A 72,089-nucleotide genomic window follows, 5' to 3' on the forward strand; every position below is an offset into this window, starting at 1 on the left:
GCCCTGCGCGCAGCCATTGCTACGGTCAACGCTCCGCGGACGCGACACCGCAGCAATGGCCGCCTACAGGCAGCGCGTCTGTGGATTCGTCTATACATAAACTTACTTTCTACATGCAGACTTCCTGAGTCCTATGGATATACAGTATATTACAATGACAAAGGTGATTGAAGGATCTGTATGTGAGGTTCGGTAACCCTTCCTTTTACAGTACGGTAATTACCAGGTAATAACCAGGTAATTACTAGGTAACTACCATGTAATAACAAGTAATTACAAGTAATTACTAGGTAATTGCCTGGTAACTATTAGGTAATTTACCCAGTAATAACCAGTAATTGTTAGGTAACTACTAGGTAATAATAAGTAAATAACTGGTAATTACCAGAACTACAAGGTAAACTACTCAGTAGTTACTAGGTAATTACCAAGTTATTGTCATGACAACTACCAGGTAGTTACCAGGTAATAATAAGTATTTATTTTGATAACCAGGTAATGACATGGTATTTTTCAGATGAAATACCCAGTAGTTATTAAGTTATTACCAGGTTTATTTCCTAACAACGACCAGGTAATTATTAGGTAATAGTAAGTATGTATTGTTTAATTACATGGTAACTACCAGGTAAATGACTCAATAGTTACTAGGTAATTGCCAAGTATTGTCCTGACAACTACCAGGTAACTAATAAGTAATAGTAAGTATTTATTGTTTAATTACATAGTAACTACCAGGTATTACTCAGTAGTTACTAGATCATTACCAAGCATTTTCATGACAATTACCAGGTAATTATAAGTATTTATTTTGTAATTACCAGGTAATTACATGTAAACTACCACCTACTTGACTGGTATTTACAAGATATTTCAATGACGACTACCAGGTATATACCTGGTAATTACTCAATATCTCTACCACTCAAACAGAGAGCGTCTCCTTTCAAACCCCAATGGTTCTATTGAGCCCCCCGCCCACAGGAGTAGCCCAATTCTCTCACAACAGCGACGACGGACAGGGAGCTGTTATAGCTGCCATGTCGCTAACGCTAACGTGGTTGTCATGCCTGCAGCGGCTGTGCAATCACTTTGTCAACAATGCACGTTCGTGTGGTGAATGTCAATATTGCTGCTCAGTTAGTCCATTGTAGATGGTGTATGTTTGTGTGTGTCTTCTGGAGAACTATGTAGCTCCACAGCAACTACAGTAACTAACGTAATGGCAGGACCGCCCCGTGCAACGCACGTTTAGGCTGCATTATGGTCATGTAGTAATTTCAGATAATTTCGCTCCAATTACAGCAGTGCTTATCAACCCTTTCAGGCCCCCCCCCCTCCCCCCCCCCCCAAATAAACGTAATTGATCTGGGCACCCCCCCATTTTGTTTGACTCCATTCCACAAGTAAATATTGTGAAAATAGCAGATCTACAAGCTCGAAACGCCTCACGTTGAGAGGCTTTGTAAGCTTGTAGATCGGCTATTTTCTACATGATTGCCTCTTTCTTACATTATTTCACAATGTTGCCAATGGTTTTATAGTATAGTTTGTTGACTACTTTTGTTGCAGAAATGGTCATTTCCTTTACTTTCGTTTTTTTATTGTCTCCGCCAGGCCGAAAGGCATGGCGCAAGACCTGTCCGTCCGTCTGTGATAGCTAATCTCTCACATCGTTGACTTGATCGCAGCGAAACTGTGCGCACACACTCCCTGGATGCCAATTCAGCACCTCTGCCCTATTTCTTTCACATGGCCCTGTTACAGTGCCACCAGGAGGCCGCTTTTTGCTAAACACATTTTCTCACAGTACTCCTACATATTTTGCCCAAACATCACGCAAATCGGTACACAGTATCTCCACAGTCATTAAAAAAAAAAAAACTTTCAGATTTTTCATATTCCATCCTGATTGGCTAAAATGGCTTCCAAAGTCTGCAGGACTGCTCCGTTTGGACCAAAATGCCTCACATTATGAACACAGCATGCACTTTCCGTGCAACTTTGCACCCACATTCCCACTATGCAGAGGAAGAAATTCCACTTCAGATTTCTCTAATCAGCCTCATGGTGGCGCTATAACAGCCCGATGTGGAGAGTCAGTGAGAGCTGGATAAACGAGGTCAAATGTGTCAAAAGGAGTCTGTACGGCTGTCGATAAATGAACACATGACGTCGGTGGGAGAGGAGATATTGTGTCTTTTGGACAAACAGCAGCGTGGTGCTGATGTTTGTTGTGTGAAGCAGCTTAATGTCAGAGTGTTTGTGTTGGAGCGCCTCAGTGCGGCTGCAGAGTTCATGTGCAACCTCTTCCAGAGAGAGACAGAGACACTAGAAACTCTGCTGGAGAAAAAAAAACACTGCTGGGCATTGACTTTCATATGGCCATTGATCTACACACTGCAGGTATATCTGCTACACACACAACATCAAACTACACACTACAGGTATGATGCAGCGTTTGCATTCCAGCCTGCATGCCAGCGTAGTTCCCATATGGTTTCAAGGTGGGCTAAACCATATGGACCCCATGTCAGCAATGTCAGCGGCATCCGCTTCAGTCCCAACTGCGATGCCCATGCAGGCTATAAGTAGCTTCTACCTGGCCCTTAGGTGGGCCCCCACTAGCCATGTTTATGTGGGACCAAGGCGGGTCCTAACTGGGTTTGCCCATGCAGGCTTTAACTGGGTTCTACCTGGGCCCTAGGTCTACCCTAACCAACCAGAGTGCAGTGCCCATCGCTCCAATTGTTGTGACGTCAGGCCTCTCAATACTGCACATTGGTGGAGGAGGAGGGGCCGCAGGGCGACCGCACACATCGCTGAACCAATGGTAGCCCACGGATGTTTCCTCTGGGGATTTACAATCTGCCCCTCTATGCCACATATCATCCGCACTACAGGGTCTTCACTGACCGAGCCACGGCCCCACTGGCCCTCATGACGCTACGCCACTTATATGAGCTGCCAAGTGGCCGCGGGCGCTACGTGGGCGTGGCCGCGGGCTAGACGCGTAGCGGGGGCGAGCTTCTAGTTTACCCAATAACTAGCAAATATTTACCTGGTAATTAGTCAAACATTATCAGGTAAAACCTTAAGAGTTACCATGTAAGTAAGGGTCAACTGTACTGTAAAAGGAAGTGTGTTTTGTTGCCATGATATTACATGTGGATTCTAATCCTCCATAATTACCCATCAGGGTGTACAGGTTTGAACATGTTACCTGGCAATAACTCTGATAATGACCTGGTATTTAGAAAGTTGGACCACATACATTTCCATAATGTTATCGAGTAAAACCTCACGAGTTACAGCGTAAGAAACGTGGAACTGTACTGTAAAAGGAAGCAGTGTTTGTTTCCATGATATCACCCTGTACTTTCTCAAGTAATTGCAGATTACCCTCCGCTATTTAGCTAGTAATTACCTGCCATTACCCAGTAATTACAAACTTGTTCTGTATACATACTGTACCAAACCATTATCAAGTAATACCTTGCAAGTTACCCGGAAAGTAAGATGAAACTGTACTGTGAAAGGAAGCGTGGATTGTTTCCATGATATTACCCTGTACTATCCCTGTAATTGTAGATTCTAAACATCCACTATTGCCCATCAGGTAACAGTAGTCTCCTGTGTTACCTGACAAGGTATTCAATATTTCCCCTGCAATTTCCATGTATTTACCCAGTAATTAGAAATGTGTAACACATACATTCCAATACATTAACAAGTACAACCTTGCGAGTTACCCAGTAAATGAGTTGGAACTGAACTGTAAAAGAAAGCCGTGTTTGTTTACCTGCCACTACGATGTTCTTACAATTAAAACATGATGGTTTACCCAGTCAGATACATAAGCTTTTACTCAAAAGGAAGCTGTACGGTTAAAGAAAGCATCTCGGTATAACAGTGTCCTGTCCCGTACAACAGAAAACTTGCACCATATTTTTCATACTGGAACCAAATGGCATCAGTATGCCATGGGTCCCAAACACTTGGACGCAAAATGTCCCAAAAATGACCAGGGTGGTAATTCAATTCAATTCAATTTTATTAAAGTGTCAAATCACAACAAGTTGTCTCAAGACACTTTACATGTAGAGAAAAGAAACCCGACATCCCACCCTGAGCAAGCAATTTTGCGTAGGTGGAGGATGGTAGGTGGGCATCCTCCATTTGCGTTCAGTGTATGCCAAGTCTTGGCTCTCCGATCCAACACGGTGTCCGCAAGTCTGCTTCTCCCCCTGGACAGCACACTGTACACCTACACTGCATCTGTAAGTAGCTGTCAGGAGATAAGAGGAACCCAGAGTTCACAGGACCCACCCAAACCACCAGCATCCATAACATTAGCAGCCATCAAATAAATAAAGATAAAATGCATTATCATTACACCACCACCCTGTGACAAATACGCAAAAACAGGTGAACTGTCAAAGGGATCCATTTTAATACTCTATAAAACAGTGCAAATATTTGTGCAAAACAGTTGCATATAAAAACAATCATCGTATCAAAATAAAAGTGCAAACATCCTCCTAGAGGCAAGGTTTAACAATTTTGGTTGAACTCCAAATAAACAGACAGTGCAGTAATAAATAACTAAATATATACAAAAATAAAAAAAATCAGGAAATTAGTATGACATTACTGCACTTTGTAGCCTGGTAAAACATCCCGGTCGCCGGAGTTCACATTATCATGTGTGTTCTGCAGACCGGTCTGGCCCAAGCACTGCTTTTGCAGAAACCAGAAAGTGGAACAGCCAAGATGTGTCTGTCAATAACAGGGCCCTGAGAGCAGACACTGATTGGCTGTTCTGCTTTTTGGTTTCTGCAAAACACCCACCCAGCACTTGGGGCCAGACTGGTCTGCAGAAGACACTTGATAATGTGAATTCACACGACGGGATGGTTTACCAGGCCACACTTGAAGAAGGCCACAGAGCTGCTGACCCCTCACTTCATCATCTTGTATTTGATGGGGAGCAGCTCTGTGGCCTTCTTCATCTTATCATTTTTTTCCTGCAGGGGTTTGTTGGCATCCAAAAATGCCTTGCAGAGTTTGGCATAGCTCGCCAAACTCTGCTTTTCAGATATGATGGGCAGCTCCCCAAATTCTGCGGCCTCTCCGGCAATGAGCACATCTGCAATGACGGCAGTCCCTGCAATGGTGTTGCGGTCCACCTTCAGAATTTCGCACGTGATGGTCATACTGCGGTTCTTTTTAAAAACCTTCAGGACGGCCTTGTGTACCACGTCCTCTGGGCTCAGAACTACAAGACAGATCAAAAGAAAATATACATTAATACTTTCATAATTCCGAAATGTATTTATAATCCTGCGTATACATGACAATCAGTACTTAGACCAGTCTTCTTCACTCCATGGTTAAATTGATTTAGTCCTAGATGCTCTATAAATTACTGTTTGATAATAGGGCCGGCCTTGACTATGGTAAATGTAGCTTATATGGGTGGAGGGGAGAGAGTTACCTTAGCATTATGCCTGATCAAAGAAATCAACACCTGAACATGCTATACTGAAATTATGATGGAAATGTAACTGCAGTGTCACAATAATAGATGCTTCCACTAAGATGAAAATCGTCCATAGACCTTGCTAGGCCCATATGACAGAGTCTGAAAGCTCCCCGATGTATAAAAAGGGGGGGCATTCACCAAATTTTGGGGGCACTTAAAAAATAAATAATTCTGTGCATAATGGTGCTGCAGTGTGATGTAAACAACAGCGCTGTTTGTGTGTGGGTTGTTCCAGAAGCATTAGAAATGTGAGTCGGTAGTGAGTAGAATCGGTAGCGCTGTCGCCTCACAGTCGGTAGCGCTGTCGCCTCACAGCTAGAAGGTCCTGGGTTCAATTCCCGCCGGGGACGCTGTGGGCGCTGGGGGCGTGTCTCCTCCTCCGCGTCATCAGCGCCCATACCCTAGGTGGGGTTGGCGAAAGGGCCCACTCTGTATGGAGTTTGCATGTTCTCCCCGTGTCTCTCAGGGTAGTTGATACCCTCACAAAAACATGTAGTAATTCTGGCCACTAAACTCCTCCCCCATGACAGCCGGGGCGCCTGATGGAGGGGAAGGGAACTGGTTGGAATAACGTGTTCCTTCCACGCGCTACGTCCAACCAGGGAAACTCCCCCCTGTCAGGTGACAAGAAGGTCAGTTGGCTCTCATGCATTGAAGGAGGCATGAGCTCGGCCCTGGCCTCCCTAGGTTGGTGAGGGGAGTGTAGTGCCCAGGATCACTTAGAAAATTGGCACCGGGTGAAAAATAAGGGTTACAAAATCGTGGGATAAAAATTATTTAAAAAAAAGAAATGTGAGTCATCTTTTTCCAGATGAGGGGTTACCTCTCTTTCCAAATGATCCTTTTTTGTTTCTTTTCTTCTATTCTTCTGGTCTTCAGAGGAGGAGTCAGAAGAAGAGGAATATTTTTTCCCCTTCTTCTTAATCTTCCTTTTCCGTCCCTCAGGAGAAGAAGAGGAGCCAGAAGAGGATTCACGCCTCCTTATGCGCCACCCTTAAAGTTAGCAAAGTTAAAAGTTATCAAATCTATGAGTTCATTCAAGACATGAAAACAGCAGCACCACAAAGGCAGGCAAAACCAATAAGAGGGGGGGGGTGCAGAGTCTGCATTAGCATTGCATGCTGTACTTAAAAATGTGACGTCACGTCACCCTACCATATTATATTCTCACAGCAATCAATGAAAAAGTGTGTTTGGCCCCAACCCCATACCCCCTGTCCTCCATCTCGCTCTTGTAGCCCTGGGTGGACGTATTGCGGCAACCGTAACTCGTACAGACTCACGGATGGCATTGTTGGATTTATGTTAAAAAATACTTAGTTATTTACAGCGATACGTCCACCCTGCATCCAGGACTACAGGAGAGAGATAGCCGACAGCCCCCCCTGTGTTGGGCTTTCAAGTCACAGAATATTTCCATTTACAACTTATTTCATTTCAACAACATTGCTGAATGTACCCTTTTTTAGTTAGAACCTTACATGTTGGTTTTGCGAGGAACAGTCTAGTTACCTTTGGAAACTGTGGGGCCGGCCTCTGAGACGCGGGTCTTCTCCCGGATGAAGTCCCGCTGCTCTTTTAAGAGTGAGTTCTCCTCTTTTAGGAGCCGGACTTCCTCCTTCAGCAGGCGGTTCTCCCCTTTGATCAAGTTCAAGTCGGCCTTGAACTTGACCATTGTGGAGGCACTTTGTTGAATCTCTTCAACATAAAAAGATGCAGAGCGATGTATTCAATACTTAAAATATTTGATTTCACCGTGTTTATCCCCTAATTTGTAGTCAGTCATAAGCTGTTCTATTTCAGTTACACTTCTAAGCTTTGTAGCTGCACAGTATACCAAGGTATGTGAACTAACATAAAAAATAAAATCATGTAGGGGTTTAGCTCGTCTTTAAGAATAGAGCCCCTGACAACCTGGCCACTCTATGTACAACAAAGATTGAATCAAAAGCTTACCATCATTGTCAGACTGGGTCTCCTCTGCCACCTGATTCGGATGCTATCAATGCATTGAATGGGAGATTATCATGTTTTATCAGACCATTGAATGGGCGAAGTAGGCGACCTACTTACCTACCCACGATTTATCAGACCATTCATTGGGTGTTATCAAGACATACTGACCTACCGACGGAGATGACTTAAATTGTTCAGTTTCGGTTTTGGTTTTGGTTGTTTTGGTTTCGGACCATGACGGAGGCGCGCAGTCTCAGGCGAGCTGGAGCCCCGCGGAAGGACCACAGAGGGAGCTAAAGCGACCGAGTTGCCGTCCTGAGCGGTGCGACGCTCACCTGAGCCTACTCAGCGCCGTTGGAGTTATGTACTGATAGGCACAGAATCGTAAATATTGTTGTGGGGACTGCTCCGCCTCCAAAGTAGGTCAGTAGCTCCTGATTACGCCCAATGAATGGTCTGACAAATCGCGGTAGGTCTGTGTATCGCCTACTCCTCACCTACTCGCCCCATTCAATGGTCTGATAAAACGTGATAATCTCCCATTCAATGCATTGATAGCATTCGAAGCTGGTGCCTCTGCAGGGTTGCTCGTCCATTGCACTTCTGGTGCAGTCCCTGCAGTGATCTTCTGTCTCCTGTTTGAGCGTTTGGCCGAGACTTTTGACATGACTATGTGGGAAAAGAAAAAAAAATGAAGATACAATTCAACAGACATGGGCACCCGCTGGCCTAGCGGTCCAGGTGCATACCACATAGGCTCTAATGCCTGACGGCGTGTTGCGGGTTCGGGTCCCATTCCGAACGACCTGTGCTGCGTGTCACTCCCCGTTTATGTCATTCTCTACTATACTATCAATAAAGGCAGAAAAAGCCTAAATCTTTAAAAATACATAATATTCAACAGACACGTTTAAACTATCTGTTGTACGGTTGAAACATATCAACGTTGAGCTTATTATGGCTTATCCATCCCTTCACACAGGTCTTCAACAGGGGGTCCAGGACCCCTTGGGGGTCCTCAAGAGTTACTACAGGGGGGGGCGCCTAATCTTTGTGTGACAGGATTTTATTTTCTTACATTAACAACTTGAACCCTAGCATCCCTATTCCGAGGGGAACATTAGCCAAATATAGCCGATCTACAAGCTTGCAACGCAAGCTTGTAGATCGGCTATTTTCGGCAAAGAAGGTTGTTGTACAGGGAAAAAAGAGCAGACCAAGTACAAGTTTTCTAAGTCTTGAGGGTTTAAGTGGTTAACTGTCTGGAAATACTCATTAACATGTATGCAACACAGAGTTACACAATTTGAACCCCATAAGGGTCTGGAAACGCTGAAGACCGCTGGCTTACATGTTCATCAAATCAGAAAGTGTTTTTGTTGGATTGTACAGCTTGTTTCCAGTCAGCACACATTACCAGGCTAAAGCATTTAGTTTAGTTTAGTTTATTTAGCACATTTGTTATAAAAAAATTAAATAATAATACATATCAAAGAAAACAAGTTGCTGTGCAAGGAAAGGAATAAAGAATGTTTACATGTTTTAATTTGAACATAAATAAGCAGGTTTGAAAAACATTTTGTACCAAATCTATCATCATGATTTGTGTGCATGGGGATCTCATCTTAAACAAGCTCAGTGCTTGATGAGTCTTCCAGTTTAATAGACGTTGTATTGTGAATTTGTACCTCCATGTACTGTTGTTCTCATGTCTTACTAAATAAAGTACGACAATCAATCAATCAATATTTCATAAAAAGGTGCAGATGGCATTTGACTGTGAAATCATTGTGAAAAACCTCTTTTGAATGATCAGTAATTTAGTTAGATATGATGGACATGCAGCAGCACAAACAATATTACAGAAATTAATATGGGGAATATTAAACTATAATAAAAGAGTTAAATGAGACGAGGGATGAACCTTTAGCTTTAACTCCGTCGTGACGACCATGATTATTCCCTGCCTCCCACAGGCATGGCATGCGCACATGTGCGCGTCTATAATTAATTAAATGTAAACATTTTGGGCCCACAAAAACATTTAATGTAAAAATATGTGTGTGGCCCACACGCAATATGCTTTGTACTGATTTCCAAGAGTTAGGAGCAGACAGACTGAACTAAAACCAACATTTAATTGCCTTTTATGCTGTGCTATGACGCGCATACGCAAATACTAATGAAGTACTCTAATCACTGCCTGATTAGAGCCTCGTTGAGTTAATTTGTGAATTCCGTCGCAGCCATTACTTATCACCTCAAGAACAATAGCTACACACATGATCTGCAGAGCTGAACTAAACTTACTATGCGATAGGAAAACATCTGATAATGGTGTTCATTAAAATAATCCACAATTAACTGTTAACCCCGCGTCAACAGGCTTTCTAGTCCGGTTTGGTTTCTATTTGCGGCTATGCTCAGATCTGGTCTAGGCTCCGCCTACTATATCCGGTAATTCATACGCACACAATAGATGCGCTTTAGTGACCGTTTCCGTATCCGATCTAGACCGGATCTACATACTGCAAAGCGAATTGATCCCTCATTCATCTACAATAGGAAAAATAATAATAATATAATGGCATCGTCCATCACTATGTTTTGTCGTGCCGATGGCGAGCTTACTCTGTGGTCAGATGGTAGCAGGATGACTATGCCCAAAGCTGGGCTACTTTGGTGGAACTGCTCGCTCCAGATGGGCTCTAGAAACTACACTGCAAAAAATGGCCAAATTAAAACAAGCAAAATATTTTTAAAATGAGACATATTTCTTTATATCAAGCAAAAAAACTGCCAATGGGGTAAGCATTCTTTCTATACTAGAATTCTTAAAACTAGAAACAAAGTCTAGCCACTGAAAGAGCATAATGGTGCTTAAAACTAGACAAAAATGCCTACATCTAAAGCAAGTTCTGCTTAATACAAGCAATGAATACTTTGTTATTTAAGAAAGATATGCTTAAATGTGGTATTTTTGTTCTCTTTATTAAGCCGATTCTGAGGATTTTTTCCTTAAATCTGAGAATAATAATAAGCCCCAAAACTCTTACAATAAGAAGAAATTCCTTCAAATAATAGAATGAAAAGTCTTAAATTAAGACACCAGAAGCATTCTTATTTTCAGCATTTATTTTCTTTTATAAAGCAGCTCAGGCCCACATGCTATAAAATAGTGGTTCTCAAAGTGGGGTCCACGCAGGGACCCCCAGGAGTCCATAAAAGGATTTGAGGAGGTCCTGCTGAACATTTGTTGACATAGCCTCAATGTCAGTTTTACTACTTTAACCCATGATATAATTTTAACAACCCAAATTGTGTATGGGGAGGCCCAGCGGCACAGATTATTTTCAGATGGGGGTCCAAAGCCAAATATTAATTTGGGGATCCTGGACTGGAATAAGTTTGAGAACCACTGCAAAGTTGGGCAGGGGGAGGACTTCACACTTTACACAGCAGACACTCAAGTCTGGACACTCAACTGGAAACATTCAATTCTAAAAACATTTGAAACAAAATACAAATATTTGACAAAATGTCATGTATATAAGTGCACTTTGAATGATCCGTGTATGTCCATTTTCAATTAAGACCCCAAAAAAGAATCCATTTTAAACAAAAGACCTCAAACTGGAATCCAGCGTGACAATACAACGTATATATAAAGTGCTTTGAAGGAGAGGCATAACTGATCCTTACTTCACAGGGTCCATCAGTTGAAGAATAATTGTTACCAAGACGTCTTGGCGGTAATAAAGCAGTACCAAGCTCTGTTGGTGACTAACCTGAGTAATCAACTAACCGTATTACAGCAACATCAAGGAACTGAACTGGTGGCGTTTGGTCTTTTTCTATGAGTCATGTTCCACTTGGGGTATGTGAGGTGAACGGTGTAATCACTCGCCATGAGATACATCATGCTGGCATAGGTGTCCTCTTTTGGGGGGAGCACGGTGGCGCAGTTGGTAGTGCTGTCGCCTCACAGCTAGAAGGTCCTGGGTTCGATTCCCGCAGTTGATGCTGTGGGCGTGTCCTCTCCTCCGAGTCATCAGTGCCCACCCCCTAGGTGGGGTTGGCGAAGGGGCCTTTCTGTGTGGAGTTTGCATGTTCTCCCCGTGTCTCCTAGGGTAGGTACCCTCACAAAAACATGTAGTAATCCTGGTCACAATACTGCCTCCCCCTGGATAAAAAAGGTGTCCTCTTTTGGGAAGGTCAATACAGGCATGGCTCCAATGGCATGTGCAGATGGTTTCACAGACGGCAGGGCTGAGTGGAGTGGTCTTGCCTGAAGAAAGGTGTTGGGGTCTTCTGCAGACTGACACAAACACAAACAGAAAAAACAAAAAAATATCACAAAAAATGTATGCGTTGCATTCTGAATCTTATAGTCAAATATGAAAATTGCCATATATGCACATTTCTTACCTCAAGGATGTGAGCAGAGCATGTATGTCCTAACTTCATGTGGTGGAGACATGTCAGGCGGGCTGCAAAGTTAAAAACATTAATTTACAGCAGCCAGTTATTTAAACAAGCGTATACTTTCATGAGATACTCCGTCAGAAACAGTAATTACTGTACCTTTGTCCAGCTGCTTAAGGTCCCACAGCGGATCACTTTGGGTACAAAGTAGGAGTTCCGTCAATCGAGGATTCGTCAGAGTTCATCCTATGACACAGACAGATAAAGAGAGAGAGCAGGTCAGTTCACATTCCTCCAACGAGGATCTACCGGTGTTCATCCATAACTAGAGAGAGATCACAGAGAGACAACATTTTTGTGCCATCAGGATACAAAAAAATCACAAACACATAACATAAATACAAAATACATACAAACTGGAAAAGGCCACCAGTCATGATTCAAGAGGCATCACATTACATTGTATGCACAGAACTGAGATGGGGCCTGTTTGTTCAGGAGTCCTATAGGGACAAATGATCTTGAAGCCCTAGCCTGCAACATTGGCACTGTGTACCGTCGTCCTGATGGTAAAAGGTGGTATTGACTGTATAACGGGTGCGTTCTATCCCAAGCAATAGCTCTCCCCTTCCTAAGCACCCGGGTCTCATACATTGCTGCTATACTCTCATGTCGTACCCCAGCTATCTTGCTGGATACATTGATGATTTTATGGAGTTTGTTCTTATTAACCAATGATAGTGAGCCATACCAGGAAACAAAACAGAAAGTCAGTGCACTCTCCACGAAGGATCGATGGAAGAGCACCATTACACTTTTTTGCACATTATACTGTCTCAGTCTGTGCATAAAATGCAGCCTCTGCTGACCTTTCTTATAGATGGCATCAGTGTAGGAATTCCATGTCAGCTTGGAATCAATCGTTGTACCCAAATACTTGTATTCGTCAACAGTCGCCACCCCATCCCCATCAATAACTATTTGCTGGTGTGCATCATGAGCACTAGTCCTACAATAAAATATACTTAGTGTTCTTAATATTCAACTGACTGAAGGAAGCACATGCAGGCCTACTTCAAAGGAATACATTTGCTTACATGTTCCAGTTCTCTGAAGCAGGGGTCAATGAGTCAATGAAGGCCCATCTGGGTTGTTATTCAAGGTCCAAGACCTGGGAAACATCCTTCTTGTTGGGTCTGGTCTTAGGCTCTCAGTTGACTCTGCCAGACTGCCAGAAAACATAACAAAAGTAAACAATTACAATTTAAAAGTGTAACCTGGCATTACGTTTCTAATAGCAGAAACTGAAGTGTGTCAGATGTTTGTCATTTGTCTGCCAGGTATCAGTGTGTTAACATGAGTAGTAGCTTACTCACTTAGCTCCACTGGCTGCATATCTGTCCTGCAACATTGTAGTGCTCTATGAGGTAAGGGATAAAAGGATAATATACATTAGAAACAATGTTTGGTAATGTCTAGACGCCAATTAGAAATAACTAAGTAATAGTAAAAAAAGGAATTAAACAAATAACCACTGGCAACCACTGGCATAAATGAGGCTAGACAAGACAGTAGCAAAGGGCCTTGCAGTCAAGACAAACAGCCAAATATACAAACAACATAAGCCACAATCTAATAATAATAATACAAATTACTACTACTACTAATAATAATAGTCTGTTTTCAACCTGGTGTCCCTATTTTGGACAACATTCTCAATAATGGCCAGCCTACACCCTCACAACGTGACACTGTCTAACCCTACCGCATTAATTGTTGGTACAATGATAATTCGGGACCCCCAGGGAGGTCCCCACATGATTTTTGTTTTGGGGGGGTCCCCCCGATGACAGTGAAGTGACAATTTAAGGACTTTTAGACATTTTTATTGCCTCAAAAGGAAAGAAAAAGACCATTACTGAATCAAAGGTAAACAACAAACTATACTATAAAAACTGGTCAAACATTGGCCAAATTGTCAAATGATATAAGAAAGAGGCAACAATTGTGAAAATAGAGATCATCCAAATTTCCAATTTGAGACTCTTCCTCATGTTCCTCTTGGCCAAAATCTGTACGGTCATCGGCCTCATCTTGTTGCACATCTTGATCAGAATTTTGAGGTGCAATCACTGCAATGTGCATGGCAATTTCAGGCTTCAAATGCTTCTCACTGGGAAGGCTATGTTCTTTACATTTATGAGCATTAAATGATGAGTAGTTATTATACTCAACAGTGCAGTTTTGATATGGACACTTAACCGTTTCATGATTTCTAAGATGCTGGCGCAAATGGGAGAAAAAAATGTGCTCTGTGCAGGGTTCTTCAAAATTGCAATGAGGGCAATGGAATATCACACGGATTTCATCAGCTCCACTCATCTGTCTCTCTTCATGGTGATGTCTTGATAAATGTACTTTCAGGGCATTAAATGACTTAAATGTGCACAGACAATCTGTGTGAAGGCAGGGAATTGGCGTGGTTCTGGCATAGCTTCCATGTTTCAAGCGATAGTGCTTAAATAATTGAGCCCTCTTTTCTGAAGAAAAAAAGCAGTACTTACACTTCTAGTGCATTTCTATGCTGTCTCAAAAGATCCACACCTAAAAAAGAAAGAAGACACGTTGATAGTTAGTGAAAACATAAATAACTCATAGTCAAGATGAATATGTAAAAGCTAAATATGTTTTAACTTGGTAACCTAGGCCATTGGTTCTCAAAGTGGGGTCCGGGGACCCCCAGGGGTCCTCGAGGGAGAGCCAGGGGGTACCGAGCTAAATGATGGATAGTTAGGAACCAAATTGACCCTTATGGCTTATGGTTAAATTAACATAGATTTTACAATATAAATTGGGGTCCCGGAGATAGAAATGCCATCAAATAGGGGTCCGTAGCCTAATGCATGTCAGAATCAGAATCAGGTTTATTGTCACATCACAGGTTTACAAGGTAAAAAAGTGGGTGAAATTCGTTATTGTACATCACTCCCATCGCAACGTTAAATCCGTAGAAAGAAGAGTGGGGAGAGAGAGAAGAAGAGGGGGTGGGGCAAGTGGGAAGGAGATCAAACAAGAGAACAATAGGAGACCAAGAAGTTATCTACATATTTACAAAGTACTTGAGATAAGAGACAGATTAAGGTGCCTGAGCATAGCAGCAATGTATGTATACTGTGCATGTTATACTTATAGACTTTAAGGTGCTTAGAGAAAAAAAGAGTGCAATAAAAAAGAACAAAAAAAGTTTGTGCGTTGTACATGGGATTAGGTGCAGAAGCCTAAGGGTGGACTGACCCTGGTATAATCCTCTTAATGTTTAATCTTCAAGTGTTTCTTCAAATTAGCATTTTGACTAAAAACTAAAACTTTTGCCACAAACAGTACAATAAGACCCTTTCTCCAAAAAAATCTAAAGCTTTTGTCACAAAAAACTTTACAACTAAACGTTTTTTTTTTTTTTGGTGTGATTCCTCAAGTGTTTTTCAAAAGTCTGCAACCAGCTGGGCAGTACCGCCTGTTGTCAGGCTGCTGAAAGGGCTCATGCTTCATTCAGCATTCTGACAGCAGCCGGGTTAAAACTATTCCAGAACCTGGTGGTGGAACTCTTGATACTGCGGTAGGTCCCCTTGCCCGGTCGCGGTCGTTGTAGTGTTCTGAACAGTGTGTGACTTGGGTGGTGCTTGTCCTTGATGATGCGCTTGGCTTTGACCACGCAGCGCTTCTTGTACAAGTCCTGGAGCGCTGGAAGCTCGCTTCCCATTATTCGCTCTGCCGATCGTACTACTCGCTGTAGGTTGATCTTCTCTCGGGCGGTGCAGTTCCCATACCAGGCCGTGATACAGCCTGTTAGGACGCCTTCAACCGAACTGTTGTAGTACAGCTTGAGGATGCGTTGTCCTACTCCGATCTTATTCAGGCGGCGGAGCCAGTACAGTCGCTGCTGAGCCTTTTTCTTCACGTGTGTGGTGTGCGTCTCCCATTTAAGGTCCTCCTCGATGTGTACTCCGAGGAACTTGAACTCGCTGACCCTTTCCACTGCAGCACCGTCGATGAGGATGGGCGCATGGTCTCTCTGCGGCCTCCTGAAGTCCACGATCAGTTCTTTGGTCTTGTCGACGTTGAGAGCGAGGTTGTTCTCCTGGCACCAGAGCGCCAGTGAGTTGATCTCATCTCTGTAGTCAGACTCGTCGTTGTTGACGATTCGGCCTATCACTGTCGTGTCGTCCGCGTACTTTATGATGGTGTTGGAGACATGTGTGGCTATGCAGTCATACGTGTACAGGGAGTAGAGGAGAGGGCTCAGCACGCATCCCTGGGGTGCTCCGGTGTTGAGGGTCAGGGGGTCAGATGATGCTGCCCATTCTCACCACCTGATGTCGGTTGGACAGGAAGTCCTGTATCCAGTCGCACATGCTTGGGTGTAGCCCTAGGTCTCTGAGCTTTTTGTCAAGTATTGCTGGGACAATGGTGTTGAATGCTGAGCTGTAATCCACGAACAGCATACGTACATATTTGTCCTTCAGCAGCTTGTTGTCCATGTGCGAGAGGACGGTATGGAGAGCCATGGCAATAGCGTCGTCGGTGGATCTGTTTTTGCGGTATGCATACTGCCACGGATCCAGCGAGGCAGGTAGTGTGGAGCTGATGTATTCCCTCACCAGTTTCTCGAAGCACTTGCTGACGATCGGGGTGAGAGCGACAGGTCTCCAGTCATTCAGGCATGTCACTCTGGCCTTTTTGGGAATGGGCACAATGGTTGACATTTTGAACCCTGCAGGGACCACAGCCTGGGAGAGGGAGAGGTTAAAGATGTCAGCAAAGACACCTGCCAGCTGGTCTGCACATGCCTTAAGGACCCGGCCTGGTATTCCATCAGGTCCGGCTGCCTTGTGGATGTTGACTCGTGCAAAGGCTGTACGCACTTCTCTCTCCGAGATGGTTAGAGGGTTCTCCTCTGCTGGTGTTGCTGGTGGCCCCGCTTGGCTGCCGTGGTTGGAGCTGATCTCAAACCGGCCATAGAAAGTGTTCAGTTCGTTGGGGAGGGAGGCAGGCGGGTTCACCTCGCTTCTGGTTCTTGTTTTGCAGTCTGTCAAGGTGTGTACCGCCTGCCACGTGCTCCTGATGTTGCCATTACCGAGTTGGTCTTGCATCTTATCAGTGTAGGCCTTTTTCGCCTTCCTGATGGCGCTGTTTAGGGCCGCGCGCGTCGTGTTGCGCGTCTCCGCGTCGCCAGATTTGAAACCAGCGTCCCGTGCGTGCATGTGTACACGTACTTCGCTGTTCATCCATGGTTTCTGATTGGGATAGATCCGAACTGTCTTTTTTGGGACTATGTCGTCTATGCACTTACTGATAAAGCCAGTGACTGAGTCTGAGAGTTCGTTGATGTTCGTTGATGTTCGTCTATGCACTTACTGATAAAGCCAGTGACTGAGTCTGAGAGTTCGTTGATGTTCGTTGATGTTCGTTGATGTTCGTTGATGTCAAACTGGGGGTCCTTGAAATTAAAAGAATCACTGCTAGAGACGTAAAAATCTTCTCTTATGGGACTCCCTAGCTGGCATATCTTTTCAAATGGGGGTCCGCGGGCTTGTGAAAATAGCAGATCTACAAGCTCACAATCGCGAGGCGTTGTGATGTGAGCTTGTAGATCTTCTATTTTCACAATGTGCGCCTATTTCTTAGGTAATATTTGACAATGTGGCCAATGTTTGACCATGTTTTGTAGTATTGTTTGTTGTGTGTCCATTTATATTTTAGAGCAGTGGTTTTCAACCTTTTTCGCATCAAGGACCCCCAAATTGACAAATATTAGCCCTGGGACCCCCATTTGAAAATATATGCCAGGGACTCAACCATTTAGATTTTTTAGGGGGTCCCAATCTACACTGTATCACCATCATCAGTGTTCATTTAACTCTGAGAGTGTACAAATGGAACCAAATGGACCCGTTAGGGTCCATTTGGTTCCATTTGTACACTCAGAGTTACAGACATATAAGGGTCAATTTGGTTGCTAACTATTCATTTGCCTGGGGACCCCCTGGAACCCCCTCAAGGACCACTGGTGGTCCCCGGACCACTGGTTGAAAGCCCCTGTTTTACAGGCATTAAAAAGGTCTTATAAGTCCTTAAGTTGTCTCTTTATAAATGTGCAGATACCCTGTATAGTGTATGCACTTACACTGTATGTTGGTTTGTTTACTGTTGAGTGAGAAAAACATTAAGATAATCTTCTTGGGACCCCCCTGGGGGTCCCGACCCCCAGTTTGGTAACCACTGCCCTAGGCCAGTTTAGCTTTTCTAACCCACAGGGGTGCAACATTTAATTGTATACATTTATTATAAATAATATTCTTATAAAAGCGATTTTCTGAACATCTACAAGATCACAAAGCATGTTGTCAGCTTGTAGATGAACATTTTTTAAACATGTTTTAAACAACACAGTTGTATGCCAAACATAAAATATGGCTAAAGTAAAGTAGTAAATAGATGCTTTAAACCAGAGGTCTTCAACGTTTTCCAAAGACCCCTAGCTGAGAGAGAGATGGAGCAGGGACCCCCTCTATATTGTATAAAATTGTATTTCAGATTAAACTTTTTTTTCAACTTGGTCTGCTCTTTTTACCCCCTCTAGACCAAACCTTTTTGCCAAAAATAGCCGATCTACAAGCTCACTGTGAGCTTGTAGATCGGCTATTTTTCTAGATCTGCTATTTTTGGTTACCCTCAGAAAAGGGATGCTAGGGTTCAAGTGGTTAATGTAAAAAATAAATATATAACACACACACAGATTTGGCGGCCCCTGGGTAGTAACTCTGAGGACCCCCTGTTGAAGACCCCTGCTTTAAACATCACTTGGATACAATAATATTGTAATTGTGTGTAAATACGTTTGTACCGAACACTAGTTTCAACATATTATGCTCATGCTGCCTGAAAATATGTTCTCCACAACCAGAGCTAATCTGCTGAAATCTACCCAGCAACATACTACTGTAGGTTGATTATTACGTGGATAAGGGATTATCACATCTAACATATAGACGGGTTTCATGTTTGTAAACATTGAGAGGATATGACCGCGCAGAGGAGGGGGTAAGCCAACTAAGCCTATAGAGGGCGCCATTACCCGCAGCAGCTCTGGTCAAATGTCCATTCATAAAATAAATGATCTTCACCGGGTTTAATGAAAGTAGATTAAATTATGCAGTTTGTAATACCTTGTTTACTCAATAAAAATGATTTGTTGGAAGTTGGATCTGTTTGTATATAATAGCAGCATTATGCCTATTATGCCTATAATAGCAGAATTATGGCTAGCTAACTCCCGAATATAACAACAGAGTGAACGGCGCAACAATTCGTTTCCCCCAGGCATGCGCAGATTGCGCATTCTGCTCTGTGATGACGTCGCGCGGAAATCCGTCTATGTGCTCAATTCATCTTTCAGGCTGCTTCTCCGTTTTAATAGTGCTTTAAAACATGGCCCTGAAACTCACTTTGTTGGCGGAGTCCAGCGGGCCGTCTCTGCTCTAGGGTAAACAAAGAAGGACGATAGTCCCTCGCTAACTTCGCTAAATAAATCGATGACATAAACTTAAGCAACAAAAGTATGAGGAATATGACAAAAGACAACGTTTGCTAAATATATAGTATATACAGTGAACGTTAACTTACCTTAGCATAACAACTCTGAATGAATGAACGGAGCAGCAGACTAGAGCTGCAGAAAAACAACAAGACCGTTCTTCTCTTCCTGCTTCTTACGCGCGCTTCTCCAGTGATCAACTGCGCATGTGTAGTGCGGTTCTAGGTTTGGGCGGATACGGAAACGGTGCATGGTATACGCCCCGTATACCATTCAAAGCCCTTTGAATTGTATACAGGATACAGTCATAGAGTTAGGAGGATGCAGTAGACAGACCCTACATCTGATTGGACTGAACAGGAGCGAGGCTTTCCCCATTGATTATAATGAAAATTCAGACAATACAGCCTTACTTAGCACTAGCAGGACCAAAAGCACACACACACACACACACACACACACAAACACACACACGCACAAAACGTGATGTTAGAATACACTTGTGTAAAGTGATGTCCAAAAATAAATACACTTAAAAGGGATATTTCACTTTCAAAAAAAAAATCTGTCATTTTATCATCTACTCAGGCCTTTGTGAACCACCCAGACAGTTTTTAAGTTGCTTGATTCATTATTTAGATATTTGATATTCATTTTATCAGACACGCCCCTTTCCTATACAAACCCATTGTAACTTCAAACTCCATTTTAACCATGTTAGATTAATCAAAAACACCCGTCCTTGGTTCTGGTGACTCATCCTGCCCTCTTAATGCGTGAGGGGGCCGTGTTTTTCCGATTACTTTTTTCATTTATTTTATTTAAATTCTTTATTGTATTTTATTTTTTTAATTTTCAAAAAAAATATTAAAAATACATACCGTATGTCCCTGTGTGAGGAAAGTTATATGGACGCGTCCGGGGTGAAGAGCTGATCAATAATACGTTGTCCGTTTGTTTCAGCGCCCCCTAGGGGCCGAGATAATAGTGAAAACCTGTTTGAAAGGAGTAAAAACAAAATTGGACACCTGTTTCTGGGTCAGCGCGTCGCCCCGAACGCGCCCATATAACTCTCCTCGGACACGGCCTTACCATTCTCCTTAATTGGCTAGGGTCAAATGTCAAGTTATTACGTGCAATAAAGCGATATATCTCGAAATCGATGCATTTTTAGAATCCACCTTTCGGATATGTTGTACAGCTCGCCAAGGCGCACGTGTGGATGTCTTGTTTGTCCCGGTACGACACTCCTAAGTTGACCTCCTACACTTTCAGAAGGCACATAGAGTCTTATATCTTAAGACCATATCAAAGGTCAAAGTCAGAAATAGAAATGTGTCGTAACGGGACAAACAAGACATCCAAGTGTGCGTCTCAGCCAGCTCTACAACATATCCAAAAAGTGGACCCTAAGTCCTTATCGTATTCGAGATATTGAGCGAGATAGCGAAGCCGTAACCATAGCCAATTAAGGGATAATTAAATCATGATTTGATATTAGGGTTTGATTATTTCAAATTTTAGCATTATTTTACGTGTAGATTTGGAAAAAAAATATTTCGGAGAAATCACAGGCTTGGAACACCCTGGCCTTTTGAGGCACTTCCTGTTGTCCGAGAAAAAAGAAACTTGCATATTTGGAATCAGCGCCATCACATTAGTCTTAAGCCAGAGTCTCGAAGAAAAATACAATTTCTAAAAATTTTACGAGGGTTGACCTTTGCAGTCTTTTCGCTGACCTTTGAGCTTTATCAGTGTCAGAAAAAATCAGGGCCGGTGCCAAAAAATCCTGCTTACTCTCAATATGGATTGAGAGAAGTTTCGGATTTTAAAAAAATATCTGGAGCGATTAGTTACAGATTTTGTGCTCAACAAAATCAGTTTTTTATACAAAAGTCAACGTCCAATCTTTTTGGTGACCGTTTGTATTTCCCAAGGTCCTAGAAAATCGAGACCTATCCCATTCAATTCAGCGTCTTTTTTTGAGTCTGAAAAGGTGTTTTTTAATTTAAAAATAAAATATTTTTAAAAAATGTGAGAAAAGCTAAACTTTGAACTATTTCAAATCTATAACTTCTTATTAAACAATTCTAGACTATTGATGTAACCTACCATTCGACTCAATATCATATAAATAAGAGGGTGGAAGGGTCAAAATAAAATAATAATATGTTTGTGAAAAAAGCTTCAAGTTTACTAAACTTTAACGCTTGTTTAAACCACTTTCTAAGGGTCATACAAAATCGAGACCTAGCCCATTCGATTCAGCGTCCTCTTCTGAGTCTGAAAACGTGTTTTTTAATTTAAAAAAAATATTTTTGAAAATTGTGAGAAAAGCTTAACTTTGAACTATTTCAAAAATCTATAACTTCTTATTGAAAAGTTGTAGACTATTGATGTAACCCACCATTCGACATAACCAGGGTTGACCTTTGCAGTCTTTTTGCTGACCTTTGAGCTTTATCAGTGTCACATGTACATATACATATACGTATATGTTATATTATGCATATAAATAGATAAATACAAACACCAAAATTATCCTCACTTATAATGTTAAGTAAGGATTACTGAAAAAACATTAGTTTAATACAAATCCTCCTCACTTATAATGTTTAGTAAGGATTACTGAAAAGACATAAGTTTAATAAAACACTAAAAGTCATCCTCACTTATAATGTTAAGTAAAGATTACTGAAAAGACATTAGTTTACTTACAAATCCTCCTCACTTTATAATGTTAAGTAAGGGTTACTGAAAAGAGGAAGTTTAATTACTTTCCTCACCAGAAAGTTGACTCTACTAGATTTCATCTAGTTAGTAGAGTCAACAAATTAAGCCGAAATGAGTAAAGAGTACTCTTTCTTTTAAGTAAGGTCTACCATTACATGAAATCAGATTTTACAGTGTGGGGTCATAGGATGTTTCGGGTCTCGCAACATACACCCTCGCCCAGGTGATCCAGCCAGGGTTGATGAAGCCCCGACTTACGTCCCAGGTAGCTACCCACGGTCAGTCCTAAATAGGGAAAGACAGGGCCACTTAATACACTTGTCCGAAACTACTCTGCCAGGAATGGGGGAGAGGAGATACTCTGGCACGTGGAGGGACTAGGCTCTGTGGATGGCCTCTTGGCCGGGCTCCTCCTCCGTCTCACCAGGTCCAGGACCTGTGCGTTGCACCAGACTACCCCGCTCCAAACATTTAATTCTGGTGTGATGGTGTCTTGGCCCGTGGTGGTACTGCAGCCTCCCTTAGCGATTGCTTGAATGGCCCTCCTAAAGGCCTCACCGTGGATTTGTTGGGCTTCTTCCTCACGGAAGACACAGACTGGGGCGCCAACCCAAACTTCTCCCGGATGCCATCTACTCTCCGGTGGTCACCAATCTATTCCTGGTTGTCAGGTAGTCTATAAATTCCTATGAGCCACTATAAATAGAATAACTATAACGAAAAAACATCATGCACCTGGGACGTATCAGTGTTGTTACAGAGGTATCCTCTGTACGGGCACCTCCTAAATATCCATACATGGATGATAAACGAAACGGCTATGCTCTAGGGTCGTCCTTATATGGCGAACGTGTAGGATGACAATGACACCTACCAGTTTATAAGGTTGAGTTGAGGCAGGATAGATCAGATCAGATATATTCCGGTTCAGTAACTAATAAGTATAACTAACTAAGAAAGAGTGAAGGCCTTACAAACCATTTACTCTCCTACCTGATCTCATCCTACCGGCCTGAATTACTAGGGCCCCACGGGAGGTATCGTTCTAATCGACGACGCTCAGGGCAACCTGCTACCAGAAATCTAACTACAAGAACTATCCTTATAATTAGTTCATCCTAACAGTGTTGTAACCTGTGGTCATATACATCTTCCTGCCTTGTACAAATAGTATATAAACATTTGATTTGGTTGCACCTTTGTTTCGGCGCCATTGAAAGCATGTTCGAGCATTGCAGCACCGTGCAATTCCCCAGGTCCCCTGTACGAATGGAATGTCCCTTGTTTCGTCAGTTGTTTGGTCACCCCATTAGAGCTCACTCCTCTTTGCAATGGCGAGTTGATCCAAATTGAGACTGGTGACTGTTGTGGTTTCTTTATTATTATTGTTTATTTTACTATTATTTTTTTATGACACTGTCCTGCCTGTATGTTAATTTCTTTTTTTGGTGTGTACTGTACTGTGGGTGGGGGGGGGGGGGGGGGGGGGCTGTAGTGTGTCAAGTTGAAGCCTACAGAGCGTGCTTGATATCACTTACATTTTTTTGTTTTATATTCTTTTTTCTTTTGACCAATAAGTACATTATGCATAAAACTACACAGCGTTACTGCAGAGTTTAAGACTGGTTTTATAGTTCCCAGATTGTAAAGTGTAGCGTGCACTTTTACCAATGTGCACTGTTTGTTAAATGGTTTGAGCGATCTGAAACATGGTCTTTATCTGTGATGTCAGATTGTTGAATTAAATTAATGTACTGGGGGTGGGAATGAAACTGTAGTGTGCATGTGACCAGTTGAACCCTAACACCCAAACTTCTATTTTTTGTTTTATATCACTTTTTATTTTTATCTCATCTGAAAGTAACATGCATGCACAGCGTTGCCGAGTTTTGTTAAGATGTGATAATGAAATGTTTTATAGTTCCCAGATTTTAAAGTGTAGCTTGCACTTTTACCAAAGCCAATGTGCACTTTGTTAAATGGTTGGTTTGATCTGAAACATGTTTGTTTGATCTGAAACATGTTATTTCTATGTGATGAAAGTCGCATTAGATTGACAGTTGAATTAAATAAAACAATTCTTAAATTGAGAAGCTGTTCCAACTGGTCTTACTCTTAAAATAAGGAAAAATAATCTTGTGCCTCCGCTGGGATATGATGCAAACCACTGTTGTAGCTTGTTACTGGTTAAGTATTGCTCAAAAATGGATTAAATTCCCTATTAAGAAAATGCAAGTTATATTTCCCTAAAATGAGAAAATAAAATCTTGTTTGAAACATGTTTTACAAGCAAAAATGTTCTTTGACAAGCACATTTTTTCTTTTTGGACAAAATATAAGACTAATATGCTAGGGTCGAGGATTTTTTTACTTTCTTAAAATCCAATTTTTGCAGTGTAGTAGCTAACCTACCAATGTTAACCAACGGATGGTTAGATTTCGTCATTTTCACGTTAGCAAACATGTCAGCTAACATTACATGTTAATTTTACAGTTGAGGCTCGGGTCACATGTCTTACTTACCAAGTTGGAGGTTTTAGTCGACCGTTGTAGTTTGTTGTTGTTTTTTTCATTCAACTCAGTCCACAGTCCACTCACTCCAAATTCCCTCTGTTTTCGCCTTGCGTGATGACGTAGGTTACGTAGCATACGTCATTCCGCTATGGAGACATTCAAGAGCATGGCGAAAATCCGATATTCCATAATATGAAAATGCTACATCAACTCACGCGTTCTTAACAGCTTGCAACATAAAAATGTCCACTATGATTCCAAAGTTTGGGGATTGAACGTGGTGCCCAAGAAAACCTGGGCTCTGAAATGGTGCCAATTCAATTCATGTTTAACTAGTGACGGGGCTCACGGCCAATGGGTATTTATTCCCTCCAAGTTGTATGAACGCAACATCTGGTTACGCAACATCACCCGCGAAGAGAGCGCCAACTAAATAAATTCATTGGACTGTGTGTACTGTGCTGTGCACGTTAAGGCAGACAGTCTGCTCTGTGCAACCCTTAAGGGGATGGGTGTCTCAGGCTCTGCACTCTCCCTGTTTGCATCCTACCTGACGGGTCGCTCCTACCAGGTGATGCTGAGAGGGTCTGTATCAGAACCACACAGACTCACTACTGGGGTTCCCCAAGGCTCGGTTCTGGGTCCTCTCCCATGGCTTTTCCTACCACTGCTATGCCGATGACACCCAGCTGATCCTCTCATTCCCCCCCCTCTGACACACAAGTGGAGGCACACATTGCTGCTTGTCTGGCTGACATCTCGGAGTGGATGTAGACGCACCACCTGAAGCTCAACCGGGACAAGACCTAGCTGATGTTCCTCCCGGGGAAGGGCTGTCCGCACCGAGACATGGCCATCACCATTGATAATGCTGTGGTGACGTCAACTCGGACTGCGAAGAATCTGGGTGTGACCCTGGACGATCAACTGTCGTTCTCGGCAAACATCGCATCAGTGACACGGTCCTGCAGATTCCTCCTCTACAACATCAGGAGGATTCGCTCCAGTTTAAAACCCTGGTGCTAGCCTATAGGGCAGTGAAAGGAACAGCTCCTTCCTACCTCCGGGCTATGGTTGATGGCTACACCCCTGCCCCGACCACTTCGGTCTTCCACCTCGGGGCGACTGATTGCCTCGTCACTCAAGGGTCCTTCTGGTCGATCGACACGGTCACAACTTCTTTCTGTTCTGGCCCCAGTGGTGGAATGAACTTCCCACTGAAGTCAGGACAGCAGAGTCACTGCCCATCTTTCGCCGCAGGCTGAAAACCCACATCTTCAGGAAACACTACCATTCCTCTTTGTCTGGCTTACTTACTTACAAACTCTTGTTTTACTGTTGTACTGTTTTATTGGATCTTGTTTAGTCGATACACTTTTTGTATTAGCTTGTGCTCATTTGATTTTGCTATTTTGTCTCATCTGTTTAAGAAAGTAGGTAGCTGATATATATCACTTTTACCTTATATAATAATAATAAAACTTTAATTGTATAGCACTTATTTAAACAAAGTTACAAAGTGCTTGAACATTAAAAAGAGCAATCAACAACAACAATGCATATAATGAAAGAACAGTGACATATAACATTTACAGTAGAACAGAGCAAAATAAACAACATTTAATGAGTTAAAAAGGCCATTCTGTAAAACATGGGTTTTTAACAGGGATTTAAAACTTGTTAATGATCTGGTTAATCTTAGTTCCTCTGGTAGGCTGTTCCAGAGTTTAGGGGCCTTTATAGAAAAGGCCCGACCTCCTTTGGTCACCAACTTAGCTGAATAAATTTCCAGTAGACCCTGGCCAGAGGATCTAAGGGTGCGCCCTGGCACATAAGGTTCAACCAGATTACATAAATAGCTAGGAGCCAGACCATTAAGAGCTTTAAAAGTTAGTAATAAAATCTTAAAATCAATCCTGAAGGCGACAGGCAGCCAGTGAAGTGCAGCTAAAACAGGGGTTATGTGATCAAATCTCCTGGTACCAGTGATGAGCCTGGCTGCTGCATTTTGGACCAGTTGCAGGCGATGAATAAGGTTTTGGCTGAGACCAGAGTATAATGCATTACAGTAATCAAGGCGAGAATATATTAGGGCATTCACAACAGTTTTAAGATTGTCTATGGAAAGAAATGATTTGATTTTGTAAATGTTCCTTAGGTGCATGAAGCAGGTTTGTACCACCTTTTTTATTTGACTTTCAAAACGGAGATCGGAGTCGAATTGGACACCCAGGTTCCTTGCAACGGGAGTCACATTAGCTGCCAAGAGGCCAAGATTGTCTAAAAAGGTGGTTTGAGAACTGAGGGGACCAAAAAGAATGATGTCAGATTTGTCGGAGTTTAATTGAAGAAAGTTCTGAGCCATCCATGAGTGGATATCAGCCAGGCATGCTTTGAGGGAGGATAGGCAACTACGGTCAGAGGTTTTGAGTGGAAGGTAAAGCTGGGTATCATCTGCATAGCAATGGAAATGGATGTTATGTTTACGAATGATATGACCAAGGGGGAGCATATAAACTGAAAATAATAGGGGGCAAAGTATGGACCCTTGTGGGACCCCGCACGTAAGCTGGGCAGAGGTGGAGGAGACATTACCAAGAACAACGGAGAGGGTTCTATTTGAGAGGTAGGAGCGGAGCAGTTGGAGGGCAGTGCCACCAAGACCCACCCATGACTCCAGGCGGTTTATCAGAATCTTGTGATCCACTGTGTCGAAGGCGGCACTTAAGTCCAGAAGGACCAGGATAGAGGAGTCACCATCATCTAAAGTCATGAGTAGGTCATTGGTTACTTTAACTAATGCTGTCTCAGTGCTATGGAGGGCTCTGAAGCCAGATTGAAAGGTCTCAAACAAATTGTTGTGCTGTAAGTGGTCAATGAGCTGTGTGGAGATGTTTTTTTCTAAAAGTTTGGACAGAAAGGATAATTTCGAAATGGGTCGATAACTACTAGGAAGGTGAGGATCAAGACCAGGTTTTTTAAGAAGGGGTTGAACTAGGGCATGTTTAAATGAGGAGGGAAAAAAAGCCTGAGACTAAGGAGTTATTTATTATAGAGAGGATAGTGGGAGCTAGTAAACCAGAAATCTCCTTAAGGAAAGATGTGGGAATTATGTCAAGTTGGGAGGATGAGGATTTCATCTGTGAAATAGTGTTGGTGATAAGTGGAATGGTAGTGGGTTCGAATTGATTAAATGGAAATGGAGTATTGGGTGGGAATGAATTATCAGGAGTGGAAGAGGGTATTTGTAGCCGAATGGTCTCAATCTTGTTTATGAAGAATTTTAGAAAATCTTCCGGGGATGGATCAATATGTGTAATAGCTGGCGGTGAAGTGACAGAGTTGATTATTTTGAATAGGGTCCTAGGGTTATTGCTGTTATTGGAGATGATGTTTGAGTAGTAACTGGATTTGACTTGTTTTATAACCCGTTGGTATTTCACCATTAGCTCCTTAAGGGCGGTGAGAGATGAGTGCAGCTGGTTTGCCCTCCAACTGCGTTCTGCCCTTCTGCACTCTCTCCTAAGGGCTCGAGTATGGTCATTGAGCCAGGGTTGTTTATTTAGTTTAGGTGTGCGTGTTGTAAGTGGGGCAATTGAGTCTAAGATGGAGGTGCAGTTACTGTTAAAATTTGCGATCAAGCCATCAATATCAAGATGCTCAGTAATCAGCTGATGGGGGATTGCTGTGAAGGCATCACTAAAGGCACTGGCAGACTTAGAGTTGAAAATACGGGCTCTCACAGGAGCAGAGCATTTAGGAGTGGGACATGGAAGAGGAGCTTTAAAAACCACGGCTTTATGGTCGGACAGACAAAAAGGGAACAGTTTAATGTTTTGGATGGCTAAACCTAAGGACATTACCAGGTCAAGTGTGTGACCTTTGAGGTGAGTGGGTCCATTTACAAACTGAGTGATGTTAAAAGATTCAATGAGATTCATAAAAGCAGTAGAGAGAGGGTGGGAGGGGCAACAGATATGGATGTTGTAATCACCAAGCAAGATTATGTTTCCAAAACGTTGAGTGACAAGGGATAGAAAATTCAGTAATAAAACCACAGTTCCCAGTTGGGGGTCTATAAATTAAAACGCAGAGTACTGGGTCCTTACCATTAATTAAAAAACTAAAAACTTCAAATGTAGTGAAATTGCCAAAGGTGATAGGGGAACATTTAAAAACATTTTTGTAGATGACAGCTAGTCCACCACCCTTTTTCACTGGTCTAGGCAGAGTGAAATAGGAGAAATTAGGGGGGGTAGTAGCGATAAGAGGAACATTGTCATCCACACCAAGCCAGGATTCAGTAATGAAAAAGAAGTCAAGGTTATGTGACTTAATAAAATCTTGACAAATGGCTGATTTTTCTTGAAGAGCCCTGACATTTAGTAGACCCATGTTAACAGAGGAAATGCCAGATGGAGTGAGATGGGGCAATTGATGATGGGTTTTTGTAGGTCTAATTGAAATTAAATTATCAGGGTTTATAGAGCAGTTCGATCTGTGGATGGCACGGTTTAAAGTGAGCTTAACAGGGATATTGCAAGTGATTGATAATTCAGTTTGAACAACAGTAGTAAGTGCAAATTGTTGTGGTCCAAGCCCAATGGAGAAGGGACTGGGAAACAGGGTGGAACTATAGTAATGGGAGCTGGGACCCGGAGGATGTCAATTGGTGACGGACAGGTCAGTGGTCAGTGCAGTGTGGTGACGAACACCACGGGCTAGGTTAGCCGCTAGCATGTGGCTACCCAGTCTACTTGGATGGAGACCGTCGTAGCCATAAAAAGAAGAACGGCCCCAAAACAAATTAAAATTGTCTATAAAATTGAGAGCATGGGCACGACAGAGCCGTAAGAGCCAGGTATTTAGGCTGGCAATTCGGCTAAAACGTTCGTCGCCGCCCGTAAACGTTGGGATAGGACCGGAGAAAAAGAAAGTCATTCCACCATTATTCAACAGATCGATGAGGCGTAAAAAGTGTGTTGGACTGCTCAGATGTGCGCAGGGATGAATCATTTGTCCCAATATGAATCAGGACTCTTGTGATGGACTGGGGAAGTGAATTAAAAACACCTGGGAGTTTCTCCAGGAGGACTGGAACAGTCGCTCCGGGAAAACAGTGCGTTATTGCATTTGGAAAGTGGATGTGTTTTATTATGGAGTCACCGACGATTAGCAGTGATGGGGGTATAAGTGAAGGGATGGTGGTTGGAGTATTTGTGACAACATTATTGACAGGAGAGGATGGCGGCTGGAGCAGCTGTGGCGAGGAAGACGGCTGTGGAGGGGTGCGTGGATCCACTACGGGTGAGGCTGAGGCACCCATCCGCGACTGCAAAATGAGAGCCCCGGACTGGCGTCGGACAGCTGCTTTTACCATTTGGTGGCGGTTATTCGTCTGACCAGGGGCGGACAGCCCTACTCTCGCCGGGCGAGGCGAGGAGCCGTCGGGTGACGACCCCACAGGCAGAGGGTCATGGACAGAGAGTGGGGGGAAATAGTCAATAGACAACGGGGAGAATTTATTGCTGGTGGTGGTGGTGGGTGGAGGAGCATGGGGTGGGGATGGGCGAAGGAGACCCCCATGTTTGCTCCGTGCCACTGTATTCCAGGGGACCGGAGTCGAACTGGCCGGGGGTGGGAGCCTGGACTTAGCCCCATTCTTGCGGGCCCAGTACACTGAGGCATCAAGCCAGGGGACATTTTTGTCCAGATCTCGAGCCGTTGCTGTGGTGACTGCGGGGCCAACGGAGACATCGGCGTCAATCGAGGTCATCACGGGAGCTTGGGAGACGTCATCTGGGCAGAGGGAGTCAAAGAGGGCCTCGTCATCCCGGATTTGATGAAGCCGGGTCACTCTGGACTTCAGCTCGGACACCTCTTGTGAGAGCCGGAGACAGTACTCACAGCTGGGCGATGAGGTAGGTGAAGGTGTCATGATGATAGTGGTGGTGAGCTCATGAAGAAGAAACGCCTCATGTTTCTCAAGACATTTGTAGAATTTTTTTTTGGATTTGCTGGAGTTCAGGTATTTAGAGATGAGTTCCCCCATCTTATCCTGACTGGTGGGCTTAGACCTGACATCATCGTAGCCCTCTTTGGTGATGACACCCTCCTTGTAGAGCAGATCCAGGATGGGGTCGACCCTCGTCACCCTCTGAACCAGGGAACTCTGGTGTTGGTCAATAAAGTCTCCCAAAAATGCCTTTTCCGGCCAGCGGAACACTTTGTGGGGGTTAGCAGCATCGTTCTTGTTATCAGACACCAATTTAAAGCCCTTGGCACGGAGGGCACTGCGGAATTTCCTCTTCCAGACAGAGGTGTCTCCATGAGCCTTGCCATTACCACAGACCTCTGCCCAGGCCTTAAAGATTAGCACATCACTGCTAGTGGAATCCTTTCTCAAAGCATGCTTCCATGGGATGGAGAACTCTGTATGCTCTGGATTTGTCCAGACAATCCCAGGGTACATCCCACTGTCAATCTTTGTCCGTAACCAAGGAATGAGGAGTGGTTTTGAAAAGGACTTTTCCTCCATTCTTCACACGTTCCTCTGTATCGTCAAGTCAGAAACATCAAAGGTCTTTCTTCTCTTCAGTTGATGTACAATCATGAAATAAAAGTAAACATGTTAATGACCCGTTTAGAGTGTTTTATTAACAGATAAAGTATCGTAGAACGTGGACGACCTACCTTAGCGCTAGGTATACTATTGGTTGCTTGTTTTTGCAGGAAATACACTTAAGACTTCTGGTGATTAGTAGTTTCGTTCCCTACCTATGTTGAATGCACTTATTGTAAGTCGCTTTGGATAAAAGCGTCTTCTAAATGACTGTAATGTAATGTAATGTATTGTTGTTTGGACACCTAACTCCACTTCAGCTTGATTTCTGCTCGTCTGAAACTACTAACTCCACTTGCGCTGGGTAAAGTGTTGATTTACCCACGATTTGGGTGAAGTGTTGATAATATAATGACACATGCAAGTATCTGACAATATATAAAGTCACTATACCAACTTTGATGAGGCAGTATTGCTTTGTTTTAAAAAATATAAGGTTTTCTTCATTTCCTGAAAAACGTATGTTTTGTCTTTCCGTCTCCTGAACAATGAGCGTTTTGGAGTTAGCAGTTTCGCGCTGGACAGCAGAGATATGTTACTGCAGTATATGTTCTTGCTTTGCTGTTACAGAAGGCAAGAGACCACGTAGTCTGCCATCACTAACACAGTTTCTCATCATTGAAACCTTGATCCAGCGTAGGAAAAAATACACTGGATCAAGGAATACACTGGTAGGAAACAATTGGGGGGGGGGGGGGGGGGGGGACTTTTGGCCCCACTGTCTAAAAACTGGGGGCATTAACAACATTTTGGGTAGGACCTTTTTTTAAAAAGGAAAAAAAATAGTGCATACAGTTGCTAAAACGTAGTGTGAACAACAATGCTGTTTGTGCGTTTCTGTTCCTCATTGTTGTCTTCTGACAAACAACTTGCAGGTGCTGAGTGTGTGTTAGAGATTGAAATACATTTATTTGAATGACAATAAAATCAAAATATTGTGAACAATCTTTACCCCTGGATGATGGTCTTTACTTTAGGGGAATTCAGAGGATTTCTTTGACATTAGCCATGGCTAAATTCCTATACTGCCATGTTCCATGTCTTAAACTAATAAATGAATGAATGAATAAAAGGCCCATGAAAGTCCTTGAAAGATCCCTGAAATTGATGTTGAGGTAGGTGTGGGAACCCTGATCTGAATGCCTATGCCAAATGGTGTTTTCATGGAAAAATCTGACAAATAAAAGTGTTGCTTTGAGAGCCCTATGAATTGGTCATATGCCAGGCAGTATTACCATGAGCAAGCAACAAAGTAACAACAACATTCTCAAATTATATATTGTAGGTGGACTGCCTTTAAGCATTACATTTTGTTTATTCTCAGTATGGACATGGACGACAAGGCAACACCTGGCGACGATGGTCGTGGGTCTTTGGAATGATGGAGGTGAAGGGGTCTCGTAGACGGCCTGTGTTAAAACTTGTTGAAACCCGATCCAGGAGGAGTTTGCACCGAATCATCAGCAAATATGTTAGACCTGGAAGTGAAGTCATTAGTGATTGTTGGCGAACCTACGACAGATTGGCTAATGACGGCTACATTCACTATCAGGTCAATCATAAGAGATATTTTGTCCACCCTGGTACTGGTGCTCACACACAGCACATTGAACGGGCATGGCGGAGTTACAAAGAGGACATCTACAGGTACAGGGGGAACCTGACAGAGAAAGCCTTGAAGATGAACTTAAGGTTCATCGAGTGGAACAACTGGCTCGGGAAAGAGCATAGGGAGGGCATTCTTGGACGCTTATTTAAAGACATTAGAGCATGTTACAAAGTGTAACCTCACATTATCAAGTGTCTTCTGCAGACCAGTCTGGCCCCAAGTGCTGGGTGGGTGTTTTGCAGAAACCGAAAAGCAGAACAGCCAATCAGTGTCTGCGCTCAGGGCCCTGTCATTAACAAACACATCTTGGCTGTTCCACTTTTTGGTTTCTGCAGAAGCAGTGCTTGGGCCAGACCGGTCTGCAGAACACTGATAATGTGAACTCCGGCAACCGGGATGTTTTACCAGGCTACAAAGTGCAGTAATGTCATACTAATTTCCATTTTTTTATATATATATTTAGTCTAATTTATTACTGTGACATACAACAAGTGCAGCCACAGAACAATCTTCAACTCCTCGACCGCCAACGCTACAAACAATGTTTAAGGTCAAATGGCTCGGGGGTGCTCAGGAAAACGCTCCCCTGAATGCTCTGCGCTCGCCTTTTCCATATTAAATTCTCAGAGGTCAATGAGAAAGGAGGAGTTCTATGTCCAATTGACTGCTGAGCTCTTCAGGGCATATGCAGGGGTGGTGGGGGTTGATTTATTTATTTATTTCTCACTGTATATACCTTGAAGTCTAACGTCTAGATGTGTTATGTATTTTAGGAATAAAAGATTGGAATAGTTTGAATTAAGCTGAGTTGCACTTCAATTTAGATGCAGTGTAGGGTTCCAGGTATACTGCAGCTTGTAACAGTCAATTGACTGAAAATATAAGGTAAAGGAAGAAACAATAAAAGAGATTAAGAATTGTCAATTGATCAGATCAATTGATCAGATTTACTGGTATGCAGCATGTGGGTTGTGAACGCTTGGTGTCAAGTATATACTGTAACTTCAAACAAGACTTGGATCAGCTGCTCATTGTCACAAACAGAACAAAGGCGTCATTGCAATACTGACTCCTACAGGGGTGGTCCTTAAACCTTTTCATGGCAAGGCCCCCTAATTAATATGCCCATACAAGAGTTGTGTTGTTACATTTTTTTTTAAATGTGAGCTGGTAGATCGGCAATTTTCAAATAGCAAATGTAGTATATAGAGTTAAAGTCGTTAAACTTATGTTGATGCTATTCACTCATTTTGCTGGGGACTGTTTATTTGGAGTTCAACCTTGCCTCCAGGAGGATGTTTGCACTTTTATTTAGATACGATGATTGTTTTTATATGCAACTGTTTTGCACAAATATTTGCACTGTTTTATATGCAGAGAACATTTCATAGACTAGGATTAAAATGGATCCCTTTGACAGTTCACCTGTTTTTGCGTATTTGTCACAGGGTGGTGGTGTAATGATAATGCATTTTATCTTTATGTATTTGATGGCTGGTAATGTTGGGATGCTGGTGTTTTGGGTGTGTCCTGTGAACTCTGCAGGGGAAATATTGAAGACCTTGCCAGGTAACACAGGAGACTACTGTACCTGATACAGTATAATGCAATAGTGGATGTTTAGAATCTACAATTACAGGGATAGTACAGGGTAATATCATGGAAACAATCCACACTTCCTTTCACAGTTTCATCTTACTTTCCGGGTAACTTGCAAGGTATTACTTGATAATGGTTTGGTATGTACACGGAACAAGTTTGTAATTACTGGGTAATGGCAGGTAATTACTGGCTAAATAGCGGAGGGTAATCTGCAATTACTTGAGAAAGTACAGGGTGATATCATGGAAACAAACACTGCTTCCTTTTACAGTACAGTTCCACGTTTCTTAGGCGGTAACTCGTGAGGTTTTACTCGATAACATTATGGAAATGTATGTGGTCCAACTTTCTAATTACCAGGTAATTATCAGAGTTATTGCCAGGTAACATGTTCAAACCTGCACACCCTGATGGGTAATTATGGAGGATTATAATCGACAATTAACAGGTAAGCACATGGTAATATCATGGCAAGAAACCACACTTCCTTTTACAGTACAGTTGACCCTTACTTACATGGTAACTCTTAAGGTTTTACCTGCTAATGTTTGACTAATTACAAGGTAAATATTTGCTAGTTATTGATTAAATATTGAGTAATTACCAGGTAAAAACCTGGTAGTCGTCATTGAAATATCTTGTAAATACCAGTCAAGTAGGTGGTAGTTTCCATGTAATTACCTGGTAATTACACAATAAATACTTAGAATAACCTGGTAATTGTCATGAAAATGCTTGGTAATGATCTACTAACTACTGAGTAATTTACCTGGTAGTTACCATGTAATTAAACAATAAATACTTACTATTACCTAATAATTACCTGGTCGATGTTAGGAAATAAACCTGGTAATTACTTAGTAACTACTGGGTATTTCATCTGAAAAATACCATGTCATTACCTAATAATCACAATATAAATACTTATTATTACCTGGTAACTACCTAGTAGTTGTTATGACAATAACTTGGTAATTATCTGGTAACTACTGAGTAGTTTACCTTGTAGTTACCATTTAATTACCAAGTCATTTAAAAAACATAACCCTAATTACCTGGTAGTTGTCAGAAAAAATACTTTGCAATTACCTAGTAACTACTGAGTAATATTGTTGGTAGTTACCATGAAATTACCTTGTAATCACAATAAATACTTATTATTTATGTGGTAACTACCTGGTAGTTGTTAGGAAAATACTTGGTAATTATCTAGTAACTACTGAGTAATTTACCTGGTACTTATCATGTCATTTCATGGTAATTACCAGTTGTTTACTTATTACCTAGTAGTTACCTAGGAATTACCTGGTTATTACTGGGTAGATTACCTGATAGTTACCAGGTATTTACCTGGTAATTACTTGTAAATAATTGTTATTACCTGGTAGGTACCTTGTAATTACCTAGTTATTACCTGGTAATTACCGTACTGTAAAAGGAAGGGTTACCGACATGGTAGATGAAATTGTAATAGTTGTGTCAGCTCTGATTAACTTACAGCCACCCATAATTTCACTGAAATGTCACTGAATTATTGGCATAGGGGGTGTCCAATCCAATAACAAAACCTGAAACAGATCTTGAACTCTGATTACATTGGAACTCAATTTCCACTTGTTAGCATCTCGCCTTTGATAAGATGCCATCTTGAGGAACTGGTACACGCATGTATTTGTGAAGAAACAATTGCAATATTTCTTAATGGTGAACAACATTTATTGTACATGAAAACACAGCCTTGGTGTATAAACAAACATTAGTGCAACAGATGTACAGTAGTGCAAACATTAATTGTAAACAAAAAAATAAAGTGAGTTATGCCTCATATGTAATACAAAATAAATGCAAATAAAACAGGTATTTCAAGTGTACTTTTTCTTATTAACTTCCCTCATAGTACTATTAGGCCTATGTAAAAGTAGGTCTACACAATAACATAGTCAGCTTTAGTAAGACTTTTTAACCACATTGCACACATTGCAGGACAAACACCTCACTGGCTTTTTGGCATGGTGTAAAAAACAAACTTAATCATTCATTTGTTATAGGCTATCTGGGCTGGAACAAATCTTGAACTTTCCAACTATTTCCAACTTCCAAGTAGACCTTCACACACACCACACAATTGTGGAAAGCCATCACAGTGTAAGGTCATACTTTAGACAAAAACCTATATATTTGGTGACGTGGACTTCAACTGCACTTCATTTGTCACACAAGTTTACAGCTGTAGTACAACTCACCCACAACTTAAATAATAAGTTACATTGAAATAATAATATCAGCAGACAATATCAAATATATGAGTGTACTTACAGGTCTCTAAATAAAAGACATCACATACTGTAGCACTTTTTAGTAACAGCTATTTAGAAAACATCTTGCAGATAGAGAGAACCAAAAAGAGAAAGAAATAACTTTCAGTTGGGTCTTAAAGGAGAAACTGACACGGGAATACAATTCTGCCTTTCAGGCAAAAGGGAAATGACAGAGCTTAAAAAAACACCTGACAAGACTGCAGTGGTGGAAAGTAACTAAGTACATTTACTCAAGTACTGTACTTACAATTTTGAGGTATTTGTACTTTACTTGAGTATTTCCAATTTCCAATACTTTTACTTCTACTCCACTACATCTCCGAGGCAAATATTGCACTTTTACTCCACTATATTTATTTGAAAACTTTATTATTTTACTTACTTTATTACTTTTGGTACTTTAAGTACATTTTGATGCCAATTATTTTGTACTTTTACTCAAGTCAATTTTGAATGCTGGACTTTTACTTGTAACGGAGAATTTTTATATTGCAGTATTGATACTTTTACTTAAGTAAATAATTTGAGTACTTTTTCCAACACTGCAAGACTGTCATCTGAGCTGAAGAAGCAAAAACACCCTGAAAAATGACCTTTGCATTAACTAAATGTTTGATGATAGCAACATGTGCAATAAGATATGCTGTACTTGTCATTTCAAGTAGGAAAAAAAATGGTTATTTTGGTCAATAACAATGAATGATAAATGTATATGGTGTCTTCATGTGACATCATCAGCTATGGCAAAATGTGGTAGTGCCATTGATAAAAGGACCTAGGCCATGAGTGAAAGTTTACAGCATTAATATTCCTCCAGCTCTGGACCAGATGAACCTGCACCATTTTCCACACCTTTCTGCATTGAACTCTTCAGTGATTCATCCAGTAACTCTGGTTGAATCACTGACTGGAAGAAGATCGTTGACTTTTCAATAATCTCTTCCACTAGGAAGGGGTCGAAGCAGATTTCCTCTGTGTGGTATCGGTTGTATGGGGAAGCAGTTTGAAGAAAGAAGTATCCCACATCTGCATTGGTGACCAGCAGGCTGCTGGCAGCTGCATTTGAACTTGGAAGTAGTAGAGATGGGTTGCCTTCAACTTTATTTCACCTGTTGGTATAGAAGAGCAATATATATTTATTTGTGTGTGTGTGTGTGTGTGTGTGTGTGTGTGTGTGTGTGTGTGTGTGTGTGTGTGTGTGTGTGTGTGTGTGTGTGTGTGTGTGTGTGTGTGTGTGTGTGTGTGTACACTGCATATGCACACTATATTTTCATATGAACCCCATTTGATATTGACAATGACAATTCTAAGTTAGTTACAGTCTACACAGAATGAGTTAAAAATGTTTGTGTGGGAATCCTCCATTCAATCATTTAAATACAGCTATAGAAGAAAACAATAGCACTAGACCATACCTGATGATGTCACATGAAGGCAAGAATCTGGTTGCTCAGCAAACTTCGGGATACTGAGAGCACGATACTTGAAGGGGTTCTTCACCTCAAGGGGACGGGTGCCACAACACTTGCAAGTTACAAGTCCATCCGGTGATGCTGCCATTATGGGCAGCTGGCCGTACAGAATAAGCCCACAGGGCTCTGTTTTCATGCCCTTGTGCTTACGTCGGTTCAGCTTCTCAAAGTTGCACACAGCATATCTTTCATTGTAATTGCCCCAATCGATAGCTGGTGAATGAGCTGGTGGCATATAGTTCATGATTTCTTTCAGTAAAGCAGTGTTCCTGCTGCTTACTACTCCATCATGATTCACTTTTCCAAACACTGAATGTGCTTTGCTGGCTGTAACACGCCCAACTCTGTAGTCACGCCATTCATCTGAATTTGCCTGGTCTGTTGTGTACTGAGACACAGCTAAAACAACATGTTGGTCCAGTGGTTGCACATCTGCATCAAAGAACTGATCTGTGGAAGAGCAGTGGGCTGCTGCTAGGGCTGTGAGAGTGGGGGGCAGAGCAGCATTCACTTGTTGTAGTGGGTCTTCTTCCACAGCATCCTCCCACTGTACTAACCCACAGTCCCTTATATCGGGCAATATATGTGCTGGATCTGGGGTAGCTGGCTGGTAGCAGAGAATCCCAGCACTTCCATTTGAAGCTTCCCTGAGCCCCTCAAGGTCCATTTCGTGGATGGATTTTTTTTCCTGTGAGGTAGTGCACGAGGGTCAAACTGAAACCTCCGAGCACGACACACTGTCTCCTCAAATACACAGTTTCCTAACAGTATACAGCAAATTAAAAACTGGTCTTAATGTAGGTAATATGATTTGGCAGGCTTAGGTGATTAAGGCCTTGAGGCTTCACAGGTGCAGGAGAGTAAAACATGGACAGCTAGACTTTGGTGTGGGCTTAGTGGACAGTAATATGAAATGGACTGTTTGTAATAAAGTTAGTTGTGTACATTTTTGTATCATATTCATAGAAGGGAATAACAGAATGCAACAAAGCAAAAAGAACACAGGCAGCTACACAAAATAATTGATCAATGAAATTATTACTGTAAACAAAACATCACCTTTAACCTTCTGAATATGAATGTTTTCAAGGAACTCTGCACTGTGCAGCTTCTTGGATGGCGCATGCCAACTTTGTCTCTGCTCAGTCACCGTTGTGTTTTCTCCTCGTGCCACTTTCTCAATGACCATATGGCAAAGGGATGCCACATGTTTACATGTGCCACCTAACCTTTGGATTATGAAAGGACATACAGTATGAAAAGGAATGAATGAGGGTGGCTTGGTCAAAATACTTTGAAACTAGTCTGTGGCAAACTGTGGTAGCATATTTAAATTAAACAAGAAAATGAACATGATATTGTTTGTGTCAAAGCCAATGTACCCTGCAGGACAGGAGCAGAATGCATCCACTAGCAATGCCTTTCACTTGTGGACAATCATCCAACATTCATAGGGTGCTAGAGAGATGCTGGTTTCCCTTATCACAGTGGCCCTCAGGAGACAATAGGGCACGTTTTCACCAAGGCCATGGTATTGCACATTATGGACATGGTCTGACATGTGAAGGGACTTTCCATCCCTCAAAGCCTCAGCACCACCAGTTAAAATGTCAATTGCATGGTTTTCTATGAGAGAATAAAACACATATTTAGTTGGTGATGATTACAGCTACATTACTAAATTCATACATGACAGAGGGCTGTATAGGTGATTAAATATATATTGAAAGAGTTGCCTATTTATTGATGAACAAGACAGTAACAAAATGAAGTGCAGCAAACTGTGATAGGCTGATTCTTATTAATAGGCTACAGTGGTGTAAAGTACTAAGTACATTACTCAAGTACTGTACTTAAGTACAATTTTGAGGAACTTAAATGGAGTATTTCCAATTTTCATTATTTATACTTCTACTCCACTACATATCAGAGGCAAATATTGTACTTTTACGCCACTGCAATTATTTGAAAACTAGTTACTAATTACTATGTAGATTTTGATTATTATTACATAACATACTCTAACCACTTCAGCCCTATATATATTTTTGGTCATTTGAAAATAGCCCATCTACAAGCATCTAGTAGATCTGCTATTTTCAAAGGGTTTTTAAAAAACATTTTGAACTGGTGAAATGGGACATTCTGCACAATGAGTACTTTTACTTTTGGTACTTTAAGTACATTTTGAACATTTGATACCAATACCTTTTGTACTTTTACTCAAGTACATTTAGATTTCTGGACTTTTACCTGTAACAGAGTATTTCGGCATTGCAGTATTGATACTTTTACTTAAGTAAAAAAATTGAGTACCTTTTCCACCACTGTTGAGACTATACTTACTTTGGTCAAAGTAGGTTTCTATACCACTCTGTAACATATGTGGATAGCTTGATGGGCTGTCTTCCCAACCATTTTGCAGGGTATCAGGATCAGGTAGGCAAATTATACCCCCATCTAAAATTAATTTGGACCGCCTCTGGTTCTGTATTTCTTTTTCATATTCTTTTGGTGAAGCCTTAGGTTGGAGATTTAAAAGACATGCTGCACGGCAACGGGCAATTAAATCTTTTTTTAATGTCTTTGACACTACAATATCACGGTCTAATAAATTCTGTCTTAATTGACAAACAGTTAAATGATTGAATTGATCCTCCGTGTCTGACATCCTGGCGTCATTGCGCTACAATCCAAGACTCTCAAAGCAAAGATACGGGGGAGGGGGACCTTTCAGACCCCAGAATGCTTTGCGCATACCCACAATGCACTCGGGTACTACAAAGATGGCGGTATCCGCGAAACGGGTTATGTGTCAGGATCTGTCTCCTTGTATCTTATTCTGTAGTATCGTTCCTATTGTTTCCTTTTCCCCGTACTTTTATTATGTAGTGATGTCCTAGTGTTTCCTGTTTTGCCTAGTTACTGTTACCTGTCTTGGCTCACCTCCCTGTGATTACTCGTTTTCTTCACCTGTGTCCTGTTAGTCTCCCAGCCAATCACTGTGTTGATTGTCTTTGAGTATCACCTGTGTCTAGTTTGTCCTGTGTCTATATAAACCCTCAGTTCCCTATGTGTCCTTTTCAGATTATAAATGTTGTCATGGTGGTACGATCAGTCCTGTTCCTGTGTGTTAAATGAGAGTTGACCTGCTCTTTGTACTTACTTAAACCGGCACCATTGTGACCATTGCTATACATATCAAAATGTATACCTTGTGTCCTGCCTCTCATTTGGACTGGTGCCCTCATTTGTACTGGTGTTGTGTGCCTTCGATTATCTGCTGGGAGAGAAAACACATAGAAATTACACCATTAGTCCATGTATGATATATGCTGTACAGTCGGGCAAACAAATAACAAGACAAGTCAAAACTGAAGTTTCCTGAGATATACAATATTTACCGTTCCATGTAGGTACCTAGTGTACTTCTTACTCTTCTGCTGCTAACTGGTGTGTTGTCATGACCTAAGGTAGAAAAGATAGTGGAGAAAATAAACATATCTAAGGTTCTATTTGCACATTAATACTTATACAGCCTGTAATTTACATACTATAATATCTATTCACCATTTGGGGTATGGTTTGAAAGACTAAAATTAGTCTTACATTTTGACATGTCAACAAAGGTCTCAGAGTTATCGTTGTCAAACATATCCATCGATTAATGGGTTGTCTGTGTGTAAAACCATAAATATGGCCATACTCAGATTACTCACAACAAAGGCATTCACAAACAAATCAAAGGGTTTGTGTCATCTCCCTTGGGCAGGTAGTAGATCTGTAACAAGATTCAACAAATGTGTTAGGATCTGTCTCCTTGTATCTTATTCTGTAGTATAGTTCCTATTGTTTCCTGTTCTCCTTGTACTTTTATTATGTAGTGTCCGATCGGCGGCCATTTTGTATTATTTATTTAAATGTTTTGTAATGTATCGGAGTGCAATGCACCTCCCAACCGATAGGGTCGCGTAGTTGAAAGCGTCGGGGAAAATTTGGAGAAAATGGCCGGTTATCGGATTTAAAAGCTTTTTATTGAACAATACGGAAGATACGGGTACTTAGACCGGTTGCGCCTCAACTTGTTACATCCACGTCTTGAGGGTCAGCACTTTATATTTGAAATCTGAGCATTTGTGTAGATGTAAGAGTTGTAAATGTAAAGAAATCGCAAACCAGGAACAAGTGGTTCCATGACGCTTGTGACAGACGAGCTTCATGTGAACCATGGCTAGGTATCTCGTCTGCAAATCCATACATCTATGATTTTTTTTAGACACTATGCTGTAAAATAGGAGCAGCAGATACCCAAATCCCCCTTTTATCATAGACCTCAGACAAAAAGAGACAACAACATGTCATCCAGCTCATTAAACTCAAACAAGAATGGTTCCCTGATTTCATACTCATAACCATACTTGTGTAGTGTAGGTGATCAGGGCTAGCAGAGCATCCACCTCGTCCATGTCCAGTATTCTGGGTCGACGGACATCCCCCTGGAAGAGATGGCTGTTGTCGCCCAGCCACTGACAGGCTTCCTCAACAGCCTTCATCACTGCGGCGTCCTATTTGAGGAATGAAATGTAATTGAAATAAATGAATACAACCCCCCCAATGTTTCTCATGTCCTCATCATCGACTTTTGAGTCATCAGCCATACCTACTGTATGCTTTGACTGGCAGGGTTTCCTCTAGTGAGAAGTCTTAAGAGTGTGTTTCATAAAGCTGGCCAACAGAATAACACCCAGAAATCCTTTCAATCTGAAGTAAAGAGCTGTTCTGGATTTTATTCGATACAGACTCAGTTATTTCGATACAGACTCAGTTAGCCAGCTTTGTGGAACAGCCAACTGATTTATGAGGCCTAACAAACCAGACATTTGTAGTGAAGTATTTCATAGCACGTTCATAGGTAAACTAATCAATTTGGTAATAGATTTAATAATATGCTCTCAACACGTACATGAATTGTTTGTGGCCTGTCTTCTGTCTTCGTGGTGCTGGTCGGAGACTGGCCCACTCCCTCCAGAGTGCTAGGGTGGACAGAGATACTGGCCTTCTTTGGAGTAGTCATGTTCCTGTACTGCAAGAGAGCAACAAGAGAAAGGGTGACAGAAAAATATAATTTATTTTACAATGCCCTTAACATTACTTAATAACTATGAAGTGTTTGAAGCACCTGTATTAGTAATTAATGGTTCTTCTGATTATATAAGTGTTTGAAATTTATTTCAAACTGACCACTTCAGAAAACATCCGTTCCCGGCGTCTTGGCAGCTGTAATATCGGAGCCAAGTCACCTCGTAGGAGGGCTTTGCACTGCTCTGTGAGCAGTTAGCAAAAACCTTGCCATGTCTTGAAAAGCCAATTAGACATGATTTTAGTTCAATTTGCCCCCTCATGCTGTAGTTCTCAAAACTACAACCACTTAGCAGGCAAGATCAGAGAGATGGAGAACATAACCAAGAACATAATCATGAGCAACTCATGTCAGCCCCCCTTCTCCTCCTCCCCCAAGTTGCAATTTAATACTTTGAAAAGCGAAGAATCACCCAGTCGTCGGTCTTGGCAGGCCGTCCACTTGGTCCGGAGCAGGCCCGGCGGTATCCTCCTAAGCTACACCATGCACCTCGGAGTGTTGCCTTGCGGCCACGTCGACGAGGCTAAAGTAGCCATTGTCTAGTGGGAAAATGGCAACCTTCTCCTCATCTTTGATGTACAACGTGGTACTGGACACCTAAACATATAACACAAAGCATAGCATTTGCTACTTGTCCCCAGTTAGCAAATATGTTCAACACAAATTACCCACCCGCACTTAAGCCAAACACTTTAGTAAGCTCTTTTAGGCAAATTACACCAGTTCATACCGGTCAAGCTCAAAGTTCTCCACCAGAAGCAGGCACCACCACTTCCGTATCACGGCCATATCTTGCTAAAATAAAAGTGTCAAAAGTAGTTAAAATGCTCAATTTGAAATTCCTTGCCCACAATATTTGAAGAGGGAAATACCTACTGTATAAGGACTTTGTGGACAAAATTTTTAATTTCAGACGCAGCAAAATTACCTGTATGTCATGGCCAGTCTTCTCAAGCCAATCCCCAGGATTGATCCTCTCAGCAAGATCTCTGTATTGTTTAGGTTAACAGAAGTGTTAGAAAAAAAAGCAAAACTGATGGGGAAAATATTACAGATTACCTCCGCTATCTCTTTCTCTCTCTCTCTCTCTCCTGGTCACCAGACCCCGACAGGCTCTAGGCCAAAGTTCTGACATTTTTGCTTTTATTATTTTGACTGCATTAGATGTAGAACTAGCCTGCCCTACACCAAGCCAAGCTCCACCTTCGACGCCCTGTCTCCTTCACCAGCTGTCCCATCAAACCCAGACTACGCTGGATCGCACACCTTTGACGTGTCATTTCAGCAGTCCAGCACAGCAAAGTCTGCCACCTGGACATACTCAACAGAATTGAAGAAGCTCTACTGTCTGTACTTGAGAAAATACTCCACATCTGACATGTAGTGTTTGTCCAGCTTAAACCACCTACTGAAAGCACTGCTTACTTTTATTAATCAAAGACTAACGGCTGAATGAGTGTACAGAGCTCTTTTCAGAGTACCTTTCACCAAAAACGTGGCCAACCTTGACAACTTGGCTCACACAGGAGGACCTCTGCCTGCCCCCCACCCTGCAAGAAAAGTGGGGTGAGGGAATCAGCCAAATGCTGCCACGCTCTGTTTGAATCTTCTACAAAAAAAACGAAACAAAAATATTTGAAGCTAGATATCCACACTATTTTAACCCTAACGATCTCCGCCAGGAGACATTGTTTTCACTTTCCGTGAAACAAGCTAACATTGGTCAAGCCTCACGTGACACGTGACAATACGGTGAAATAGTGTGATCTGATTGGCTAGTGACGTATAGCGGCCTATAAATACATGTGTCACTTTGAAAGAGTTTTAGCCTCTTTCAAAGTGAGGTAAGACAGGAATAATCACGAAATGGTTGAGAAATGGCGGATACTGTAACAATTGGATAGGATACTTACACAGACAGGACAGATAGGACACTTACACAGACAGGACGGATAGGACACTTACACAGACAGGACGGATAGGACACTTACATAGACAGGACAGATAGGACACTTACACAGACAGGACGGATAGGACACTTACATAGACAGGACGGATAGGACACTTATACAGACGGATAGGACACTTGTGTCATGTTACATGTTCTATTTTTTGTAAGAATTAGAACATAAGAATTAGAACATTCCCAACATTCCCAACACAAGTCTGCTGGCGGAGACTTGTGCTCACTTTCAAAATGAGGTAAGACAGGAACCATCACGAAATGGCTGAGAAATGGTGGATACTGTAACAATTAGATAGGAATACATAATTGGACATATAGGACAGATAGGACACTTATATAGACAGGAGGGATATGACACTTACACAGACAGGACGGATAGGACACTTACACAGACAGGACGGATAGGACACTTATACAGACAGGAGGGATAGGACACTTATACAGACAGGATGGATAGAACACTTACACAGACAGGACGGATAGGACACTTACATAGACAGGACGGATAGGACACTTATACAGACAGGAGGGATAGGACACTTACACAGACGGGACGGAAGAGGACACTTACACAGACAGGACGGATAGGACACTTACATAGACAGGACGGATAGCGGCCTATAAATACATGTGTCACTTTGAAAGAGTCATAAGCCAGATTCCAATACCGAAAATCCGGCCACTCGCTCACTCCCACTCGTGGGAGACACGTGACAATACTGTGAAATACTGTGATCTGATTGGCTACACAGACAGGAGGGATAGGACACTTATACAGACAGGACGGATAGGACACTTATACAGATAGAACATTCCCAACATTCCCAACACAAGTCTTCTGGCGGAGAGTTGTGCTCCGAGGAGCACTTTTTCTAGTTATTATTATTATTCCCCTCGTTTTTGGGGTAATTTCAATGGAGAAATGCCATTTAGTGACGTCATAGAGCATAATGCCATTCTAGTGACGTCATAATACTGATGTCATTGTATTATGACCCTACTATAACTATCTAACACTATCAATACTCAATACCAGCAACATTCTTAGCGATCACATCTAAGGAAGTATCATTATTTTGGATGAAATATCACATCTAAAATAAAACCGGGCCAATAAGTGAACCCATATGAAACTGTGCAGATGTTTTGAACATGTCACGTTGGGGTGACACATTTGCACGCGAGCGCTTGGCAGCGCGCAGCAGACCCCGTTTCTACAGCGTTTTAAACACACAGTGACGTACCAGGTTCTCTGTGGTGAGGCTGGGTCTCCAGCGGCCTGAGGGCGGGGGTGAGGGTGGTAGAGGGGTGTATGGAAGGGAAAACACAGAGGGAAGAATAGAGCGGAGAAAGAAAGGAATGATACAGAATGATGGGACAAAAGATGGGAGAGAGAGAGAGAAAAGAATCAAATCTGCATCATAAAGTGAGAGTTGCCGTGCAAGAACTCTTCCAATGTGCTTCCAGGGTGAGAAGAGAGAATGTTAGTTTTCATCCAACAGGGTGTCAAACATCAGCAGCATGCTGTGTACATGCTAGTGAGACATTAAGCATTATCAACCACACAATCAACCCTAGCGTCCCTATTCTGGGCATATTCTCCTAATTGGTGAACATTTAGAGAAAAACAAAAATCAGAGACTCTGAAGACAAGCGCAACATTAGAAATCATGATAAAGTCTCCTAGCTAGGAACAGGCCCGGCGTCACGGGGGGCGACACCCCCTCAACCCCCCTCAACCGGACGATTATATTAGCAATATCAGTTGGTCAGTTTGGTTTGTCTACACATTATACACACACAAAATCACTAGTTAATTTACCTTATTGGCAATGGCAGGCGTTCCGCTGTGACAGCTGTGGTCAAGTCTGCCCACAGCAACAAAACACTCCCCAACCTGCTTCACTAGGACATTGCACTTGAGTGCACGTTGAGTGCAATGCCACGTGGTGTATTCAGATGGCGTCGTCACCGTCTTGTGCTTGCCATATGTGAACCCACGGTTATCAACCAAGCGCTCGTGGCCTCGCTTTGTGCCTCCCCGGACGATGGTGTAAGAGACTGCATCTGCCTCTGCCTCTTCGGTGTCATCTGACTCTTCGCCCCTGGGCTAAAAAGTAAATCAGTAAGTAAATCAGTGTTGCAAGTGTCTTATTCCAAATAGTCCTTATGAGTATGAGATAGATTTCAAAACATTTCAATAGTTTAGAATAAAGTATGAACTAGAAAAAGTGCTCCTCGGAGCACAAGTCTCCGCCAGCAGACTTGTGTTGGGAATGTTGGGAATGACACCAGTGTGTCTACATAATGTATTGCTCCGCCATTTCTCAGCCATTTCGTGATTATTCCTGTCTTACCTCACTTTGAAAGAGGCTAAGACTCTTTCAAAGTTACACATGTATTTATAGGCCGTTATACGCCACTAGCCAATCAGATCACACTATTTCACCGTATTGTCGCGTGTCACGTGAGGCTTGACCAATGTTAGCTTGGCCGAGGAGGGGGGGGGCGGAAAGTGAAAACAATGTCTCCTGGCGGAGACAATAAGGAAAACATAAGGCTAAGACCAATGATGAGGGTATAGTAGATAGGAAGACTGGTAACTGGTAACAAACAAAAGACATTTTTAAAGTATGTCTTTAAAAACACACCCTGTGTGAAGGAAGCGGTGCCTTCGGGGCGGGGCTTAACTCATTTCAGTTCGTCCCTATTGGTGGTCTGAGGGTTTTATTAGAAGAAACAAAACAGTACTGGGTTTGGTGATGTTCTATATCGTCTGAATCAGCATTGTTTACATTAATTTATGTGCTAATAATAATGTCAATGTTTATGTACAATGTAAGTCAATGAGGAGCATATTTACAATGATCAATTTCTAATCAATGGAGCGATTATTTGTGATTTCTTAATCTTGTCCACCATGGCACGTTAAATAGACTCCAGTAAAGGTGTCACGTGACAAAAAGAACAGATCTACAAGCTAACAACATATCACGGTGCATTTTCATTTGTAACTTTTACCTCGCCGGTCTTCTGCAGGTCCTCAGCTTCCTCGCGGCCGGTGGGGGGGGGGGGGGGGTGCGCTGAGAGGGACCTGTCGGTATTCCGGCATGCTGCCGAATGGTCCCCCCCTAGATTGACACAAAAAAGTGCTACATCAACAGAAAGCTTTTCCCCTCACTGATGCTGCAGGGTATCTGTGTTGGAGCGATTATTTTTGATTTCTTGTCCACCTTTGGAGTTACATCATGGCACGTTAACTACACAACCCTAGCTTTTTACCAATTCAAATAAAAGTGAAATTAAACGCAATGGCATCAATTCCTTAATGCTGAGCAGTTCATAAGCTAAGCTCAGTAGCTAACACACCTGTAGAGAACTCACCTTGGTGTGGATGGAGCTAATGTTTCCCTGTACCAGCAAACACAAATGATTGTTACACAGAACTGCTTGTTTAGAAGTAAAAACACTTTATAGTGAAATAAACAACTGATAATGTAATATTACTCTACATGGAGGCTGAGTTATCAGTGTTTTTACCAGGCTGGTGAAACAGGGTGCATTTCTCCTTTCCGACATGTCACCTTTCCGACGTTGACGAACCCTATACCTAACCCTAACCCTAACCGCACGCGGAAGCCACTAGTCGGAGTGGTGAGATGTCGGAATGGAGAGTGAACACCGGTGAAACACACTGTGTGACCAGACTATGTGTCTGTGAGAGAGGGGGGGAAGGGGTGACAAAGTACTTAAATAGCCCCGCCCCTCCCTGCTTCCTAGCTCAGTGGTTCTCAATCTGTGGGTCAGGACCCCCAGGGGGGTCCCCACTTGACTTTTTATTTTTTTTGGAGGGGGGTGGGGGTCCCCAGATGTCAGTGAAGTGACAATTTAAGGACTTTTAAGACCTTTTTAATAGAGAAAAGAAAAGCACCATCACTGCATAAAAAATAATCAACAAACTATAAAAACTGGTCAAATATTAATTGGCCAAATTGTCAAATAATATAAGAAAGAGGCAAACATTTTCAAAACGCTCACAACGCCTCAATCTATATTTATAGATTTATAGAGTAAAACCTTTATAAACCTTTATTTTCACTGATCACTATGTTGTAGTTTTAGTTTTGTGCCACTAGAGGGCAGCGTGTACCTATCTACCAGACAGGTGTGTTGCTTTACATTAGAATGTGATGTGATATGAAATGACTAACTTGATTTTTTACTTGTTGGTGTTGTTATATTAACATGCTCGTTGCAGAGGAATAAATTAAAAAAGAAACTGAACCGGACATACCATGTATGGACAAAATGGTGACAAAGGCTCATGTAGGCCATACCTTTCAGGTCTGGCAATAATCCTCTAATATATATATATATTAATAATAATTGTGGGATCGCTTTAGCGATCACACTAACATGCTCGTTGCAGAGGAATAAATTAAAAAAGAAACTGAACCGGACATACCATGTATGGACAAAATGGTGACAAAGGCTCATGTAGGCCATACCTTTCAGGTCTGGCAATAATCCTCTAATATATATATATATTAATAATAATTGTGGGATCGCTTTAGCGATCACACTATTGTTATCTTCACTATTTATTGTCTCCGCCAGGAGACTTTGTTTTCACTTTCTAAATATGACACACCGATTGGTCAAGCCTCACGTGACACGTGACAATACGGTGAAATACTGTGATCTGATTGGCTAGTGACGCATAGCGGTCTATAAATACATGGCGTCACTTTGACAGTGTCTCCGCCACTGTCAAAGTGAGGTAAGACAGGAACCATCACGAAATGGCTGAGAAATGGTGGATACTGTAACAATTAGATAGGATACATAATTGGACAGATAGGACAGATAGGACACTTATATAGACAGGAGGGATATGACACTTACACAGACAGGACGGATAGGACACTTACAGTATACAGACAGGACGGATAGGACACTTATACAGACAGGACGGATAGGACACTTATACAGACAGGACGGATAGGACACTTATACAGACAGGACGGATAGAACACTTACACAGACAGGACGGATAGGACACTTACATAGACAGGACGGATAGGACACTTATACAGACAGGAGGGATAGGACACTTACACAGACAGGACGGATAGGACACTTACATAGACAGGACGGATAGCGGCCTATAAATACATGTGTCACTTTGAAAGAGTCATAAGCCAGATTCCAATACCGAAAATCTCGGCCACTCGCTCACTCCCACTCGGTCACTCCGACTTCGAACCGGAAGTAGTCGCGTTCCAATTGTTCGTGTGCGTCTTGGAGGAGGCGAGTGGAGTCGAGTGGAGGAGGCGAGGAGGCTCTCCACTTCCGCATTGAGCGAGTGTACATCAAGTGTATCCTCGACCACTCTCAACAGCTCCTCCGCGGCAGACTTCCGCATCACGTGTACACGTATTGTCTCCGCCAGGAGACTTTGTTTTCACTTTCTAAATATGACACACCGATTGGTCAAGCCTCACGTGACACGTGACAATACGGTGAAATAGTGTGATCTGATTGGCTAGTGACGTATAGCGGCCTATAAATACATGGCGTCACTTTGAAAGAGTCTGTGCCTCTTTCAAAGTGAGGTAAGACAGGAACCATCACGAAATGGCTGAGAAATGGTGGATACTGTAACAATTAGATAGAAAAATACATAATTGGACAGATAGGACAGATAGGACACTTACATAGACAGGAGGGATATGACACTTACACAGACAGGACGGATAGGAGACTTATACAGACAGGACGGATAGGACACTTATACAGACAGGACGGATAGGACACTTATACAGACAGGACGGATAGGACACTTATACAGACAGGACGGATAGAACACTTACACAGACAGGACGGATAGGACACTTACATAGACAGGACGGATAGGACACTTATACAGACAGGAGGGATAGGACACTTACACAGACAGGACGGATAGGACACTTACATAGACAGGACGGATAGGACACTTACACAGACAGGACGGATAGGACACTTACACAGACAGGACGGATAGGACACTTACACAGACAGGACGGATAGGACACTTACATAGACAGGACGGATAGGACACTTACATAGACAGGACAGATAGGACACTTACACAGACAGGACGGATAGGACACTTACACAGACAGGACGGATAGGACACTTACATAGACAGGACGGATAGGACACTTACATAGACAGGACGGATAGGACACTTACACAGACAGGACGGATAGGACACTTACACAGACAGGACGGATAGGACACTTACATAGACAGGACGGATAGGACACTTACATAGACAGGACGGATAGGACACTTACACAGACAGGACGGATAGGACACTTACATAGACAGGACGGATAGGACACTTACATAGACAGGACGGATAGGACATAATAATTAGAACATAAGAAGTAGAACATTCACAGAAGTAGAACATTCCCAACATTCCCAACACAAGTCTGCTGGCAGAGACTTGTGCTCCGAGGAGCACTTTTTCTAGTTTTTGTTGTCTCCGCCAGGAGACATTGTTTTCACCTTCCGTGAAACAAGCTAACATTGGTCAAGCCTCACGTGACACGTGACAATACGGTGAAATAGTGTGATCTGATTGGCTAGTGACGTATAGCGGCCTATAAATACATGTGTCACTTTGAAAGAGTCTTAGCCTCTTTCAAAGTGAGGTAAGACCAAGGGGCAAGGCTTGGATATTTACGATGAGGCCAACACGGAAGCTTATGAATGGCCAGAGTGGCGCTGTTTTACCCTGCGCCGACCTGAAGTGTCAGAAATAATTTATTTTAGCGCAAGTGAATGGGTTTTTGACAAACTTTAGACAAGATTTTCTTACCGTAATAAAAATTGTCATAAATTCTATATGCTTCCAGTCGCTAGTTTAAAGTCTCCTTTCAATCATCATGATATGCGTTTTGCTAAATTATGGTCCCATTTATTCTAAAATTGACGATAAAGTAGGCTATGCTCCAGGAGGGGCGGGATGATTTGATTGACAACCTACACAACCAATAGCATTCATTCCCCGCCCCCGCTCTTGATTGACAAGCTACCCAACCAATAGCATTTTTGGGGGTGTTTTCCGGTTCGCTGGTCACGTGTCTGGTCTCAACCAATAGCGTTTGAGTTCCGGCGTGGCCAACTGTATATATTAACGATGGAGGAATGCATGTTCCTGAACTATCGGCTTCATTTTCGTTCTGTAGAAAGCAGGGGAGTGGCTTTGTCCATTCTTTTTTACAGTCTATGGGTAAGACAGGAATAATCACGAAATGGTTGAGAAATGGCGGATACTGTAACAATTGGATAGGACACTTACACAGACAGGACAGATAGGACACTTACACAGACAGGACGGATAGGACACTTACACAGACAGGACGGATAGGACACTTATACAGACAGGACGGATAGGACACTTATACAGACGGATAGGACACTTATACAGACGGATAGGACACTTGTGTCATGTTACTATGACACAGTAACATGTTCTATTTTTTGTAAGAATTAGAACATAAGAATTAGAACATTTCCAACATTCCCAACACAAGTCTGCTGGCGGAGACTTGTGCTCCGAGGAGCACTTTTTCTAGTTATTTTTGACTCTAGGCTATCAACCAACCACCATATGGTTCATGTGGATGCTAGTGCAAAATGGACTCTCAGACATTTTGAACGGTTCATATCAGTTCATTCATGTCAGCATGTACGGTTTATTCTGTGGTTTTTCATACTTCTGTTTTTTGGTTTTAAAATTAAAATCAAATTGGACACATACTTGCCAAGGACTTGGCTCATGTTTTTAAATGTTTTTTTTTTATTTTCATTTTTCAAATTTGGGCAAGAGGAAGTGGAACTTCAAGGGTCAATCAGGGTCAATCTATACACATGTTTGTTTCAGTGTTTTTGATAGATGATATTCAATGTAAAATAACACAATTTTACAAAAAAACTAACCTCAAGGTAATGGTGGTAATCCTTTTTCACAATTGTAGTAAACTGCTCTCTGAAGCTCATCGAAAAAAACACCATGTGCTACTCCCTTCCCTTAAATACACTGACCAGCAGGTGTACCCAATTAACATATAACAAGCTTTTGGTAGGTTCCAGGGTTGGGTGGTTATATCAGAACCCTTCAACTTTGGGCACTCTGACCATACAGCTTCAAATTCAGGCACCCGGGCCTAGAGGGGAAGTGGGCGGAGTTATATGAGAACATTTCAACTTTGGGCACTCTGACCATACAGTTTCAAATTCACGCATCCGGGCCTTACCGGCTTCAAATTTGGGCAAGAGGAAGTGGGCGGGAAGTGGGCGGAGTTATATGAGAACATTTCAACTTTGAGCACTGGGACCATATGGCTTCAATTTCAGGTATCCGGGTCTTACCAGCTTCAAATTTGGGCAAGAGGAAGTGGGCGGAAAGTGGGCGCAACCTTTTGGGCATTCGGACCAGACTTGATATAAGTTAGAGCATCCTTCTCTGGAGAAACTCGACTTCTTGCAGTTCTTCCCATGATATTATCCATCACCTGGGGAGTGACGACTGCAGGTGTTTTCTGGGGGTTGTCAAGTGTTCGGCTGCCCGTCTAAATAGAGTGATAGATAGATACCTTTACTATTCCTCGTGGGAGTGTCGAGAACAGTCAGTGTTATAAGTGCCACCGTTAGTGTGACACTTAACGGTGTCTCACCGTTATGCCAAACACAGGTTATAATTCTTGAAATACCTTAGGTGTAGCAGCAGACACATCCACGCCCACCTCGGCGCCACAGAAATAGTCAATAGCCTGCTGGAGGCTGACGCTTGGTGGTGGCCTTCTCCACACCAACAGTATCGCGGCGCTCCTCAGCAGGCACACAGGGATATTCTGCACCCGTGAGACTTACGCTCCCACGGCTGAAGGTCGTTCCCCTCCCTTCCTCTTCTATACTGTAGAGCTGGCCCATTTTGGTTCAACAGAGGAGGAGAAGGGGTGGGATGAGGAACAAGGGTGCAAGGAGGAGGATGTGTGGAAGGAGGAGGAGAGGTGTGCACCACAACAGGCACCACGATGGCTCCTCTCTCCTTCATTACCTTGGTGCCTGCCGTGCTGGAGGTGTGGATATGTTCCAGATATGTTTCAGCTGCGGGTGGTCAGGTGGAGGGAGGACAGATGGTTGAAGTGGTGCTGGAGGGAGGTCCTGGGAGGAGATGGACTGGGACTTCTTCATGCAGGAGGGTGTTTTGGTGGAGTGGAGGTTAGCCAGCCTCTCCTGGCGACGGATGAAGTCCCGAACGGTCTTATTTTCGGGAGAGGAATGCCAGTTTTGGACAGAACTGGATCGTCCACCAAGAACAGTTGCTGGATCCTGTCGTAGGCCTTGATGATCCATTCCTTCTCTGGGCTGGACTTGGCGCTACTAGGTACCTACAACCACAGAAGTTTGACAAGTGTGTACATCAACTTATGTTGTGCTCTGCATTAACATTTTGCTGAGCTGGAGCATTCCGCTTCCCCATCTTCACCCGCTGTACCAGCGCAGCTTCAGCGAGGTTGTCTCCTTTGGTGCGACAGTACAGTGTGTGTTTCACCAGTGGTTTTGTACAGCTGGTTAATCTTCTGCGGTTGCCTGTCATGCTCTTCCACCTCGTTCCATGCCTCTAGTATCTGATGTGATGCTCAGCCTCTCTGTGGTGCTGAGGCTGAAGTCCACAAGCAGCTGGAGCCGAAACGTTCCACCTTTTGGAACCGTGGCAGTGGATTGAGACTACAGGCCTCGTGTCCTCCTGTTGTAAAATACAATAATACGTTGTTTACATTAATCTAGCAAATGCAAGCAAACTGCATGCCAGAGAGCATAGACCTGGAAATGTTATGTACAGAATACGTACATCAGCAACAGAGGTGTCACCTTCCTCTGCACCACTCTCGTAAACCTCGTCCTCAGGGTCAGACTGCCACGCGGAGCTAGAAAAAGTTTTTTTGTTGCCTGGAGCTAGACGAGTTGGTTACCACTTGCTAGCTTGTTAGCCATAATATCCCCTGGACATCTGACTGGAATCGACATCCACTTTAGTGCTCATAAGCGCAATGTATAAAAGGCTACAAAAATAAAATACTTAAAATATAAAACTGCTCAAAAAAAGTTCGGAAACTTAACTTCGGCCAATTATATCTCCCCTTTAATAATACCAATTGGTATTGTGTTTTATATCATTTTTATTGTTGATTAGTCACCTTTACAAGGAGGTACAGCTTGTAAGGATCGGGCATTCGTGGAATGAGCAACACAGCTAAACGTGTGGGTAGCGCCTCCAAAAAATGTGCCAAAATCACCCAATATGCTTCTGTTGGTAATCGCTCTTGTTTTGCGCAACCTGCCAGCACACACCTGCTGAGAGGTGTGTGCCAGTAGTCACAGGTGTGAGACTGCCTCACAGGTGAGTGACTGGCACCTGAACATGGGTTCTGCAACTTTGTTGAGTTGGAGTGTGTATGCTCCAAGCAGCAACACTGACCCCATGGAAAGATGCCACGTTTGTCCCTTCCCTTTGCCTTTGCCTGTGCAATAGGGCAAGTGAAGCTGATGTTCTGTTACGCAGATTACGCATTATTTGATGTCAGCCCTGGTACCATTTGCAGGCAGGTGTGTGCCAGTCACAGGTGTGACTGGCACCTGAGCATGGGTCCTGCAACTTTGACGTCTGTCTTTGGTTCCGTTGTGCAAATCTGGCCTGTAAATCTATGGTTCCTCAGTTAAGCAAGGGGTCTTGGGTTGTTGTCTTCCTTGTTGACTTCACCAGTCTCACAGAACTTGGTCCTAAGTTTGCAAATGGTACCTGGGCTGACACCAAATAATGCTGTCATTCTGATTCACTTGCCCTATTGCACAGGCCTCATCCTGAAGGGACAAACGTGGCATCTTTCCATGGGGGCAGTGTTGCTGCTTGGAGCATACACACTCCAACTTAACAAAGTTTCAAAACCCATGTTCAGGTGCCAGTCACTCACCTGTGAGGCAGTCACACACCTGTGACTACTGGCACACACCTCTCAGCAGGTGTGTGCTGGCAGGTTGCTCAAAACAAGAGCGATTACCAACAGAAGCATATTGGGTGATTTTGGCACATTTTTGGAGGCGCTACCCACACGTTTAGCTGTGTTGCTCATTCCACGAATGCCCGATCCTTACAAGCTGTACCTCCTTGTAAAGGTGACTAATCAACGATAAAAATGATATAAAACACAATACCAATTGGTTTTATTAAAGTGGAGATATAATTGACCGAAGTTAAGTTTCCGAACTTTTTTTGAGCAGTTTAGTTTTAACACTGAAGCAAATAGCGACCGTCTGTAGGTACAAGAAGCCAAACATCTCTCTAGCAGCTCTGCTGCTGCTGTTCTGCTGCTGATGAATCAGCAATGCTGACATACTTCAGCAACAGAGGTGTCACCTTCCTCCGCACCACTCTTGTAGGCCTCGTCCTCAGGGTCAGACTGACCAGGCTACAGCACCTCAGGCTCAGAGCCTCCATTTTGGAGGTTGTTTGGAGGGTGTCAAAGCCATGTGCTCTGGCTGAAGAGGTATCCCAGCCCGAGCAACTCGTTTGTCCTTGGAAGTTCTCTTCAACTGTCTCCCCAATTGGCGATTTGAAAAGGCTCACTCCATTCTTGCCCAGACCAGCAGGAGGTACACTCCCCAATGTCAGAGTGCACAAGGTTGAAGGTGTCGGGTAAGCCTCCGCACATGGTGCTTTAACTGCGCTTTGGAGATGTGGAGTCATATCATGTCCTCGTCCGAGAGAGACGCCAGAGCCACAGGGTTCTTTGCTCTTGCTGCCTTCATGTCAACAAGTCCATACCTGCCGGTTGTAGGCCAGCGCTGCCCCTGCCAGGGAAGCCTTGAAGGCTGGGTACTTGCTATGGTTCTCTGTGGGCTATGGCTCTCTGTGCGCACAGCCGAGTCGAAGCGATGGATACAGTGGTATATGTTCAGACGTACCAGATGGTCGAGGATGTCTTCCATTCCAGTGAGCTCCAAGTTATTTGCACCAAAGCTGGGGTCTTGACATTTGGGCCAGCTTCTCTCATTGAGGATCCATTGTTGTACACAGATGCGACAATCGATAAGGGTCTTGCAGGTGGGATCCATGACAGGATTCATCATGGTATCTTCAAGATTCATAAACAGAACAATAATTTCATCAGTATCTCTCATCTGTCAGTAGTATACAATATGTATCAGGAGAGATATTTAGTCCTTTCCGTAGTGAACCAGAGGTTTTCGTGAAAAGATTGTTATGGACTAGCCTAAAAAGAATAAATAAGTGTTTTGAAAATGCGAATTAGAAATACAAACCTGTGCAGATCACACACTTCAGAGTGTCCCTGACGGTGGCAATCTGCGCTCCTGTCAAGATTTCTGTGGAGAAGTCAAGTAGGCCTAGTTGGCGGATGTTTTGAATGACAGGTCCTCTATATTTTTGGGGTGTCACCGTCGACACTGTGGGAAGAAGGAAAAAATGTTAATTGAGACAATACAAATTCCACTTGCCATTACAATAAGGTTTTGGTTCTTTACTTTTTTGTTCAACAGTAGCTAACAATTACAGCAATCGCATATCAAAATGTGAAGACGATGAAAAAGCAAGTGCCATAGATTTGAGGACTCAATAATGAACCATTTTCAGTTACCACTCTAGTGCCACATCATGAACATAAAAGGTCAAATTTTCTATCAAGATAGGCAGACACCTCACACCTCTGGCATACATTCACCAACATGGTGAAACCTCCCCATTCAATCAAATGCAATGTGTATGTCTGTATTTAGAAAATCAGTCTGAGATTGTTTTTGGTTTGGATACATGCAATTTCTTATAACTCGTCCTCCGTCTCTTGCTCGCTGAAGCTCCTGGTACTCTCTCTAAGAGTACGACCCCCCCCCCCCCCCCTCTCTCTTTTTATTAGTTTTGATGAATTGAATACACAGGACCAATGGAAACAAGCCATAGTGCTTTCTTAGGTTTATTTCTTGAGTCCTTGTCCCTTTCATGCCCTTACTGGAAATCTCTGTATATGTCAGTCTACCTTATATGCCCATATATAGAGATCCCTGATTGCGAACGCGGAAGGAGGCGCGCCCAAGTGGAGCTTACTATGAAAGTCTGCTCGGCTTGTGTGTCTGTCTGTGTGCAGTGCACTGCCTGGGTGCGGCCGACAGAGTGCGCCAGAGTGCAGCTAGAGTCACTTCACTTCACTTCACTTTCCAGGTTTTTATTTTTGGTCATTTGAACACTATGCAAACAATATGCTCAATTTTCTCAAAACATAGCAGCAATAATATATGGCATAGTTGTGACCAAAAAAAAGTATAGGCTGAAGCTACATAGCTTATATTGCCTACCCTTTCAACATAAAATACATCCATGACAATCAAAGAAAAACAAATTAATTTTCACAAAAGTTAAATTAGAAGGAGAAGAAAAAAAGAATACCGAAAAAAAACAGGACAAAGGTTTTGGCTTCGTAATACAATGCATGTTCACATATATGGTTATACATGTGAATACATGATTTGTTATTTTTACTTTCTTTTTGTATCTATTTTTATATCTTTTTTTGTTTTATTGTCTGTTTTATTTTCATTATTATACAATAATCTTATATAGCAATCAAAATAATACATGATCACACTATCTCTTTATACTTGTTTATAATATTTTTTTTATACATTTTTTTAAAGGCATAGATCGATCTACACCTCCTCAATTCATTATCGCAACAGCTCCACAGACTTACTCCTTTTACTGATACACAGTGTTGTTTAGTATTGGTTTAGTATTGGTCAAAACACAAACACACACACAAAGTCCGTAAATACACAATATTTTCGAGCTGCGTTCGCTTCCAGCGTTCGCGCGTCTTACTTGTGTAATCAGTATATGCCCGTATATGGACAATTGGGCATGCCCCTTTTTTTGCGCATATATGGAGCTGACTGAAACGGACGATTGTATTAATAAGGCAGGCTCTAGACCGGATCTGCAACCCGCGCGAACGCTTCTGCTGTAGCAGCTGATGTTTGGGTGTGTTGGTGAAGATGTCTGACGCAGAATCCCCAACTGAAGCCCAGAAAGAGAAGCCTTCTGCCCCACAGCCTCCAAAGGACGACTCCATAAGTGATGAAAAGAAAAAAATTTAAGGCGGTGGGAGACACTCCCATCATGAAGACCAAGAAATGGTCGGTGGAGAAGGGGAGGACAGTTCAGACTCTGTCCCAGTTCATCGCTGGCTTCCTCAAACTGGATGCCAGTGAGCAACTGTTTATTTATGTGAACCAGTCCTTCGCTCCCGCACCTGATCAAGAAGTTGGAGTCCTTTTTGAATGTTTTGGCAGCGATGGCAAATTGATTATACATTATTGTAAATCTCAAGCCTGGGGTTGATTTTTGTTTTGTTTTTACCATTCCTATGCTCCCTATACCTCCCTCTTTTCTTAACTTCACCCACACACCCAAACCATAATCCTCTTTGTTACCTTCCTTCAGTTTTGTTATGTACATAATAATGTAAATAAATAGTTGTGACTAAAAAAAAAAAAAAGGACCCGAACGTCCCCGCTCCAGGTCGCGGGAGCTGGATGTGACTGTCCCCGCCGTTGGACCCGACCGTCCTCGAAGCCCCCCCTCCAGGGTGCGGGAGCTGGACGCGACTCTCCTCGCCACTGGTCTGGATCGCCCCCGTCCCCCCACTACCAAGTTCGGAGAATTGTACGCAACTGTCCTCGCAGGGGCTGGGCTCAGCTGTCCCTGGTCTGGATGTCCCGGTCCACTGGTTCCTAGTCTCGCGTCACCAGACAACTATTCCACAATCTCTGAATGCTATATATAGTCTGGAACTCCACTTCCCGAAAGCTGTTTAACGGAAGTTGTGTGGGCTTGGGCTGAATTGGGGGTGGAGTAAAAGTACCGAAAAGTAGAAATACTCTAAGAACAAAGTGAAAAGTACTTCAACATTGAGTACAGCTACTTAATTAGTTTATATCACTGCTTCTGAAGGACATTTATCCCACAGGTCACGTGTCCTTGATTATCCCCCATTATGTCATATTTCAATGACATAATTTGTTGATCCATTTGATTATTCAATTCTAATTAACGAAGCTTTTTGGACTATGCAACAAACTATTATGGGTCGACGTAAGAGAGAAGACAGAATACTCAATGAAGTGAAATTGTCCAAAAGACAAAAAGTGCCCGCACATACTGTTATAACATAAGTGCAACAACGTATTTGAGCATGCAGAGTAAAGGTTACCAACATTTCGGCAAACAAATGCCGCCTTCAGGGTATACAGAGTAAAATGCAAGTGACACTTAAATATGGTGCCTGAGAGTAATAGGGCCAATCACAATGAACTTGGAGGACACAGGTTCTAATGGGCCATGTCCCTGTGATGGGCTATCAGGATCAGGTGCTGTCTCACATTCCTGAATAATTAGGGAGGGGTCATACGTCATGACTAGCCACTCTAATGATGAGTGGTTAGTTCCTTGTCAATTTGACAAATAACTATATATGAGACTTTTAGCAAATATGTAATAACGAACATAACACCACTACAAGGACCTGGTGTGCATAGCATCTTTGTGCACGGAATACTTAATAATAATTCATTTCACTACACCTTTAAGTAATTATTTATTCCTTAAAATCTTGAGGACTAATTTGACATTTGGGATCCACAAACAATTCGGTGTGGCCAAAGATAGGCCTACTGCATTTTGGCTTTGTAGGCCCTAAGTATATGAAATAACATTAATAAAAGACCAATGGAAATCTTCAAATGAGTTGATATAGGTGAACTTACATTTATTGAATTTCTTGCAGATATTGAGCAGTTTGACTGGTAGCTGTTGCTCCTCGGCCTGTTGAAACTGTTTGTGGTTTGTCTTCTGTGTATTTTCTGCCGTCTGCAGTTGAAAATTGAAGTAATTGCTTCGGAAATTATTTTGACTATTTTTTTTTGCAGTTACGTTAAATAGGAAACCTATCGCGGTGGTTTTGTTGTCTTCTTCCAGTCTAGGAAACTTCTTCGGGGTTGCCATTTTGCATGAGTGTTTGTCTGTTAATTGGAGTGATATTTATAGTGGGATATATTTACATTTTCAGATTTTTGAAATGGAAGTCAGGTGTTTGGAAATCTGGTTTCTTTAGATGATAGATTAGTTTAAAGTAATTATCATTTGAAAAACATTTGTAATTGTATTTATGTGTAATATGTATTTTTGTTTTAAAGTTACTTCCATCATGTTGTTGTTGAAATTGCTTCTTTCAGATATACCGGGCGGTACATATAGTGTAGGAGGAAACGCTATCTTATCTTCTGTGTATTTAGACATGACATATGATGGAAGTGTATGCCTAATGACATCAAACACATCGTTTTGGGTTTACATTCCGTACATATTTAGGTTAAAACATTTTAAGTTTTCCTTTAACCACAAAGTTACCTCAAGGTCAATGTCCTTTTGTAGAGGCCTTATGTAGAGTACAGCTGCACCCACGCCAAGCTCTTGGCGACACAGGTACGCCGGTGTATATCCCTCCTGTGGACAGGGTATCAGATCCAAGGCCTTGGACCCAGGCCCGGATTGGCCGTCGGGAGGACCGGGACTATTCCCGGTGGCCTGCCCTCTAGTGGCCTGCCTGAAAAAAAAAAAAATCAGGTCAGGCCAGCCATCCACAGCCAGCGCGGCGCTTAAGTGATGCAGCAAAAAAAAATCTCTCCTAAGCTCAGGCCAGGCCAACCATAGTCAATTTCAATTCAATGCAGTCAGTGTTGCTTGCAGCTCAGTGCAGCTGCGGGCCTCCCCCCTACCTTTAACCCCCAAAAAGGCCCCCCTTTTGTAAGGCCCCCCAAAAATAAGGCCCCCCAAAAAAAGGGCGCGCGCGCAGGGTGGCCTGGGTGGGCGTGTATCTCCCGGCCAGATTTGGAGTCCCACTCCGGCCCTGCTTGGACCTCGTTGAACCTCGGCTCCGCAACAGCACAAAACCCCCACATTCCTTCAGTTGTGGGAAGTTGTGTTGAAGAGTATCAGAGAACTCAGAAGAATGGCACTGTTTGTCTAAGGGAGTAAAACAAAAAAAAACACATCATGACTACACATTTTCACATCCCATAGGTATCAGAATTGATTATCTGCCAGAACCGCCCTCCCCCCGTTTAGGGCATGCTTAGGGCAGTGGTTTTCAAAGTGGGTTCACAAGACCACCATGGGTCCTTGATGGCATTCCACTCCCCAGCAAAATGGATACAAGTTTAAACCATTTTTATGGCTATAGTCAAGTTGAGCTTGTAACATATGTTCACAAATCATCTCTTATGGTGGTGCCTGGCACAAAATCAATTGCATATAAATGTGAGAGTCCTTGACAAATATTTGAGAATCAAGAGGTTTCAGGGGGCTCAAATACTATTAGAGTTTGGATTATTTGCAGTAGATTTTGTGTTTCTCATTAATGAGCTCAACATTACAATGCATTTATAATTTAGCAGACGTTCTTATACAGAGCAACTTACAATAAGCAAGGTAAACGGATACATTTATTTTCTCTGTAGCAGTGGGATTAGTTTAGACACAAAATAGTTTGACCAACCTTGGAACGTTATTTCTTTTCTCCTAACCCTGCATCTTGCAGAGCTTGTCTGACTGAGCGAGAAGTAGGGACCTCACAGTCCTTCCTACCGGCCAGGCAGAAGAAGAGTTGTGCATATGTGAGCTTCTTTACTTTTTTGGGCACCGTGGATGGTGGGATAGATGATCTACGCGGTAATCCTCTGGCGGGACTCACGTAAGGGGTAAACATCGCCCTCACCTCAGCTGGTGGTGATATGAACAAAAAGAAAAAAGGATAAAAGGTTAAGTGTCAATAACACAAACGATACACCGATATATTATAACTGTGGTTGCAGCAAGCAAGTGAATATTGATAGAGACCAGCTCTGCAAGCAAGCTGGTAAAACACAACCAAAAGATGCATATTTGTTTGTTGCTAATGCTAAGTAGAAAGACGTGAGGTAGCATGGAAGCTAAAAGCTAACCCCTTACCGTGAGCTATGGTGCGGCTGTGGCGGTCTGGAGCGGTCGGTCTGCTGCTGATATTGGGTGGCGGTGGTGTTGTGTCCACAGACATGTTGTGCCTATCCTGCTCCTCCAAAGCATCTGCGGCCTCCCTTAACATTTGATACATTGGCTTCGCCATTTTGATGAGCCTGTGTTTGCTTGCTGCTTGCGTTCCACTCAGTGGTTTGGCCGCTTCAGTTAAGTTCTGCGAGCCTTTTTCTTTTAAACTAGCACTCGATCCCGCATAATTTTAGCCTACACCAGTCAGATACGGCGCTGACACCAGTGTCATTCCCAGCACCGCCCTACCTGCTTGCAATTGGCTGGATGCGGGAAGAGGACCGCCCCTATGTACCAAAAATTGTCTCCCTGCACCGGAAGAGCACTTTCCGAAGAAAAAGTCTTGTGGACACCTCTGGTACTGACAGCTTAGACGTGAAAGAGTGAGAGGGGTAGTTTACCAGAGTATATCCAATTTTATTTATTTATTATGCTGCTCCACTACAAAACATTTTTTTCAAACTGTCATTAACCACTGTGCAGGTGTGATATTATACTTAATAGGGAGGCTGGCACCCTTCTGCAGTGGTGGGAAAAGTACTCAAATGTTTTACTTAAGTAAAAGTATCAATACTGCAATGTAGAAATACTATGTTACAAGTAAAAGTCAAAATGTACTTGAGTAAAAGTACAAAAGTATTGGTATCCAAATATACTTAAAGTACAAAAGTAGAAAGTACTCTGCAGAATGTCCCATTCACAAGATTTCGAATATGTATAAAATGTATAGAAATCTTTTGAAAAAAGTATATCTACAAGCACATCTCAACGCATTGTAAGCTTGTAGATCGGCTATTTTCAAATGGCCGAAATGTGTATGGTTAAAGTGGTTAATGTATGTTTTGTGATAATAATCATAAACAAAAAACTAAGTAGTAATTAAAGTTTTCAAAACAATGTAGTGGAGTAAAAGTATAATATTTGCCTCTGAGATGTAGTGGAGTAGAAGTAAATTTATTGAAAATGGGAAATTCTCCAGTAAAGTACAAATACCTCAAAATTGTACTTAAGTGCAGTACTTCAGTAAATGTACTTATTTGCTTTCCACAACTGCCCATCTGACACATTACCTGTGTGTGTACAATGAACATACATACAGTTTGTACATTACTTAGATACCCTACCTACCTACCTATCTACACGCTCACGCACGCACGCATGCGCACACTCGCGCGCGCGCACACACACACACACACACACACACACACACACACACACACACACACACACACACACACACACACACACACACACACACACACACCACACACACACACACACACACACGCACACGCACACGTGTGACGGTGGCCAGGTTGTCACATGTAACTTGCCACTTCTTTTTAGAATGCTGACACTCTTTACTTTGTCTCAATAATAAATAAATAACAATACACATTAAACTCACAACAATAAAATATCAGTTGCACGGTAAAGTGCGGGGTGCGTAATTACTGTGAGAATAATACTGTTTGTTAGGTACTGCAAGACTACGCCACCTTTTTATTTAAGAGGTAGGGTCCTCTGTAACACTCTTTCTTAGGCTATTCACAGGTTCGAGTTTACCCAGGTAAGTACAATACTTTTAAATGAGAACAACACTTCAACACATATCCCTTGGAGAAAGCTGGACGGAAACAGGTTTGTATAAAAAGGTAATCTATTTTATTAAGCTAATACAGTGGCGTCTATAAGCCATAAAATATTGAAAAGCATAAACAAAATATAACACTAATTCTAAAACCTCAACCTCCTAATGCGCCCACTAACTAACTAAAATACAGGAATACAGACAATCACCAAACACTAAAAACAGACAGGGCTTGTGCAAACTATAGCAAATAAATAATGAATTTAGCGTTAAAGTGCCAACTATTACTGAAGCAGTAAAGTGCCAAGTGCCAATTCAATTGCTATATGTCATATACTCATCACGGTTCAATGCAAAAGGTGGGAATGTCCTTATATGGGGTTTAACTGGAGCGGGGGTTTAGGCCAGGAATCACTGTCTCTTCTTGTCTTCGTGCGTATTGCCTGCAATCATAGAAACTAGAACCAGTTCATCTGTTCAGGTATATTTCACATATGAGGTTTAGGACCGTGGGTTTATAAAGGTAACGTTGCATAGAAGGACACTTACTCGCCCGCCAGACTGTACGTCTGGCTTTGAGGGTGTGAAGCGCGCAACGTTATCGCCACTGGACCTCTCCTCCGTTCCTTGGTTCGTCTGTCTGTCCTCCCCGTCTCTGCTGCTACTGCGCCGTCTGCTCACCGTCCGCTGCTGGTGGCTTGGTACGTGCCGCGATCACTGTATTCCCCACCTCTGCTCCGTGGTATGTCTGCTCCTCCTGTGCACAACCGTCCCTTCTGGCTGTCACTTCCACACTGCCCTGTATGCCTGTCTCTCTGCTGTCCAAGTGGCTCGCGCTCACTTTTGAATAAGGTGGGCCACACCCTACTCCGCCCTCATTCGCTCTGCCACCAGCGTGACCTGGGGACATTGGCCGTCCGCTGTCACAAGGCCAATGTCACACAGCCTATAGGGGAGTCCAATGTCAAGTGGCTCGGGGACCGGGGGGAAATACATTGTCAACCATAAAACATGCAGTGCAGAAATATAGTTAAGAGAATGATGTTTTTAAGTGCGTAATACAGGTTTTTCATCATCAATAAAAAATGTTACAATTTGGTTTCACCCCCCTGCTTTGACCCTGTCACATCCCCCCCCACTTTTCCGTTGCCAGTCCCTGCAACTGTCCCTAATCATGTCCATACCTCTGGGGTGGCTGGCCTATATTTGCTCTTCCCGAGCGCCGTGGCTCATCTGGTGCTCTCGGGACGGAGAGAAACCCATAATACTGCGGCGTTGTTGCTTCTACCTGCTCGGGCTGCACTACAGCTGGGGGGTCCTCGTGGGGCGACCTGGGGGCTACACACACTTTCAACGCATTTCTATGTATGGTCTTTTCTCGCCCCCCCTTCTCGGGTCTGACTCGGTACACCAACCCCGTAGCTCCCACCTGTTCCATCACTGCGTAAGGCTCGGGGTCCCACCACGTACTCAATTTCCCCTGGCCATCTCTCTTCCTATTTCGAATCCACACTCTCTCTCCTGGTAATAGGGGTGTAATACCGGCCCTACGGTCATAAACCTGCTTTCTCCTCTTGGCCGTTTCTCCCATCCTCTCCCCTGCGGTCCTATAAGCTGTCGCCATTCTCTGTTGGTGGTCCTGTACCCAGCCACCCACTCCCATGCGCTCTTGCGCTGACTGCACTCCTAACTGGACATCTATAGGGCGCCTCAAATGTCGGCCAAACATTAAGTAGGCGGGGGCATAACCCGTAGCACTATGGATCGTGTTGTTATAAGCATGAACTAACTCGGGTAAGTGCTCATTCCATCTTCCTTGTTTATCAGTGTCTAGTGATCGCAACATGTTCAGTAATGTCTGATTAAATCGTTCCACTCCACCGTTCCCAGCCGGGTGGTACGGAGTGGTGCGACTTTTTGCAATACCATAAGTCTGACATAAATGGTGCATTAACTCGGACTCGAAGTTGGGGCCTCGATCTGAGTGGAACCGGGCCGGACAGCCGAACGGCTGGATAATATGCGTCCATAACGCACGGACAGTGGTGTGCGCAGTCTGGTCTCGGGTGGCAATAGCCCAACTATAACGGGTGAATAAGTCAGTAGCTACCAGAATGTTTTGCCACGCATCAGCAGGCCTACCTAATGTGAGGAAATCAATGGCTATTACTTCTAGTGGATATGAGACTTCAAAGGGTTGTAAGGGGGCCCGAGGCTCTGACCTGTTCCTCTGCAGGCTGCAGGCGACACAACCCTGTTGTAACTGACGCACCGCTCCCTCCATGCCTGGCCAATAGAACCGACGTCGCAGCTGGGCCAAGGTCCTCTCCAACCCAGCATGCGCCGCGGCCGTGTGGATTCCTCTCCATACCTCCTCTCTGCGTGAACCTGGACAAATGATCTGTGAGTATTGTTCTTTGGTATAAGGATCGGTCACCTTCCTATATAACACATGATTTCGTATAATCAGTTTGTTCCACTGGCGTAACAGTTGCCGCGCTCCCCGAGTCCAATTCTTCCTCTCCACCATATTAGGGGCTCTCCCCCGTTCCACGCACCTCTTCACCACCTGCACATCTGGATCCCGATCCTGCGTCTCTCTCCACTCATCCTCCCGGGCTGCTGGCGTCGATTGTACAGCCGCCACATCTACAGGCTGCACTGGGAACCGCGATAGGGCATCAGCGTTGGCGTTGTTTTTGCCCGGTCGATACTTGATGTCGAAAGTAAACGACGCAAGTTGAGCAGCCCACCGTTGTTCCACAGCTCCCAATCTAGCCGTTTGGAGATGCGCAACAGGGTTATTGTCCGTGAATATTGTGAATCGAGCGCCAGTGAGATAATCTTTAAACTTCTCGGTCACGGCCCATTTAAGGGCCAAAAGCTCCAATTTGAACGAGCTATAATTTGCGTCATTCTGCTCGGTCGGGTGGAGACTGCGGCTTGCATAAGCTATTACACGTTCGTGACCGTCTTGGACCTGGGCTAGAACCGCTCCCAACCCACGGCCACTCGCATCAGTGTAAACCACAAAAGGCTGTGTATAATCCGCATACGCTAACACCGGGGCTTGTGTGAGGGCACTCTTTAACGCATCAAACGCCCGCTGGCACTCCGAAGTCCACTCGACTTTACACTGGTGGGATTTTACGTCATTTGGGATTCCTATCAATAAGTTGTTTAAGGGTCGTGCTATAGCAGCAAAAGAGGACACGAAACGCCTATAGTAACCCGCTAGACCTAGAAACGCGCGGACCTCGCGGACCGTTGAGGGTGGTGTCCAGTCCCGCACTGCCACCACTTTCTCCGGATCGGGCCGCACTCCCTCTTTGTCCACGACATGGCCCAGAAATTGCACTTCCCTCCGCAGAAGTTTGCATTTGTCTAACCGCAGCTTCAGTCCATGTCTCCACAGCCGTTGGAAGACGAGCTCGAGGTGCTGTAGATGAGAGGAGAAGTCAGGTGAATATACTATAATGTCATCAAGATATACCAGCAAGGATTCTGTCACCTGACCACTCAGACACTGCTGCATCAGCCTCTGGAACGTCGCGGGCGCATTACAAAGCCCGAACGGCATGCGTTGAAACTCGAACAGGCCCAGCGGGGTCGTAAAGGCGGTCTTCTCCCGGTCCCGGGGATCCATTCCTACTTGCCAATACCCGCTGGCCAGGTCTAACGTGGAGAACCATTGCGCCTTCGTCAGGCTGGTGAGCGTCTCTTCTATCCTGGGTAGGGGGAAGGCGTCCTTGTGCGTCACGGCGTTAAGTTTCCTGTAGTCGACGCAGAACCTCCAGCTGCCATCTTTCTTCTTGACCAGTACGATAGGTGCCGCCCACGGACTGCAACTCTCCTTGATGACTCCCTTCTCCAGCATCTCATTCAGGAGGGTCTTCATCTCCCGGTACATGGAGGGCGGCAACGGCCGGTGTCGCTCTCGTATGGGTGCCGCGTCTCCGGTCGGTATCTGGTGTTGCACGACGTCCGTCCGTCCGAAATCCTCGTCATGGATGGCGAACACCTTCTTCCACCGACACAACATCTCGTGTAACTCTCTCTTCTGCGCCTCCGGCAGGTCATCACGCTCCGTCAACACTTCCATCTCTTCGGGCAGGGTCTTCAGTGGTCCATCATCTTCCACACTGATTACGGCCACTTCCACCTCTCCGTCGGTCCCCAGGGACAGGCTCAGGTCCCTGCCGCCTCGGACATCCGCTTCTTCCACCGGGTACAGCCTCCCCAGCTTCTGGTGGCGGTCCAGGACCAGACTATATGCGTGTGGGTTGCACACTCGTATGGGAACACGTCCGTGGCGCACCGTGACGAGGGCACGGGCCACTCCCAAATCTTTTCCATCCGGCAAGGCTTCCATCAAGGCCTCGTAGTCCGCTCCATTTGGTCCTCTCCAAGCGCGGCCCCAGATCATCACTTCACTCTGCGCGGGGATTCGAATCTTCCGCCGGCCGACCGGCCACACATAACCGATGGACCCATCTTCGTTCGTCACTGCCTCCACCCTCCTACAGGTGGCGAATGCGTCCTTCCACAGCGTCCTTCCCTGCTGACATGGAAACACAGGCCTCCCAGGCCATTTAAAGAGGGCATGCCATACAGCGTTCACGACATTCATCCCAATAATCAGCGGTTGAGTACAATGTTCATCTTTCACGATTACAACTCCTCTCCCTGGGATCTTCATTCCCTCCAGCTCTAGGTCCAATATGGCATAGCCAGTGTACGGTAAGTCAAGACCATTAGCGGCGCGTAATTTAAAAACAAGGGGCCCATTTCCCAACGTTAGGTGTGAGAATTTTTCCTCAAATAAGCTTTGCTGCATTAATGTGACTTGTGACCCAGTATCCAGTAACCCCCTTAAGTGGACTCCTCCCATAGTGATCCCAATAGTCGGACAGTCCCCAATAAACACTTCATTAGCCCTTGATCTGGCGAGTGCGTGCTGCACCCCTGTCTCCCGGACCTCGGCGACAGGGCGTACTAGTTTAAATGATTGGGGTCAGATTTACAAAAGCGAGCAATGTGCCCAGACTGCCTACAGCTCCTACAGATCGGCCTACCTCCCTCATCCCACTCGTTGCGTTGGTACGGCTCCCGGCGTCGTTCAGATGGAGGCGAACCGCGAGGTCGTGTATCGGTGGTGTTGGGTCGAAGGAGCGGTCTGATCTCTTTCATGAGCTCCTGCGTAAACCCCTGCATTTGCGATTTGACGTCTTCCATAATCTCCTGTTTCAGTTTCTCTCTCCATTCAGATTCCTGTGAGGGTGTTGGGATAGAGACAGGTTTAACAGCATGGCACAAGATTTCAGCAGTCCCTTCTCTTCTATGTTCAGTGTCTAGTAGGAAGGCCTCATTTTTTAGGGCGGCGAAGTCTTCTGTGGGGTTTCGACGGGCATATATTCTTAAGGCTTGACCCAGAGGGCCTTCAGACAGTCCTACAAGTAACTGCTCTCGCAGAATGGCATCGGAGGGAGCGGTGTCTGGGTCGAGCCGCCGCAGCCCGCAGAACAACTCTCTAAGCCTCAAAATATAAGCCTGCACACTTTCGCCTGCGCGTTGCGCACAGCCATAGAACAAGGCACGAGCTTGGGAAGCAGAAACAGATGTTTTATACAACGTGTCTAAACATTTAAAGACTTTGGCCACTGTATTGCGATCTTCCTTGTCAATTACACTAATTTGTCGCTTAGCTTCCTCAGTAAGGGTCTGTACTACAAAAGCAACTTTTTTCTCCTCTGTTAAATCCTGAGTGCCCAATAATCCTTTAATCTGTTCTCTCCATTCCCTGTATTTCTCCTCACCTTCTATGCCCGAAAACTTAGGTAGCCACGGTGCCCCTGGATACACTGGCATCATCATCATTACTTTCTTGATTCAACCAAACAAAACAAAACAAAAAGCAGCAAAACAGCAAAATTTCAATACAGTTTCTCTTAGGGATTTTGTGTTGTTCTCTACCCAGTCCTGCCGCGCTACGCCAAATATGTGACGGTGGCCAGGTTGTCACATGTAACTTGCCACTTCTTTTTAGAATGCTGACACTCTTTACTTTGTCTCAATAATAAATAAATAACAATACACATTAAACTCACAACAATAAAATATCAGTTGCACGGTAAAGTGCGGGGTGCGTAATTACTGTGAGAATAATACTGTTTGTTAGGTACTGCAAGACTACGCCACCTTTTTATTTAAGAGGTAGGGTCCTCTGTAACACTCTTTCTTAGGCTATTCACAGGTTCGAGTTTACCCAGGTAAGTACAATACTTTTAAATGAGAACAACACTTCAACACATATCCCTTGGAGAAAGCTGGACGGAAACAGGTTTGTATAAAAAGGTAATCTATTTTATTAAGCTAATACAGTGGCGTCTATAAGCCATAAAATATTGAAAAGCATAAACAAAATATAACACTAATTCTAAAACCTCAACCTCCTAATGCGCCCACTAACTAACTAAAATACAGGAATACAGACAATCACCAAACACTAAAAACAGACAGGGCTTGTGCAAACTATAGCAAATAAATAATGAATTTAGCGTTAAAGTGCCAACTATTACTGAAGCAGTAAAGTGCCAAGTGCCAATTCAATTGCTATATGTCATATACTCATCACGGTTCAATGCAAAAGGTGGGAATGTCCTTATATGGGGTTTAACTGGAGCGGGGGTTTAGGCCAGGAATCACTGTCTCTTCTTGTCTTCGTGCGTATTGCCTGCAATCATAGAAACTAGAACCAGTTCATCTGTTCAGGTATATTTCACATATGAGGT

General features: G+C 43.2%; 1 long non-coding RNA gene across 1 annotated transcript; it reads right to left on the reverse strand.

Moving 5' to 3' along the window:
• Positions 1-11,682: 11,682 nt before the first annotated feature.
• Positions 11,683-19,645, reverse strand: LOC311059095. The gene is made up of 6 exons (XR_014602124.1): positions 19,610-19,645; positions 13,303-13,346; positions 13,024-13,154; positions 12,086-12,172; positions 11,930-11,991; positions 11,683-11,819 (listed from the first exon to the last, which is right to left on the reverse strand). It is a non-coding gene; the product is annotated as an uncharacterized lncRNA (long non-coding RNA).
• Positions 19,646-72,089: the final 52,444 nt, after the last annotated feature.

This window comes from Gymnoscopelus microlampas (genome assembly GCF_963454915.1).
Source record: "Gymnoscopelus microlampas genome assembly, chromosome: 13".
Taxonomy (NCBI): Eukaryota; Metazoa; Chordata; class Actinopteri; order Myctophiformes; family Myctophidae; genus Gymnoscopelus; species Gymnoscopelus microlampas.